The following is a 72,089-nucleotide window of genomic DNA, read 5'->3' as shown; positions in this document are numbered from 1 at the left end:
GGTTCAACATACACAAATGAATAAACGTAATCCATCACATAAACAGAACCAATGACAAAAACCACATAAGTCTCTTAATAGATGTAGAAAAGGCCTTCAACACCCCTTCATGCTAAAAACACTCAATAAACTAGGTATTGATCGAACATATCTCAAAATAATAAGAGCTATTTATGACAAACCCATAGCCAATATCATACTGAATGGGCAAAAGCTGGAAGCATTCCCTTTGAAAACTGGCAAAAAGGCTGGGCGCGGTGGCTCATGCCTGTAATCCCAGCACTTTGGGAGGCCAAGATGGGTGGGTCACAAGGTCAGGAGTTCAAGGCCATCCTGGCCAACATGGTGAAACCCCGTCTCTACTAAAAATACAAAAAATTAGCTGAGCGTAGTGGCGAGTGCCTGTAATCCCAGCTACTCAGGAGGCTGAGGCAGGAGAATTGCTTGAACTCTGGAGGCAGAGGTTGCAGTGAGCCGAGATTGTGCCATTTTACTCCAGCCTGGGCAACAGAGTAAGACTCCATCTCAAAAAAAAAAAAAAGAAAAGGAATTTTAAAATATGTATCATTCTTTTTAACCAATGGCTGTGGACCAACTGGCATGCAAGTGCAAAAAAATGAACCTAGATATAAACCTTTCACTCTTTGCAAAAAACTCAAAATAGATCAGAGACCTAAATGTAAAACACAAAATTATAAAGTTCCTAGAAGATAACATAGGAGAAAATCTAGTTGATCTTGGGTTTGGTGATGAGTTTTTATCTACAACCCCAAAGGCACAATTCATGAAAGAAAGAACCGATAAGCTGGATTTGATTAAAATTAAAAATGCCTGCTCTATTAAAGACATTGCCAAGAAAATGAAAGATAAGCCACAGACTGGAAAAAAATATTTGCAGAAGACATACCTAACAAAACGCTGTTAACCAAAATATACAAAGAAGTCTCAGCATTCAAAAATATGAAAACAAACAGTAAAAATGGGCCAAAGACTTTAACAGACATCTTACCAAAGAAGACATATAGATGGTAAATAAGCATAAGAAAAGATGCCTTACCATATAAGTCATCAGAAAAATGCAAATGAAAACAACAACGAGATACACACCTATTAGAACAGCCAAAATTCAGAACACTGACACCACCAAATGCTGAAAAGTTTATAAAGTAATAGGAACTCTCATTCATTGATGGTGGGAATGCAAATAGATGTAGAAAAGGCCTTCAACACCCCTTCATGCTAAAAACACTCAATAAACTAGGTATTGATCGAACATATCTCATAATAATAAGAGCTATTTATGACAAACCCATAGCCAATATCATATCATGGGACAGATGCTTTCAAAGACAGTTTGATAGTTTCTTACAAAACTAAACGTGGTTACTGTACAATCTGCAATCATGCTCCTTGGTATTTAGCAAAAAAAATTAAAAACTTTTATCCACACAAGAACCTATGCATGGATGTTTATAGCTGGTTTATCCATAATTACCAAAACTTGGAGGCAATTGAGATGTCCTTCAGTAGATGATGGATAAATAAACTGCAGTACCTCCAGATAATGGAATATTATTTGGTGTTAAAAAGAAAGAAACTACCAAGCCACGAAAAGACATAGAAGAAATTCAGATGAATACTACTAAGTAAAAAGAAGCCAATCTGAAAAGGCTACATATTGTATGATTCCATACTATATATTGCCAATATAACATTTTGGTAAAGGCAAATTATACAGACAGTAAAAAGTAAAAGGCAAAATTATAGAGACAGTAAAAAATCTGGAAAGGCTATATACTGTATGATTCCATACTGTATGTTACCAATATAACATTTGGTAAAGGCAAAATTATAGAGACAGTAAAAAGAATAGTTGTTGCCAAGGGGTTTGGGGAAGGAGGGATGAATAGGTGGAGCACAGAGGATTTCTAGGACAGTGAAAATACTCTGTATGATACTATAATAACGGATACATGTCATTCATATCCACATTTTTCCAAACTCATAGAATGTCCAATACCAAAAACAAAATAAAAAAAACACCCTGAAGTATAGACTTTGAGTGATGATAATGTATCAATGTAATTCCATCAGTTGTAATAAAGGTACCACTTTGGTGGAGGACTTTGATAATGAGGGAGCTATCGTGTGTGGGCAGGAGGTATATGGGATATCTCTGTACCTTCCTCTCAATTTTGCTGTGAAGCTTAAACTGCTCTAAAAATGGTCTATAATTTAAAAAACATTGAAAGAAGATCTACTCCCTTCGATTCAGCTATTCTATTTCTGAGAATTTAACTGTGATTATCTTTTGATGTGTCAACCTGGCTAGATTATAGTTCCCACTTACTCACAAACACTTAGGTAGGTGATGCTATGAAGATATTATTTTTTAGATGTTATTAAGGTTTGTAATCAATTGGCTCTAGTAGGGAAAATTATTGAATATCATAGGTAATATGTGTAAGTCTTATTCAATCAGTTAAAATTAAATGCAGAGTTAGGCTTCTTTGAAGAAGAATTTCTGCCTGTAGGTACCAGTTTCCTTCCTTCCTTCCTTCCTTCCTTCCTTCCTTCCTTCCTTCCTTAGGCTTCTTTGAAGCATTTCTGCCTGTAGGTACCAGTTTCCTTCCTTCCTTCCTTTCCTTCCTTATTTTTTCTATACAGACAGAGTCTGGCTTTGTTGACCAAACTGGCCTGGAACTCCTGGCTTCAAGCAATCCTCCTGATGAAGTCAGATATTATAAAGGAAGAGATAAGCACACTGAATTTTCAAATACTTTTTGTACTAAGGTCTAATAACTTGCCTTTACTCAAGTTACAGTTTGTGAGACATTATATAGAGTGACTAGTAAATGCTTACCATAACAAGCACAATCAGTTAGCAAGATAAATACATAGAAAGCACAGATAAGATAGTTACTATGATTGGCTTGGTGAACAACTGCCTGAAATTAGATTTTCATCAGAACTTTTTTCTATCAAAATGAACCATAATTTAAGTGGTTATAATAGGCATATATTTTAATGCTTGTATATCTGACTTCTATACAAAACAAATTATTAATGCTTCTTACTACCCCATTATTCTCATCACCCCACCATTTGTGAGTGTTCTGGCAGGTCTTTGCATATGCATCTGAACATATCTTTCTTCTCTCCTAAGCTATCAGAGGAGTCAGGGAAAAAAAGATATAGATGAAATAAGAGCTATATACCGTGAGATTACTTAAGTAGTTAAATCAATATGGAGTATATACAGAGAAAGATATGAAATGAATTCCCCACTTTCTTCTATGATTTGTTCAATGAAGATGAAAACTTGGTAATATACCTTAGTCCTAGCTGCCACATTCAGTTGCTTAATATCTAATCTATTACCACTTCTTAAAACATATTTTATATAGCCATTTATAGACACATCAAATCTAAAGCAAATAGCTCAATAGCAAAAACCACTGTTTTATGTTTTCTAAGAATTATACTACCCTTCTTTATCAAAAGATTTACTGTGCAAATATGTATATATGCATAGGAATATTGATATATCTCAATAGGTCAAATCCACAAATATGTAATTTAAAGGCACAAGAATCTTGATAACAAATATTCACAACACAACATCAGTGTTTGGTATCCAGATACCAAATTCTGCTTGCCTTGTGTCTCTGGATCATGGAGTGACTACAGATTTTCAGATCTGGAAGGACTAGAAGTTTGGAAGATTCTGAGATCATAAAGCAGGGTTTAGGCTAAGAATGTCATGCAATGCATCTGTATGCCTCCCTCCCTCAGTGCCCCTGGGGGCACCAGGTCCTTTGAAAGGGCATCATCCTGGTGAGGTATGCTCTTTGGTAAGCAATCCTGGACTCTATGAGATCATAATCATAATTTTATACAAAAATTCTGGAAGAAGTCAATAAACTTTGGCAATGTGCTATGGGCATATGAGCTTATTAGAGAAAATGTAGTGATCGTGAAGGGCTGATGACAATTCTGAATCTTCTTCTTTATGGCCATCTGTTTTCGTTTATATTCAGTTGTTCATCTGTTATTCATTCAAGGAGGTTTATTAGTAGCCTAGACATATTTAATTAGTTGAATCATTGAGTCTACATAGAAAGTTAATAATATGAAGTTGAATCATTGAATCTACATAGAAAGTTAATAATATACTCAATGATCAGTGATATGGTTCGGCTCTGTCCCCACCCAAATTTCATCTTAAATTGTAGTTCCCATAATTCCCACGTGTTGTGGGAGGAAATGTGGTGGGAGGTAATTGAATCATGGGGACAGTTACCTCCATACTGTTCTTGTGATAGAGTGAGTTCTTACGAGATCTGTTGGTTTTATAAGGTGCTTTTCCCCTCCTTCACTTTGCACTTCCTGCTTTCCCTTCACTTTGCACTTCCTGCTTTCCCTTCACTTTGCACTGCCTGCTTTCCCTTCCGCCATGAGTGTAAGTTTCCTGAGGCCTCCCTAGCCATGCTGAACTGTGAGCGAATTAACCTCTTTCCTTTATAAATTATTCAGTCTTTATTTTGTCTTTATTAGCTGCAAGAGAACAGACTAATAGAGTCAGAAAAGATTAAAGTTAAAAGATAAAAGATTATATCTATATTCTGCTTGTTATATATTCTGCATATATATATGTGTACTAGAACTGGAACATTTTGTTATAGTATCATAAATGGATAAAGACAGTGAGGATATGGAGCAACTAGACTCTCACATGCTGCTGATACGAATTGTATGACTACTTTCAGAAACAGCTTGGCAGTTTCTTGGAAATTTAAGTATACACTTACTTCCTAGAAATTTACTCGAGAGACTTGTATACTTCAAACCAAAAACAAAATTCTAAGCCCCCAACCATTCTGAATGGACCTCTCCTCTCAGCCAAGGGCATTCCAAAGTTAACCTGTAAAACTAGTTCAGGCCATGATGGGAAGGAGAAGTCAGACGTGCCTCATTACCATTAACATCAACACAGACCTTAAGACTGATAGAAAAGGCTCTTTAAGTCTGATAAGAAACATTTACAATCTATTCTCTCTGAAGCCTGCTACCTGGAGGCTTCATCTGCATGATAAAACCTTGGTCTCCACAACCCTTTATTGTAACCCAGGCATTTCTTTCTACTGATTCCAGGTCTTTATTTTAATTTTACTTTTCTTAAAACTCCCACGACAGATTAGATTCCAGGTCTCTATATAACTCAACCAACTGCCAATCAGAAAAATCTTTGAATCTGCCTATGACCTGGAAGCCTCCACATCCTGTTGTCCTACCTTTCGGGACCAAACCAATGTACATCTTACATGTACTGATTGATGTTTTTTGTCTCCCAGAAATGTGTAAAACTCAGTTGTAGCCTATCACTTTGGGCACATGTCATCAGGACTTTCTGAGGCTGTGTCATGGGCATGTCCTTAACCTTGGCAAAATAAACTTTTAAATTGATTAAGACTTGTCTCAGATACTTTTTGGTTTACAATACCAATGTTCACAGCAGCTTTATTTCTAAAAATCAAAAATTGGAAACAATCCAAATGTCATCAACAAGTGAATGGATAAACAAATTCTGGTACATCCATGTGTGATGTACTATTTGGCAATAAAAATAAAAAGATATTAATGCATGCAACAATGTGGATAAATCTCCACATCATTATGCTGAGTACACACTGTATGATTTCATTCATACAAAACTCAAGAAAATGTTCATAGCAGCTTTATTTCTAAAAATCAAAAATTGGAAACAATCCAACTGTCATCAACAAGTGAATGGATAAGTTATGGTACATCCATGTGTGATGTACTATTTGGCAATAAAAAGAAAAAGATATTAATGCATGCAACAATATGGATAAATCTCCACATCATTATGCTGAGTACACACTGTATGATTTCATTCATACAAAACTCAAGAAAATGAAAAGTTATCTATAGTGACAGAAATTAGATCAGCATTTGCCTCAGGATGGAGCTAGAGAGAGAAATAAATTTAAAAAGAGCTTGAAGATACTTTTGGGGTGACAGAGTTGATTATCTTGATGGTTGCAGTGGTTCTAAAACAGACCAAACTTTATACATTCAATATGTAAAGTTTGATTACATCTCAAGTAAGCCATTTTTAAAAAAAGACTCCAAGTTCAAGCCCTGCTGACTGGAAGCACTGTAGTGCTATATGTAGAAATAAGAGGGTAATATAACAGGAGAAAATGTTGACTTGGTGGTAAATTTGCTTCCCATTTCAAACATTTTGAATTTGAAGTGGCCATCTGCAGCAAGAAGAAATGTAAATCTAGAGAATGGGAAAGAGTTCAAAGCTCAAAGAAAAGATGTACTAGCAATCCTCATAGAAGCATAAAAGCTTAGGGTTGGCTGGGCACCGTGGCTAACGCCCGTAAGCCCAGCACTTTGGGAGGCTGAGGCAGGTGGATGACGAGGTAAGGAGATGGAGACCATCCTGGCCAATATGGTGAAACCCCGTCTCTACCAAAAATACAAAAATTAGCTGGGTGTGGTGGTGCATGCCTGTAATCCTAGCTACTTGGGAGGCTAAGGCAGGAGAATTGCTTGAACCAGGGAGTCGGAGGTTGTGGTGAGCTGAGATCACATCACTGCATTCAAGCCTGGTGACAGAGCTAGACTCCATCTCAAAAACAAACAAACAAAACCTTATGGTTGGCCTGGCACAGTGGCTCACACCTATAATCCCAGCACGTTGGGAGGCCAAGGTGGGCAGATCACAAGATCTGAAGATCAAGACCATCCTGGCTAACACAGTGAAACCCCATCTCTACTAAAAATACAAAAAATTAGCCAAGCGTGGCAGGCACCATAGTCCCAGCTACTCAAGAGGCTAAGGCAGGAGAATCACTTGAACCTGGGAGGTGGAGGCTGCAGTGAGCCAACATGGTGCCACTGCACTCCAGCCTGGGCGACAGAGCAAGACTTAGTCTCAAAACAAAAAACAAAAAACAAAAAACAAAAACCATGGCTTAGGGATGAGGGAGATAAGAACTGAAAAAGAGATTGAATTCCAAATATTAGGACCATCAATTTAGAAAAGTACAAGGAAAAACAAACCTTTAGGAAACTGAGAAAGGTGTTAGACCAGTGGCAAAATTAGGAAACCACTATTTCATGAAAGCCATGGGGGAAGAGGGATGCGACAAGGAAGACGAGGTGGCCGACATCAGGCAAGCAATGCAAATGATGTGAAGGATGAGGACTGACAAACAGCAGTGGGTTTGGTGATTAGAAAGCCACTAACAATTCCCTTGGGAAATATTTTTTTAAAGCAGACAAAAAGTTATCAAAAAGTATGTTAATCTCACTATTTTTTATAAAATCAAAAATTAAAAACAACACAAAAGTCTAATAAGAGAGGAAACAAATTATGTCACATTTGTACCAAGAAATATTTTGTAGCAATTAAAATATTTATGAAGAATTTTTTGCAATATGGAATTAATGATGAGGTAAAATTTAGGAATCAAAATTGTTTGTGTATATATGTGTCTGTGTATGTGTAGGTGTGCATTTGCATATATATAATGATATATAGAAAAAATGAATGCGAGGTAATATGAGAAAATAACTGTACTTACACTTCACAGTAGTGAGATTATAAATGATTGTTTCACATATCTTTTTATTTTTTCTGTACTTTCTGCAAATGTTATACTTATCTTTTTTAATAAACTATTTTATCATTATAATACAAATGTTTGATATATCAAAAAATATACCTGAATTTGGCTGGGCGCAGTGGCTCAGACCTGTAATCCCAGAACTTTGGGAGGCTGAGGAGGGCGGATCACCTGAGGTCAGGAGTTCAAGACCAGCCTGGCCAACATGGTAAAACCCCATGTCTACTAAAAACACAAAAATTAGCTGGGCATGGTGATGGTCAACTGTAATCCCAGCTACTTGGGAGGGTGAAGCAGGAGAATCGCTTGAACCTGGGAGGTGGAGGTTGCAGTGAGCTGAGATTGTACCACTGTTCTCCAGCCTGGGCAACAGAGCAAGACTGCTTCTCAAACAAACAAATATATATATATATCGATATATATATATATTTGAATTATCTGAAACAAATTCAGATATATATCTGATATATATCAGATATATATAATTTTTGTTCAGTAAAATATCAAAAAAAGTGGGTTAATTTTAGAAAACAGAAAAATATGTAAATATTTAAAAGAAAAAGAAACCCATATTCTCATGTCCCAGAATAACATGTTGGTGTATGTCTGTAGGCTTTTAAGATGTTATTCTATATTCTATATAAAGTATTCAAGTCTAGCTTTTGCCTTACTACTGTAGCAATTATCCTTCATACACACGGTATGAGTGACTATAGCAATTATCCTTTATACACATGGTATGAGTGACTGCAATTCCCTTGTTGCTTAATAGAACGTTTCCTTTATTTCTCTGTTATCAATAGGTCTGCAATGCATACCTAGGTATATCTAGTTATGTCTTTAATTCAGAATATAAAGATACCAGGTTTTAATAATATGAACATTTTTAAGCCTGCAATGTATATTGTAGCATTATTATATGGATAAGTTAAATAAATTAAGTATTGAGAAGACACTTAAAATGATGCTTGGCCTTTAATAAGTGACACATACACTATTGGTAGAAATCTACAAGATACACACAGCCAGACATGGTGGTTCAATCCTGTAATTCCAACACTTTGGGTGGCTGAGATGGGAGGATTGCCAGAGATCAGCATCGAGACCAGTCTGGATAACATAGTGAGACACTGTCTTTAAAAAAAATAAAAAATGAGCGGGGCATGGTGGCATTCCTGTAGTCCCAGCTACTCCAGAGACTGAGATAGGAGGATCGCTTTAGCCCACAAGTTCAAGGCTGCAGAGAGCTATGATCACTCCACTGTGCTACAGCCTGGGTGACAAAGCAAGGCCCTTTCTCCAAAAAAAAAAATAAAAATAAAAAAAAAGATATGCACAACAATAAATAATAAATATGGTCCCCATTTGTGAAAATATAAAGTACCAGGGGTTTGTTAAAGAATAGATTTCTAGACAGAGTGACGAACTGAAAAATCCAATCTGCAGTCATTCCCTATTTTTACCAAATGGCTCTGGAAAGAAGCTGACCTTTTTTTTGAGACTGTTCTTTCACTCTCACTGCTAACATCAAGAAGTAGGGAAGCAAAAGCAAAAGCACTTGGGCTCGTTGGAGAAAACAGCTGTTGTGTCAGTAGCTTTTATCATTGCCTAAGATCCAGTGCCGACTCCTGAGGTCTGTAACTCTCCAAAATACACAGTACAGGAACCACTAAAGGGCATGGCAATGAATAAAAGAAGAAAGAAGAATTCTACTTCAGCCCATTTTTTTTTTCTTAATCAAAAATAAAAGTAGAAGTCTAAGATGAAAAAAAAATGCTCACTAGTACCAAGGTATAGGGAAAGGAAATTTGAGATAAGAAGCAGCTAACCATATTTCCAGTTTCAAAAGCCTGGCTCCTAGAAGTATTTCATGTCAATGCCCCAGGCTCACAGATTTAGGGAATATGGAGATATTAAAGGCTAACTTACTGAGCATGAATAAGACTTGAATTAAATGTGTGGTTAAATAATCGAGGGAAAAACCATAGTCTTGTGGGATTCAAAATGAAAACCAATAACTATAAGGCAATCCTGATGATTCCAGAGCCATTGATGTCAATAAATAAAACTGCACCTGGACTAAATAGACTCAGCGTTGATCAAAATGATGGGAAGGGAACTGAATGTAGGAAAGAGTATTTGGTAACTCATTTTGTTTATTTGGTTTCCATTGCCTGGCCCAAAAGCTACTCTCAATCTCCACATTTGGCTTCCAATCCTAGAGACCATTCTGAAGAGATGAGTTAGTAAGTGAGTTAGTAAGTCATTAGTTGGAGTCTCAGATATGACACCCTTCCTTGTCCAAGAGACTTGATGAACTCTTGAGACTCATGGAGAGTCTACAAGATTCTGGTCTAGACCCATTAGATTTTGCAGAGATTATTTAACAATTTGCAGTTTGCACATTCAAATCTACTAGTAACATTTTAAAGAGAATTTACAATAAGAAATTGGTATGGTTCCTTAGCATTAAGGGAGGAAGGGGTCAAGGGTTAACAATGACATTTGAAACACAATGCTGAATTATGCAGTGTAATGGCCTCAAACCACATGGATTTGAATTCAATTCCTTTATTTATTAACTGTGTGATCTTTGGCAAGTCATGACACATCTCTTAGAGTCAGAAACAAATGTAAAAATACTCACAAAGACACTCCTCTTGAAAAGTGCAGTCTTTTTCCCCATACTTTGAACCTGATAGGGGTCGTGACTTGCTTTGACCAACAGAATGCACCAAAAATGAGGTTATGCTAGTGTCACGCCTGGGCCTCAAGAGGTCTTGCAGTTTCCATTTGAGAGCTTTTGGAACTGTGAGACTACTACATGAACAAGCCAGGGCTAGTAGGCTAGAGATGAGAAACTGTGTGGGGAGAGGCCCTGTTGGGGTAGGACCTAGCTAAGGTCTTTATAGACCAGTCAAGCCCCAACTGGCTCACCAGCTGATCACAGGTTCATAGAGCTCAGCCAAGATCACCTATTCCTGGCTAACTAAGACCAAGAACAAGCCAGCTAAGCCGCACCCAAGGCATCAATCCACAGAATCTTGAGTTAAATGATGGGTTGATATTTTAAGCCACTAATTTTAGAGGTAGTGCATTAATCACAAAAGAGAATTGACAGATATCTCATCCATAAGATGAGATAACAAAAGTACCTGCCTAATAGGATTGTTGGGAGATTCAAATGAGATAATATATGTAAACCACTTTGTGCCTGGCCAGAGTAATTAAAGTACTCAAACATGTTAGCAATGACTATTATTATTTATTATTGATAAAGATTATCTTGTGAAGGGACTTTTTCAAAAGTATGACAGGTTACGTAGCTAACATGTTATCTGGTAGGCTATAACATTTCCACTCTGAGAAAATATTTACATCATGAGCTACAGTGCTGCTTGCTCTCCTGCTACACTGTCTGAAAATCACTCTCTCTGATAGGGAAGCTGGAGGTGCTCCTCTACATGACTGCTGTTAATGTAAATATATTACCCAAGAAGAGAGGAGGAAACCTTATGGTTCTTCTCCCTACTAATCTATCAGCTTATATTCTTCCATCAAATAAGCTTTTTGTCTTGTGTGGCATCAAGTTGGACCAAACAGATGTAAGAAAGGGAGGAAGAAGAGCATGAGAACAGTGTCATTAAAAAGACAGAGGTAACAGAAGGACCACATAGAGCTTGAGGAGAATATTTTGTTCATCTTTGTTTCACCATTAGATAGGACTCTTACCCACATTCCATTAAATATTACTATGAACAAAAATGCTCATTTACATATAAGATTTAGAATTTTATTCCAGTGAATCTTCTCATTATGCTCCCAAACCCTAAAATTTGAAGGATACATTCCTAAAAATATATTCTAAAAAAATACATCCCTAAACCTATAAATGCTGATCAAACACTACCCTTTTTAATCTTCCCTTCATTTTTCGCATAATTTTCTGATTTTTTACAAGGCTTTTCCAGCAATGCATTAACTTTTACACTAACAAGTATTAATGTAGTTCCTGTCTTCCCCCGAAAGGACTATAAAACGGCAAGGCTTTTAGGATTTAAGGCTGGGATATAAATATTCAACCCAGGTGTTTCTAAATCACCTTCCACAATCTCAAACGATGCTATACTTGAAGAGCTCTGGCAAAATGTCTTAAATTGTATTCTGTGTTTGTACCAAGTTATGTTATATCCAGAATAAATGCACAAAGTAAAGCAAAGCCTGCTGACATATTTATTTTCAGAATAGGTCTGTCATATGAACTTTATAATCATATTTGAAAATCCAGCTGTAGAAAGGTATGCATACTAGATAAATGACTATTGGGCCTTTGCCAGACCACAAAATTGAATAATATAAAGAAAAATTCTAAAGCAGTGTTAGAGCAATTCATCCTTTTACGCTCTCTAATTAACCACCTAATTTCTGTCAATATCAATATAACAATCCTTTTTATGCTTATTAAAAATTACAAAAAGTTGACAACATTTTTCTGAAAATGCCCACTAAAAGTGATTTCTGGCTTTTAAAATTCTTGTCTTATCTAAAATGTTTCTATAAATATAAATGTCCTATGTGCCCAATGTAATCAGTTTTCCATTTTCAGTTAATTCCGAAGAACTCTTAAAATGTGGGCTTAACATCCTGGTGGATTGTTTCTATTAGAAGATGTGTTAGTTAGAAAGGAATGTCCCCATGTTTTCTAGCCCTCAAACCCAGGAAGGTTAACAGGTTCAAACCTAAGCATCATATCCCTCCAACTAGGAACAAACTTGTTTATTACCCCCAAAATACACTGCTTGAGCCAGAGTTTATGGATATGCTCAACTTGAATAATTTTTTCTTTAGCCTAAGGCACACTCTGAGTCTAGCCCCATGTACTGAGTAAGTATCTGAACCAGGTCAGTAAGTGGTTGTGATTAATGCATGCTATGCCTGAGATCTCTGGCAGTTCAGATGTGAAGCCCATAAAATATCTGCCACTTTAAGATATGGACCATTTGGGAAGATACTTTCCACTTTAAATATGTTCATACAAATTAAAGTGAATTTTATTTGATGAAAATTATATGAAAACAATTATATGTTGTCAATTTAAGGAGCCAATAAATGCAACGAATAAAGCCAAGGCCTATTACATATGGCCTATGGAAATGTGTTTTATAAGATGTGGTTGATGCAATTAATAGAATGAGTCTAGAATGCTGCCTGTGTTGCATGGTCAGAGAATGAGCAAATGCTATCCCCGTTATTTTCCCTTCTTTCCATTGCCACTGCATATGTAATCAACAGAGAAATAGAGGTCTTAGGTATAAGGGACTTAATTTATTTTTCTTCATATTGCTGTAGTTAATATGGAACACCGTACCTATAGCCTACTGTACCAACGGCACAAAAGATGGTCTTTGCCTTGCCCAGCTCTTTCCCTGCTACTTTCACTGTTGAGCTATATCTTAACCTCTACTTCCCTCAGCCATTGTTGGAATCTTCCGCCATTCTGGATTTGTAACAGTTTACCTATGTGTGGTCTTAATAGACATTGGGAAGAAAGGAAGAATGGTCTACTTCAGCACTTCTGTAATCTTTGACTTTCTCTCTACTGATCTTGTAGTAACTTTATGCATTTTCCAGAGCTGATAAAAATATTTAAGTTAATGAAGGAGAGAGCTTCTGTTTTAAGAAGGCATGTGTTTTCTCACCTTCCACAGCCTCCATTTACAATAATAAAGAAATATGAAAGCTATGAACCCACATGAAAAATATGAGTGAGGGGCTATCAGCAAACATTTTGAGAAATTTCTGGAAAATAGAAATTAGACAAACAACTAAGTTTTACCCATGTAGCAGGAAAGAAAAAGTCATCAGTTTTGATATACCTACTAAAAGAGCTGGAGCTGAGGAGGAAGCTGGTTTCCAGGCAGAATTCTGGACTTCGTGGATGAGTTTCACTGAAACATCAGAGTACAGCAGGAAAAGGTAAGCACAGGATCCAAGAAACAGAGATTACATGCAGGAGAGAGGCCAAGCAAAGCTCTGTGATGAAAGGTATGAAGTATGCCCATGGAGCAGCCAGCTGAGACTGGAACAAGAGGATGTAGCACTCCATGCAGGAAAATTCTAGAAAGGAAACACAAAATTATACATTAAAATATGATCTAAATGCATTGGCAGAATGGATAGATAGGAATTAGAGCAGTGTCAGAGTGCTGTTAATATTTCCTCCTCTTCCATAATAGGTACTCTGAAAGTAATGCCTAAAGAAGACCAAACAAACAAAGAGAAATGACAATCATATTATTTAGAAATATGTTGTTAGATACCGGAATAAACAGCTAAATGTTCAGAGTTTTTTTTTCTCATTGGTGAGGAGTGATAGCAATAAGAAATCTATGCAATTGTCTTACTTTAATTAAAAAATTGGTAATATAATTATGAGATAATTTATGTACTAAATAAAAATGAAAATACTCCATTGTGATGAGCATACACTTAAACAACAATTCCTATAGAAAAGTGTACCTTTTGTGGATGTAAAGCCATCAATAGGTATCAAGTGCCTTAACCACTGCATATCCTGAAAGCACATCCTAAGAAAATAATAATACATATCATCAAAGATTTACATGTAGATATGTTTACCATGGTACTTTTTATGTTAAGGAACTTTATAAACCAGCAAAATATGCAATAGGAAAATGATTTCAAAGATTATGGTAAATATTTTTAGCAGGTTAATGAAGAGGTTGAGAATGAATTCTGAGAACCCCTGACTATTAGATTATGAGTTGCCTCTAGCTCTTGATCAAAGAGAAACAGGCTTTCATGTGCATACTTGGCATAATCCCTGGAGAGAAGTATATTAAGAAAATGTTTTGAAATGTTTCTTTTTAATTTAAAAAACACATGCTGTAATAAAAAAGATTATGGTGCTATGCCTGGCACATTAAAGATTAAATGTTTGTTGGACTTCTAGGAAAGAATATTTTGTAGTTATTAAAATCCATATTTTGCATTTGAAAACATATTTAATGATATGGAAAATATTCATAATTTCCATGAAAAGAATAAAAATTCCATGTACCACATAATTTTTTTTTTTTTTTTTGAGACGAAGTCTCACTCTGTTGCCCAGGCTAGAGTGTAATGGCATGATCTCGGCTCACTGCAACCTCCACCTTCCAGATTCAAGCGATCCTCCTGCCTCAGCCCCACTAGTAGCTGGGATTATAGGCACGCGCCACCACGCCTGGCTAATTTTTGTATTTTTGGTAGAGACGGGGTTTCGCCATGTTGGCCAGGCTGGTCTCGAACTCCTGAGCTCAGGTGATCCAACCACTTCAGCCTCCCAAAGTGCTGGGATTACAGGCGTGAGCCACTGCGCCCAGCCAATCTTCATTTTTAATAAACACAAAATCTACATAAATATACATATAGATAGAAAAAATAAGAAAATAAGATTTGTCAAAATATTAACAAAGTTTATTTCTGGGTACAACTTGATCTTTGACTTTTAAAGAAAATTTTAATGACAATAAAATGAATGTGTGTTACTTTGAACAATTAAAAAATGAACATGTGTTACAAATTCAGGACATATTCTGAATAACAACATTAAAAATATTGTATTTTCTTATACAATCATTTTAATAAGTATGAAAGTTGAAACTATAATAAGTATTCCTATCTAAAATATTCTGGTTTACATATTCTTTTTGACCTAAGGGTAGAGGATGTTATTTGCAACTCATCCAAACTCATCTTTAAAAATTTAACAAGACAGTTCAGTAGTCTATTTTTACCATAAATCTATCTTGAGAAAGAATGATGATAGCCTGAAGGTTAACATATATTCATTAATATTTTTTTAACTAAATTAGAGAACAACATAATCCAAACAGTCTTATCCTTTCTCTAAACCTAAAAAAAAAGTTATGAAGTACCTTTTGAACTTTTCCCCTTTGGTTTCTCAAAGCATAACATTTTTAGTTCCCATGAGTAAAGTACATTCTTAAAGCTATAAAGTGTGAGAACATTATCCTGGAAGCAAGATAATGTTAAAGTACCAAATATATTTCAACACTGACAACTTTATAACTTTTATAACTTTGAAGGCATATCAAAACAATTTAAAAACATGTTTCCTTAACATTTACAATGTAAAACCAACTAAAACTGTACTAAGAGGGAAAGGGCTAACAACTTTTCTAAAAATTCTTATAATTAACTCTTATTAAAATGTGTGTGTATGTGTGTGTGTGTGTGTGTGTGTCTGTATGTGTCTGTGTTTGAGCAAAGGGCTTTCCCATGATATTTTCCTATTCATCCTGAATCACCTTCCTAATAAAATGGAAAAGTATAGGGCCAGCCTGGTGGCTCATACCTGTAATCTCAACACTTTCAGAGGACGAGGCAGGAAGGTTGCTTGAGGCCAGGAGTCTGAGACTAGCCTGGGCAACATAGTGAGATCCCAACTCTGAAAAAATACCAGTAAAAAAAAAAAAAATCCAGGTGCAGTGGCACACTTCTGTAGTTCTGGCTACTCACGTGGCTGCTGTGGGAGGATTGCTTGAGCCAAGGAGTTCTAGGTTGCAATGAGCTATGATTGTGCCACTGTACTCCTGCCTGGGTGACAGAAAGAGACTCTGTCTTAAAAGAAAAAAAAAAAGGAAAAGTATTGCCATTACTCTGGTACACGCTGATCTTAAATGTTAATGGTTTATCATAAGTTTTTCTATGTAACTTCAGAATAGAAACCTATTTTAATTTATATTGTTAAAGGATGATTTAGGCTTGAAAAGTTAAGCATAATTGATAACTTCTATGCAGAATTTAATTAGCCTGAGTTGTAAATTAACAATATCTTTTATATATGTCAAAGTATTATGGTTAAAAAATCATGTTTATTGAGAAATTCTTTGCCATGAGGGAAAAAAATGAAAGAAATAAGTTTGAGTTGCTCCTAAAAATTACAGACAATTTTCTGGATACACCATAAGACTCTAATCAATGCCTCATGCAACTGAAAAGTCCATAGGTAGGCCTGGCTTTGACTGAAGCTTCCTCCAGCATTTCAAACACTGTCTTATAATTGTACTGTTCGAGATATTGGCTTCCTCCTGGATTTCTATGAGGCAGCTTTTCATTCAAGTACAAATCACTGTATCAATTCCAGTCTCTTCTGATAGTTACTATGGAAATAAAAAATTTCTTTCTTAGAAAAACTAGCAAAAGTTCCTTATCTATATTGAGTTATCTTCTGGACCACTGCCAACATTCTAGGTAATCATCATCTACTCAAAACAGAAATATCCTCTTCCTTTCTTTCCCTCAAACAACCAGTCAGCCCTTTGGGATTGGAATGGCCACATGGCCACAACTTAGCTGTTTTCTCCTTTTCCTACTTCTTGGTGGAATTGTTGGGATCTGGATTGTCTACGGTTCCCCCTTGGTTATCAGATTAATGAGCCAATTGATCCCCTTTCATGCTTAAGCCAGTTTAAGTTAAGCTTTCTGACACCTATTTGGGACAACTTCTGGGAAAAGGCTATCTTTTAGCTAGTAGTTGAAGTATTTAATTTTAATATCATATTTATTTTTTCTCTTATGGTTTGTGCATTTTGTGTTTTTTAAAAACTATTTTCCCACCCAAAGTTATAAAGATAAATCTCCTTTACCAGTGTTTCTCCAACTTTAATATTCATATAATCACCTGAAAAGTTTTTAAAATGCAGATTTAGCTTGTAGGTGGTATTGATATTACTGTTTACAGTCCTCACTTTCATTTCTCTTTTCACATTTATGTCTTTAATCTACCTGAAAATGGTTGTGAATGGTGTGAAACAAGACTAAATTCATCACACACACACATCCCATCCATATAAATAGCCAGGTATTCCTAGAGCTCTTTACTGAATAATCTATCCATTCCCCACTACAGTCAGTAATGCAGTATTTGTCACACGTCATATTCTCTAGAGTCTGTTTGGGGCCTCTGTACTCTTCAATTAGCCTATTTGTCTGCCCTACACTACAACAATTGCTATAAAAATTTTAATTATTGTTATAATTGCTACAATTAGGAAATAATTTTAAATATAAGACAAATCCCCCACCCTGCTTTTCTTCCTCAAAGTTGTCTTAGGTACCTTTTGTATTTTTCTCTTCTATAATATGTATAATCTTAGACTCTGGGGAAAAAAAAATGTCAAGACTCTGAGATTACTTGAATTAAAATTATAATCTGGGTGAGAATTAATCTGTATTGAGTCTTCCTAACACGAAGATGGTATGTCTATCCATTTATTTAGGTTTTCTTTAATATTTTGTTTTTAATTTATATGTTTCATAATTTTCTACATAAAGTTCATGCACATATTTTATTACATTTGTTTTTAGGTACCATTTATTATCTGTTCTTTCTCTCTCTCTCTCTCTATATATATATATACACACACACAAATACACACATACTACTTATATATATGTAGATATATATATACATACATATATATGTGTGTGTGTGTATATATATATATATATATATATATATATATATATGTAAATCTCCACTTATGGCTCCTATCTAGAAGTAAAATTGGTTTGGATATATTGATCTCATATCTAAAAATGTGCCAAATTCTATTAATTCTGAAAAACTGTCTGTAGTTTATTTTGGTTTTTCTACATAGCTCTTCCAATTACTGAAAATCAGTGGTAACGAGAAATCTCAAATGTAGCAAAGCAGACAAAGTAAAAAAAGATTCCATAAATAAATAAAGACAAAAATAACAGTAGATTTCTCATCAGAAACAATGCAAACCAAAAGACCATGGAGGGCCATCTTTAAATTACTGAAAAGAATGAAAAACAACAAACAAAAAAACCAAAATCCCCTATTCACCTAAAATTGTATCCTTCATTTGAAAATGAAGGTGAAATAAAGACTTTTCCAGAATTCATCACCAGCAACTAGTATTACAAGAAAAGTTAAAGGAAACCCTTCAGGCAGAAGGAAAATTATATCAAGAAGAAATGTGGATCTACATGAAAGAATAAATAGCACTGGAAATGGTAAATAGGTTGGCACATATAAAAGACTTTTTAAAAATTATTTAAACCTTTTAAAAAGATAATGGATTGCTTACAGCAAAAGTAATGATAAAGTTTTGCAGTTTATAACATATGTAGAAGTCAATGTTTGACAAAAAAAGGCTTGGCGGGCGCAGAGAGAATGAAAAGTATATTATCGTAAGGCTTTTATTTTATACTTAAAATGAGTAGTATAATATTTGAAGGTAGCCCATATTAAGTTAAATATATATACTGAAAAATGAGTAGTATAATATTTGACAGTAGCTTATAGTAAGTTAAATATATATACTGCAAATCTTGGAGCAAACACACAGACACACACACACACACACACACACACACACACAGAGTATACTTCATAAGCCCAGAAAAAAAAAAAAAAAAACATTTAAAAATACCCAGTGAAAAATAATTCAGGAAAAGAGGCAAAAAAGCAGCTAAGAACAAATGATAAAAACAGAAAACAAATAGAAGGTGGTAGATTTGAACCCAACCATATCCATAATCAAGTTAAATGTAAATAATCTAAACATTCCAGAGATTTTTAGATTCAATAAAAGAGCAAGACCAAATTACGTTATCTTCAGGAAACCCACTTTAAATACACAGACTCAGATACATTAAAAGTAAAAAGATGGGAAATAAATACTGTAGTAACACTTCCTAAAAGAAATCTGGAATGGCTATGTCAGACAACATAGATATCAGGAGAGAATATTACCAGAGATAAAGGGGGCCAACTCATAATAAGAAATAAGTCTCTTTATCATGAAGAAATAGCAGTCCTAAATGTTTATGCATTTAATAACAGGTTAAAAAATACATGATAGAACTGAAAGAAAAAATAAAAGTTTTTTAGTCTTCATCTACAATTCTAGTTGGAGATTTCAACACCTCTCTTTTTCTATTTTTAGAGACAGGGTCTTACTCTGTCACTCAGGCTGGAGTGCAGTGATATATTCATAGCTCACTGAAGCCACAACCTCCTCAGCTCAAGTTATCTTCCCACCTCAGCCTCTCGAGTAGCTAGGACCACAGGTGCATACCACTACGCTTGGCTAATTTAAAAAAAAATTTGTAGAGACAGGGTCTGGCTATATTGACCAGGCTGGTCTTGAACTTCTGTCCTCGAACTTCTGGCCTCAAATGATTCTCCTAACTCAGCCTCCCAAAGAGCTGGAATTACAGGCATGAGTGACTGTACATGGTTACACCCCTCTTTCAGTAACGAATAAAGTTATAAATGGATGTTATAAAAATTTAAAACTTCTGCTCCTTAAAAAACACTGTTAATGAAATGAACGAGAAACCACAGAGTGGGGGAAAATCTTTGCAAAACTGTTCAACAGAGGCCCTTTACAACCCAATAGGAAGACAAACAACCTAAATACAGTAGGGAATATCTTTGAATAGACTCTTCACCAAAGAAGATATACTAATGGCAAATAAATACTTTATGCTCAACATTTTAGACGAATGTAAGCTAAAACTACCATGAGAGACCATTACACACTGTTTTAATCACCCCCTATTCACCATATGGGTGAGGGAGGAATTCCCACCTAGGGTTATGGGAAAGCCCAACACAAAACCCAGCACAAGGCAGATGAAACTGATAACAGCTTATTAGTCATATGTACTAACAGCTTGTAGGGGAGGACACTGCCTGCTCTGTGGGGGTTGAATTTGGGAACAGAGAACAGCTGAGAGATGTGGGAGGCAGACTTTGTAATATGAAGAGGGTGAGACATCCCCTGGTTCCCACAGGAATATGTGATTGGTTTCTTGGAACAATTTCACAGCTGGCATGGAACTGAAACCCTGCTACTCAGGGGTAAGTGTCTGGTCCCTCTGTTAAGGAGTGGTTGTTTGGCTAGGGTACCTTATCCATGGAAGGAGAGTGAGGAGGGGATCCGCTGGTTAGGCCATTTGAGACCTTCTCAGTTTACCAGATGTCAAGACAGTACATAAAATTGTGCCTTAACTTTTGGTTTACACCACACACGTCCACTAGAAGACTGACAAAATCAAGTGTTGGTACGGATGCAGAGCAACTGAAACTCTCATACATTGCTCGTGGGAAAAGCAAATGGGCCAGCCAGTTTGGAAAAGAGTTCGGCAGTTTTTCATAAACTTAATCATAACTTTACTGTTTGACCCAGCCATCCCACTCATAGGCATTTACCCAAGAGAAGTAAAAACATGTGTCCAGAGACACATGTTCCAGTGTTCATAGCAGCTTTATTTATAAAATGTAATACCTCCAAACTGGACATATCACAATGTCCATCAACTGATGAAATTGTGGTATGTTAGCACACTGAAATATTCATTGGCCATATAAAGGAATGAATTACTACATAAAACAACATGGATGAATCTCAGAAGCATTATGCTACATGGAAGAAGCCAGACACAAAAGACTAAATATGGTGTGACGATATTAATATAAAACTCTAGCAACAGCAACATTAAAATGATGGAATGCAAATCAGTGGTTGCTGAAGGACAAGGTGAAACCCAGGGCTAACTTAATTAGGCCTATCAAACTTAACTTGCCTTGTTTGTAGTCGCTTGCTTCTAGTTGATTTTAAAACCTACATAGCGAAAAGTCATGCAACTAAGCAACATGTGACTAAACTTCCACTAGTTTCCTTATAGATAACATCTCTGATATACAGGTCACCATAGTAATGGTTGCTTGTTTTTCAGGAAATTAGGATCAGCTCTTGTCCAGTTCAAGCTGACTGACTCCACTGATCCTCCAATGGCCTGTATGAATGCCCAGTGAGTGCCCTTTTGACATCAGAAGGCCAAAAACTCCACCCTCAGATTGTGCCAACGACACTATTTTGCGAACATGCATCCTATGAAAAGCCATGAAGCTTAACTGCACTCGCACAGATGAGCAATTACCTCACTTTTCCTTACCACCAATCACCTTTTTCCATGCATTGGACTGCCTTGCTCCTTTATCCCACAAATATCCCTAATGCCCCAACTTCAAGGAGGAGAATTTGAGGGGTGTTCTCCCACCTCCTCACTTGGCTGCCTCATGAATAAAATCTTTTCTCCACTGCAAAACTCATTGTCTCAGTGACTGGCTTACTGCAGGATGGGCAGAACGTGCCTGGTTTGGTATCAGACGAATGACTGCAAAGAGGCATGTTCTATTTCTTAAATATGGTGGTGGCTATATGAATGTATGACTGAAATTGGTGAATTTTATTGCATGTAAATTATAACACAGTAAAGCCTGATGCAAAAACATGAGGGGGGAAAACCTCTCAAGGCCTTAGTTTCTAATATCAGCAATCTCTCAGGGCAGCTGCTGCTTCAGGCAAACATAATACTCTGAATTTCTGCTTCCTCTTCTTTTGGCCTTTAGGGATTTCTTTTAATTTCCTGTGATATCTGTGATAAATATTTATTATTTTTTTTTCAAGAATGATGATTTGTTGCAGGAGTTTTTTATATATTTTAATACCTTGTATGCCATATTGCTGCAAACAGAAATATCATTTTCTCTAAAAATTTGCTGCCTTTTAGTGCTTTAAATGAGACGTGTTTACTTTTTTGAGTAACTTTTCAAAAATATCATAAAATTTCCTCACCTTTTTATTAGGAAAATCTCACATTTAGGCTCAAAAATATCATGCTTAAAGTATGGGGAAACTATTTTAAAAGTTACCAACTTGGGCATTAATGCTACATACGATATTCTACATTTAAATATATTACCAAATACAGAAATGTAGTATAACAATAAATAGTTGACATTAAATTAAAATGAAATTAATTTCAGATATTGAATTTAGAAATCAGCTAACAGTTGCTTACAAAATTTGAATTCTACCATAATATGGGGAATGGGAGGACGTCTTAAGTGTTTGTCAAGCCACGAAATAAAATGAGAATGTCCTATGTACCAAGCATTGTGCTAAGCATGGAGGATACATCAGTAAACAAAATTCAGGATCTCTTTTCACATAACACTCATAGTTTAGCAGGGAGGACAACCTTAAGCAACAATTGCAAATAGTAGGTTTAATAATGTACAAACTGAAGTGAAGAAAAATTACAGGGTGCTTTTCATAGCATAAACAGGGAATCTAACCTATTTTAGGGACCTAGGGGGCATTATTTGGAGGGAGTTATGTTTAATCTGAAGCCCCTATGATGAGTAGAATTCTACCAGCCAATGTGGTGCAGAGGATAGGAAATGAAGAGTGGAGAACAATGAACATTTTAGGTGATGGAACGGCATTTGTAAAGTCACGGAAAGCCCAACACATTCAGAAAGTGAAAAAGCACAGTATATAAAAAGTGAAGGTGGAAGAGAATGATGATTTTAAAAAATGGTGCGAAATTGAGAGGATAATTGGAATAATGAAATGCTTTTAAACTTTAAACATTTTTCTACTTTCTCATGGCAGTGTGAAAAAATAAATAAATTTTAAACATTTTGATGTTTGTTACTGATCTTCATTTAAAAGTCCTCAGCTGTGGTGGTTTTAAATGTCCTAGTGTGAATATCAACAGACAAACAATGATCAGAATTTAAAAACAATAATCAGATTCTTACCCAGTAAATCAAAGCTTACTTAAACAGAAGATGGCAAATCTGAAGGAAGCCACATATTGATTGGGTAAAGTTTATGAACTCCTAGTGGTTTCTGTTTTCCTCTCCTCTCGCTCTCTTTGCACCTAATTCATCTATGGAAACTGCTTTCTAAATATTGTATTTTCTTAAACTTAAGATGCATTTTTTACTCCATTGTAACACTACTCAAATGGGGTTTCCCTGACAAATGATTTTCAGAGTTTGTAAGACCCTACATTACTGAATTTTAAACTAAATGTGAAATATGGATCTCTAATAATTGCTTTCCATATCTTCAGAAAAGTCACCCTATGACATAATACAGAAAAACAAATATGTATGCAGAATATTGCCTGTTTTACTTTGGGCAACATAATTAAAAGTAAAAAACTAGGAAATTTTTCAACATAAACACAGATATTTCAAAGATGGAGGCTAATGGTATGAATTGTGCATGCTTAGTAAAGAATCATTATTGATGAGGACCAAACAAGTTATTTGTACAAAGCTTACACCTAATTTTGAAGAAAGGATGTTTTAATTCCTATTTATATATTATTTGACTGAGGGAAAAAAATCATTTAACTAAATGCACTCAAAACCCTAAAACGCTAACCAAAGGTGCTAAGGAGTCCAAGATACTAAATGTGAATTACAAAAAGCTGTGTATGTTTAGATGAAAGCAATTCCAGAGAATCTGAATTTGAAGGCTTAGATTCAAATGTTAGTTACAATAATAAAACAAGAAGTATGTGAATGTAAACTAATATTTCTTGAACTTAAGGTACCTACAAATTTCTTTGGGTTCTTTGTGTAATGCAGAATCTAATGTAGTAAGTAGGTCAAGAGCAGGGCTTGAGATTTTGCACTTCTAACAAGATTCCAGACGGAACCAATTAGGCAAGATATCAGATTAAACACTAGTGTAGTATCTTTTTGCTATCTCTCAGTCCAGATACTAGATTGAACATAGTCCTTAAACTGGAAGTACTACATTCACTCCAAATCCCATTATTTCCCTCCATCTCCACTGTCATCATAATTCAAGTCACTCTTACTATGTTTCTTTGATTACTGTAATAGCCTCCCACTGATTTCTCTGCCTCTAGTTTTGCCCCCTTACCCATTCTCCACATTAAAGCAGTAAAATAAATCCTTAAACTCAGATCTGGTTATCATATTCTGCTGCTTAAATGGTTCAGTAAATAAGATACAAGCTGCCCCTTGGGCCTGTGTCAACTGAGCTCTAGACACACACACACACACACACACACACACACACACACACACACACACACACACACTAGACACACACACACACACACACACACACACACACACACACACACACACACACACACACACACACACACACACACACACACACCACACTCAGTATGCTAGCCCTAGTGAATTTCTTTCAAATGCTCTTCCTTTCAAGCCTTTGTTTATGCTAGTCCTTTTGTGTAAACCATCTTCCCTGGCTATATTCTGTTCACTCTTTAGGACTTAAGATAAACATCACTTCCTTCCACGCTAATCAGTATGATGCCTAGCCTTATCACAGCACACTACACATTGCTATTGTGTATTTAACTGTCTTTGCTGCTTAGCTGTTAGCTCGGTAAGAACAGGAACCATGTCTACATCGTTAGCTCTGCCTATATCCAGTGCCTGGCACTAGTAGACACTTCAATTAACTTTCATTCTAAATGTATTTATTAATCTATCAACGAGGTATTCATCTTTGGCTGACTCTTTTCTAGAATTCATGATTACATCTTCCTTCTGTCAATACATTTCCCATAGAAAAGAATATAGTATGATTGACCAGGCCCTAGCTTTACCTTGATAAAACCTTGTTTATCTGGAAACCTTCATTATAATGTACTTGATATTCATTTAGTCAACAACTAATTATTAGTACCATTTAGTCTGTAATGAATAAATAAATGGTAGGCACTAGGTGAAACAAACATTAGAAAAAAGACTGAAAGCTGGAAGACTAATAAGGATTAAAGTCAGACAAACAAATAATAGCTATAAAGTGGGTATAAAAATCAAAAGTATAAAAAGGGCACTAAAGCAGCAAAGAGACAGAAGTAGATAATTTGGCCTCTACAGTTGAGAAAAGCTTTTCCAAGAAAGGTATTGGGTCTTTGAGGATAAGCAGAAACTTGCCAGATGAAAGGAAAAGTCATTCTAGACAAAAGAAACGCTGTTTGAAAGCACACTTTTAAGAGAGTTCTGTGTATTTATATTCTCTATAGAATTGTGAGGGCAGTGGAAACAAAGACTTCAAAGAAAAAGGCCTTTGCTGTCCAGCATAAAAAGCTGGGCTCTACTCATTAGTAATAGGAGAAACACAAAGATACATTTTTAGCAGCAACATGGCATAATCAATTAAAAAAAAATACACTTTCGTATTGGTGTGGATACACTCAAGGAGGCAAGATCAGTGAACAGTGCAAGCAAAGAATGAGAAACCTTGAATACAGTGGTAATGGGAATGTATGAAATAATATAAAGGACTGTACAGTATAAATAACAGGGCTTAGGCAGGGGATGGACTAGTAGTAGTAGTAGTAGTAATCTTTGAGTGACAGTCTACGTACTGTTTTTGATAGTGAAGTGTGGCAGAATATGCCACCACAAAATATGCCACTTGGCATAAGATTATTTTGAGCTAAAGGCACTTGAAAATCAGCAGTTGCAAAAGAGACACTGCCCTCCTGGCACCAGGAAAAAAGAAGTATCACTGAAGGGAGAAAACTTCCATGTGAAAGATGCCCTCCTTGTACAAGGAGAGAAGAAACATTCTTGCTATCAGAGATGAGTGGAGGTGGAGAAAAACCCGTACAAACAGTCCCTGTTAAAATAACTTACCTTCCTTTAGCCTCTTCATACATTTTAGTTACTTTTCCACAATTGCTGCTCTTCGTTCAACCTACTACACAAGCATTTAGGTTTTGCCACTTCTTTGGATGTTCATTTTCCTATGGGGGCTCCCATGCACATGGGAAAATCCGTTTGTCTCCTGCTAATTTATCTTATGTCAATTCAATTCTCAGGCCTAGCCAGAGACCCTAAGATGGTAAAGTTTTGCCTCCCATACAATAGCAAAGGGCAGGCAAACAAAATATCCTCCACCTTACGAGGACTTATAGAAGGTAATGCTTTCTCATCAAAGTGGGGAATGGCAAAAATGAAAAAAAAAAAAAAAAAAAAAAGGTGAGCCAGTCATGGGTCTAAAAATGATCAATCTTTACTATAATTCAAATTAATAGAGTTTTACAATTGTAATTACAAATAACTATTCCATAGCTTATTTTAAAACATTTTTTCATAAATATCCTAACAGAGATACAGTCTTTGAAAAGCTCAGAAGTTTCAGAGACAAGATAACCAACACAGAAATACTGTTGATGGGGAGCCTGGAAAGGAGATCTACCTGGGGCAAACATTACTGGGAAACTGCAAAAGTAAATCTATAGGGACTGCCAAGAGACATAAGAAACACGTACAGAATTCTGTTGCATTGTCACAAGTGCCTCTCAGGGTTTCAACAACAGATGAAGAGCTACATCTCATGATTTAATAAGTTGATTTGCACTCCAAGTACATAACAACTTAAGTGAACTGAAGGACTGAAACAAATTAGGAACTATTCCAAAATATTCAGCCTTCTCATCACTCTAATTCCCTGACTGTTCAACTTTCCTGTGATTCTCTACTTTTTTTCTTACCACCCATCCCTCTAACATAAAATTAAAATAATTTATACATTTGGGATACTTACTGAATAAGTCCTATGTTTAATATTTTACATTTAAATGATTAAAAAAGCAAAATCAAATTAAATTTTTACTAGTGATTTAGTGGACTTCACTGAGAAAAAAAAAAAACAAACCATATATATATACATATATATACTCCTAATTCCCACAAGTATTAGGAATAAACATGTCATAATAAAATTAATATGAATTTTTAAAAATTTCCTCTTCAAAAATAAATTTGCATGTTCTGAATGTGCTACTGCTGTCAGTGCTGTACTGACTTTCCAGTTTTCTTCTCTGAGTGGGATAAGAAACCTGCCATTTTCACTAGGAACATTAAAACTCAAGAGACACAACAATTAAAGCTTTAATTTTGTAGTTTAATGTTTCATACTACCTCTACTTCACCTTCTTTATATCCTTCAGTTTCAAAGAAAGGAGACAAACCTGGGGACTGTTAAAAAGTAAAAACGAAAGCTACAATGTTATTTGAGCTCAAAAAGTGTTGTAGTTTATAAAATTGAGAAGGTTGTATTAATTTTTATGCTTCCCGAAGTGTGTATCAATTATATAAAGTTATGAGTAATGAATGGCATGAAACAAAGTCCCAACATTTTCAAGTTTTATTTTTAAAATATATTACAACATCACATTAGAAACAGTAGAGGAAAACAAGCAAACATGATAGAATTACTTTTTTCCAACTCAATAGTACTTAGCTTTACCTAGAATTTTCATATAGCTGACGCTAACTTCTTCTGAACCCTTTCTGACTAGTATTTTACCTTATGTATTCTTTACAGTATTTCCATATACTCTTTACCTAGGCCTATTCAGAGCATAACATAGACAGGGCAGCACAAGCAACTGACACCTTTGTTGGTAGTACAGTGTTTTTTCATCCAGTTTATGAGAGAATGAAAAGAATGAAAGTGAAAATTTTACTTAACTTAGGGTTATGTAGCTCCAGGTAATCTCTTCAGAACTTCCCTGCTTCACCTTCTCAAGTTAATCAACAGTGGCTAGTTTATGACTAGAAACCACTTACCCAATTGCCTAAACAAAAAAACTTTTTAAAATAACAATTTGCTGATCTGTCCAATAACTCCAATAAAGTTGAATTTGCTTTATTTTTCCAAAAATTATGTTGTCTAGATAAAGACTCTTTGTAAGTGTAAATGTACGATATATTGAGTTGATTTTTAGTCTATTAGAGAGTTGTTAGACAAGTTATTAAAGTTTAAGAAAATTTGGATTCTAAATTTCCACCTGATAACATATACGAAATATTTTATATTTTCAATATATACTTATACTTTGCACACTGTATATAAACTAGGAGATTAGAAATGTTTTAACTCCTTTCACTGTGTGTATATCTGCACTATATAAAGAAAAAAAGAAAGGGCAGAAAGAGACTTAACTTTTTTTCTATCTTCCATAAGAAAACTTCAAAAAATGTTTCTTTTTAAAATTGAGTTTTTCAAAAGGGAAAAAATATTATCCTGTTTGATGGGAAATCACTTGTTTTAATAAAAGGTAAAATACTGGCATGTTAACCACAAGGTGGTGCTATAATTCCATGCTGGTACTGATATTTTAGGAGTTAATCGATACAGTAGTTTTTCCCTTATAATTATAACCTCTTAACCTCTTAATTTTTATAAATGTACTTCTCTCACAATTGAAAAAAATTAAAGCTAACATGCTTCATTAATTCTGGAAATATTTACTGAAACTCTGTTAAATTCAAAATTGTATGTTTCTGTAGGCTATCATTTTAAAGTTCTGATGACCAAATATTTATTAGAATACTAAAAATGTGGCCAAGCATGGTGACTCACCCATGGAATCTTAGCACTTTGGGACGTCCAGGTGGGCAGGTAGCTTTAGCTCACGAGTTCGAGAACAGACTGGGCAACATGGTGAAACCCTGTCTCTACAAAAATACAAAAATTAGCCAGGCATGACGGTACAGGCCTATAGTCCCAGCTACTCAGGAGGCTGAGGCACAAGAATCTGCTTGAACTCGGGAGGCAGAAGGTGCAGTGAGCCGAGATCACGCCAGTGCACTCCAGCCTGGGCAACAGAGTGAGACCCTGTTTCAAAAAGAAAAAAAAAAAAAAAAAAAAAGGGAATTCTAAAAATGTTTTCTTAAAAGTGATTTCTTACACTGTTTCAAATTCACAAACACAAAAAAAAATTTAAGTGATTTCTACTCATATAACAATATTTTATATTTGACAGTGTAATATAGAATTATACATATATACCATAAATAGATGAATAAAATGTAATCAGATGGTTCACATAATAATAAAAAAAATACTCTTTTTCCTTCCGAATAATGAAGTCAATTTTCTTGAGGATTTTCTGGGATTACTGCTACACTTTTATCTACAAGTTTTAAAAAAGATAATTCATATAGTAATATTAAAAATAAATTTCATTTTTCCATTGATTTAACTTCAGCTAAGACTTCTCTCCAAAAAATGTGTAACTTTTCATCATTAAAAAAACAAAACACAACACCTCACTGTCTATCTTTTAACGTTGGCTAGAATGGCTACATTCTCTTTCTGTTATACTGGTCTTAAAAAGTGTTACACCACCAGGTGTGATGGCTCACGCCTGTAATCCCAGCACTTTGGGAGGCCAAGGCGGGCAGATCACCTGAGGTCAGGAGTTCGAGACCAGCCTGACCAACATGGAGAAACCCCAACTCTAATAAAAATACAAAATTAGCTGGGCATGGTGGTGCATGCCTGTAATCCCAGCTACTCAGGAGGCTGAGGCACAAGAATTGCTTGAACCCGGTAGGCAGAGGTTGCGGTGAGCCAAGATTGTGCTATTGCACTCCAGCCTGGGCAACAACAGCGAAACTCCATCCCCCCCCCAAAAAAAATTATACAATAGAGCATACTAAAACGTTCAACACATTTCTCATGGTGAACCTTGAGACCATAGTCCTCTTGGTCTAAACTTGAGGACCATAGTCCTCCAGCCTGTTTCCCAGTACAAAAGGAGAATCTTAACCTTAATTTCTCAGTGTTAATTGGAAAGGTATTGATGTTTTTGACCAAGCATGAAATAGCTGTCTTTTTGTTTTATTTAATTTTCAATGAGCATTTTTAACTGTTCATTATAACTTATTCATTAGTACAGATGCCAAGATGGTATATATGAGAGCCTCTTGGGTATAATACACAAGTCCCATTTGGAATGTTTCCAACAGGATGTAAACCATAGTCCTCAAGCCTGTGCTTTAAAAAACATTACTTAGCACACTGCCAACAAATGTCAACACAGAAATACAGTGCTGTAATGACTTCACTCTGTAAGAGAAATATACTGGAACATGAGTTTTTCCTAAAAAAAAAAAAAAAAAAAAGTGACACAAGGTAAAGCAGTATAATCATTGCTCAAAAATATTAAAAGATTTATTTAATAATGAATACAAAAATTCATATACCAAATGGAATCCAAATTGTCAAAAATTGCAGTATATTAAAATTATATAAAGAATTCTTAAAATATACAATATATATAGTAACCAAAGTCCTAGAAAAGTTCATGTAGAAAATCCTACAAGTAGTGATTTGGACATTTCAGTAACTCTGCAGTTTCTTCAAACCTGAAATACAATAAATAATATATTAAGTAAATCAATAATTCATAATAAAGCATAGCATTTTAGTTGTTGAAATTATGCTTTTTAGCCTAAAATAAATTTGAATATTTTTCTTATCTATAAGTACAGTTACTATGAATAAACTTAAGTATGGCCAGAGGGAAGACAAAGAGGAGTCAATTCTGAGTCTTGTATTCTTGGAGTGTAAGTTAAGTACTTTTTGCATTTCAAAATAATATTATAATTTTCTATAGTAATAGGCTGCATAATCATCTTATATGCAATTTCATTTCGTATTTCCTTTGAACTGCTCTTTAGAAAAATCACATCATTTGTACTAGACAAAAACATCATTTTTAGTATCTTATCAATAACTTGCCGAAAAACACCAGTGATATTTTCACAACACTGAAAATGTCCCCAAACCATCCATCCACATATATTATTTAATATTTTGATAAATCAGTTATCAAAAATAGATAATACTCTTGATTAGTTACCAACCAAAAATATCTTTGTACTCTATCTGCAGTTAATTCCATTAACAATTCCAACAAGTTTTAAATCCCTTGTTGGAAACTAAAACAGTGACTCATCTCACAAACACATAACTGTAGGTGGATTTATTATCCAATGGAGTCCTGAAGGAAATTCCACACCTGATTCAGAGACCTTTAAGGTTTGAAACACACATGCACATTCTATATATACTGTAATCCAATACAATTCCCTATAGAGAAATGAATTTCTGTTGCCCCTTTCTGTTACTTACATTTTTTTCATCCTTTCCATTTTCTGGATTGTTGTTTCCTTTAATTTAAAAAGCAACAAATTTAGATGATTTCTCAAAGTAAACCATCATCAAAGATGGACCGAGAATGTACAAAACACAGTTTGAAACATTGCATTAAGTACTGTTTACTTATGAAAGAATTTTGAGAGACTAAGATTTGGTTTTGCTATTTTTCTTGCCAGCAATAGTTACAACTAAAACTAACGCTTGCTTGTTTTCCTAATTTAGAAAGGAAATAATCTAAGCATTTTCTTACCTCCGAAATCTCATTCAAACCACAGTAATTAACGGTAGAGGCTCTGGGAGTTGAATCTGATGATGCTGTACTATAGCCAGAGGACAGAGGAATACTTGCTGGCCTCTCTACTTTGCTTTTTCTGTCTGTGAAGAAATTAAGTTTTAGATTCCCTTTTCCTTTCACAAAAAGAGTGAAATATCTAAAAACATTATTTACAGATGGAAGAAAAACATACTATTTTAATTAAAAATGGCTAGCGGTATAGATCAAAGAGTTTTTAGTCTCTTTTAAGGTAACAGCTTTCATATGGAGATCTAGACGTTAAAAACTGCCCAATAAAAATTACAAAAGGCAGTATTATTATCATGATAGCAATCAGTTTGAATAAACAGGTAAGTTAATAATTTATTTTAAAATATAACCTATTGAATCAATCATGTATATTCTTTTCTTAAAATGGTGATATTTACATTAAATAATTAGTATCCATGAATTTGTCATGATGCTTTTATTCAGCAACATTTAGGCATTTCACAAATTTTTTTACTACTGTTCTGTGGCAAGTGACAACTATTATTATAAATGACCATATATATCTTTTAAAAATCAAGAAACATTCTAACTTGATTTGACACATATGAAAATAAGTAATGCAAAAATTTAAGATCCACAGATTTCTTTTTCTAAAAAACTGAAAAACCTAACATTTCAAATATCCTGATAATATTAATTTGACAAAATGATGGCATCTCCCCTACAAAAATATCAATTAGAGAAGATTACGGATAATGTAATAAATCCTGCAAACCCTGTGTTTTAGTCAGAATACATTTGGCTGCAAAAGCAATGCAAAAAAAAAATTAGACACCCATTTAAACTGGTTCACATAAAGAGAGCTTTATTGTAAGCCTATATAGACAACCTTAATTGGGGAACAAACTGTTACCACTGAGAACTGAAACAACTAGAAGACTAATTTTCATCTCTCATAAAGTCACAGTCTCTTTTGCCTACTTCTGCTATTTGCTCCATTCCTCCGCTCTTCTCTGTAGAATGGCGTTCTCTGCTGACTCATCAGCATAAACTTCCACCACATGGCCAGCCCAGCCCAGGCTCAATATCATTTGACTAACTAACTCGTTCGTGGTGTCCTAATTCCAAATGCTAAGAGAGAGAATGTAATTTGACTCATCACACTTTGAGCTGGTATTCTCTGGGTCAGGTGTCTACTCTTAATCCAATTAGCTAAGCCTGGAGGTCAAGATTACAGGGTATAATTCTGAAGACTACCTAAACCCAGATCTTTTAGTAGGAGCTATGGACAAGAGGTTATTTTAAGAAATAATTTGAAATTAGGCAGGAACTATATCTACTATGCACTAAATCTTGGACTTTTTTCTGTGGGTACAGATAGTTGTCCTGAACATTTCTTTCATCTTTCCAAAAAGAGGAGGGAGCCCTAGGAAAAGGAAACAGGTCAGGGAAGACAGATAAAGGGTGAAGCAATGTCTCTCTTTGTCTTCCACTTTGGGGTCCAGACTTTGCGGTGTCTAACCTTATTCAAGGGTGTGCCTCATGGTGGGAGAAAGCTGGTATTTGGCAGGCTGGCAGGCTATTCATAGTTATTCCTACAGAGGATACCAGAGGTTACAGAGTGGACCATTACAGAACACCAACTATATTTAATAGCCAGATCAGTTAAGTGCACATTAATTTCTATAATTTTTCTTATTGCTATCCTGAACCTTTAGTAAAGCCTTACTTGTTTAAACATTAATAGTTTCTTAGCTGTGCTATAGGGGATTGAGAAAAGATTGGTAACTGAGTTCAGGTTGGAAAGGAATGGGGAAAGGCAATGGCCACTGACACAAGGACCCTGACACCAGTTGTTATGTACTTCAGTAGTGACTGCTAAGAAGTCTCTGTAAAGTCCCTTTCTACTTCTAAGGGTATGGGGGTATGGGACATGAAATCTTCTACCCAACTCTTACCATGTAACAATTAATTTTTCACTGCCATCTTTGGAGGCTTACCACCTTATTCCACTAAGGGAATCAGTAGGGTCCTTTACCATTTAATAATTTGTAAGCCAATACTTCTAAATCAAGGACCAATGTATGTATCCAATGATTTCTAAATATTCTGTCTTAAGGATTTCATACATAATTTATTATACTCAAAAGTAAACTCATTATTTCTCCCAAACCTTCTCCTCTTCCTGAATTTTTTATTTTATTAAAGAGTAACAATCACCTACCCAATCACATGAGCCAAACACAAGTAGTCAGTCTTAACTTCCTTACTTTCCTTCACCCTTTTTGTATCTATCAGGAATCAAGGCGTATCAATTTTAACATCTAAATTTCTCCCAAATAAATCACCTGCTCTTTATCCTCACTATCATTGCCTTAGTAGAGACCCTCATTATTATTCTGAAATAATGACTATTAAAATTCTTTTCAAATTATCCTTGCCTATCTTACTTTCCTAACAAATCACTATTCTGCTTTGATGATAATCTTTGTGAAACACAAATCTGAGAATATTAGCCTTGCTGAACATCTTCCTACGACTCTGGGATAAACTCCATGACTTGATCTTTCTACTCTTCTGCTACAGCTTCCTTCAGGTGCTCACATGTACCCTTCCTGCTAGTCACACAGGAACAAACCACACTCTTCTGTGGTGCCATACCTTTATTTTTTTTTTTTTTCCCCTCTAAGGGAAAAAAGGCACAAAACAAAGCGAAACAAACAAGCAAACAAAAAAGGAGCACTAACAGTTGGTGCCCTGTCTGGCAATTAACACCTAAACTACTGTACCCTCTAGTGAATATAAATAATTTCATGAAAAATAACATCACATGAGGTCACTTCATTAGCATAATGAAACAACACGCCCAAAACCACTATTCATGTCGGAACATAGACAAAACAAGGGCACCATGTAACCACATAAATGAGCAGATATAGCCCCCCTTGCTTAACATGAGTACTTATTTTATGCTAAAAATTTCATTCTTACCATCAATCATCAAATTGCTCCTGCTCCCTGACAGCACCCGTAGCCCTTGCTTCCTCAAACCCTCTCCAAAATTATCCAACACAAGTCCAATCCTTAAAAGCCCCTGCTAATTCACTCTTACCAAGACATTAAGGTGGCTTACAATTCCCCATGGAACACTGTATTCCTGAAAAAAGGCAAAACAAATCTGGAACCTCACAAAAACTATTACTGATTTAATATGATCCTAAACCCAGAGTAGTAAATTATTGCTCTCTGCCTCCAAATGAAATCAAACCCTATTTCCAAGTAGCATGTATAAGGTATAATGTGTAAGTCTTTATAAACTTGAGTCTTTTAATTAATCTAGATCAGATCATAAACTCTATGAGACCAGGTATTCACCCTAATCATAATCATTTCAGATAGTGGCCTGTTAATTACTTTCAGTCCTGGCACAGTTGTTGAAATTTAGCTATGTGAACCCGGACATGGTAACTCACACCTGTAATCCCAGTACTTTGAGAAGCAGAGATGGGAGGATTGCTTGAGCCCAGGAGTTCAAGACCAGCCTGAGCAACATAGCAAGACCTCGTTTTACTAAAAACAACACGTAAATAAATAAAAAATTATCCAGGTGTGGTGGCACGCACCTGTAGTCCCAGCTACTCAGGAGGCTGAGACAGGAGGATCACTTTAAGCCAAGGAGTTAACGTCTAGGAGACTGCAGTGAGCTATGACTGCATCACTGCACTCCAGCCTGAGCAACAGAGTAAGACCACCCTTATCTCAAAAAAATTAAAAAAAAAAACAACAAAAAAAACGTAGCCATGCGTTTTCTAAATAGGTTAAAGGTATATTCTATAATCATGTCATTAAAAAAATAAGCCTGAGCATGCAAAATCAAACTTGAAAAAGGCAATGTTTTGCAAATCACAAGCATTCAATATTCTCTCAGTGAATAAATATTTAAACTCTACTATATGCAAATACTGGTGATAAAAGCACCGACATACTTTCTGTGTGCTAGACAGGCAGATCATAAGATAAAGTTTTGACTCTCAAGGATCTTACACTCAAGCATTAACATTTGTTGAATAGATATATGAATGGATAAATAAAACAGGCAACATTTTACCAAATCTGAAATCTGCAGCCTATAATAAATTTAGTTGCCTTAAATAGCATCTCAAATAATTATATTTAATAAGCTAATCACTGAAATTGTTCTTTGTGCAATGATATTGATATGTGCTCCAAATATGCAGTGGTCAAGAAAAAACTTCAGATCAGTTGCCTGGATTCAAATTTGATCTACCATTCAATAACTGTGTGACCTTTGTTGTAGTTACTTAATTTTGCTGTACTTCAGTTTCCTCAACTGTAAAATATAAAAATAGTACTTATCTTGCATGGTTACTTCAAGAATTAAATGAGTTAATATAGTAGTTAGAATCGTGCCAGGCACACTGTTAGTGCTAGAATACATATTGTTATTTTATTGTTACACATATAGTAGAGCTGAAAGATTTTATAATGTTAACAATCCACAGATATTAAAAATTTAACTTAATGATGAATTCTCAATTGGACAAAACATCTCTTCTATAGATATGATTTAATCACAGATATGGCACAAAATTTAGATCTTTTAAAAATATAACAATCAAAAAAAACAAAGCTGTCACTGAAAAACAGAAATCTTATACTTGCTGCTCAGTTACACTAAGCAAAATATCAGTAGCCTAGTAAAGTGACCAGGAAAAGACCTGTCCTAATATCAGATCTTTCCCATTTTATCATTATCAGTGAACTATTCACATGGAAGAGGTTTGCAATACTTTATAGATACTGACAAATGTGTTCTCTTCTCTTACATATTATTATTTACATATGAGAAAGCTACTACCTACCTAAGCTTAAATTTAAAAACTTGGAGGCCAATTTTAATATTCTAGAGCACTTGATTATTCTCGAATGATTAAAACAGTAAAATATCTCTAAAAATTTTCAATTTTGTACACTGAAATTTATTCGCCCACTATGTTATGTGAAATAAGTAGGCTGGCTTGTTAAGCAATTCTTGGCTTTAGTAGTCTGTAGGTTCATTATTTTATTTGTTCTAGGAGCTCTGCAATTTCTAAACAATAAAGCTTAAGAATATTAAAATTACCAAATACCTATAACAATCATTTTTCTGAAAACTCATCATACCAATTCTCATAGTATTTACAAACTTACGAGGATTCAGAAGGTCCATGTCGCTACAAGAAGCGTAGTCTTCACTAACTTCATTAAACTCTATAAATTCATCATTCTGGAATAACACAGTTAAATATTTAGAATGAAATAAAAAGAAAAACCCTCTCATTTTATATTCTTAATACTGAGCATAAAATATAAAGGTAGCATGATAAATGTTTAAATATTTTTAATTTTTTATTAAAGCAATACATACACTGTATATTCCTACATATAAGAAATGTTTTGAATATGGAAGCAGATAGCAAGCTACTTGAATCTATCAACTTCACTTTCTAGGAAGGAAAGACAGACCAGAAATCGAAATCCCGAGTAAAAAAAACAAATTTATCAGATTTGATAAGGCAATGGTAAATTTGGTAACTATTCTATGAAATTCACAATATGATTGAAGTAAATGAGTGAAAAAAAGATAGGAAGAGTTATCAATATCTTCTGTATCTTTTCTACCCTATGAAAATAGGTCATTTGTACTATTAAAAGATATAAAATAATTTTAAGCTTTTCATAATATCATATTCTTACCTCATTTTAAGTTCTTCAAGTATTATTAACATCTGTAAAGGCTCAACTGACAAGTTTTTCAGATTATCTTATTCAATGAAGAGAGAAACAACAGCCACAACAACAAACAGGCTATATTTAAACAGAACTTCATTCTAACTAGACATTTTCTCATTATTCAAATATTCTCATATTTAGCATTTCCAAAAAAATACACATACAACAATCAAAGAAATACTTTGTTATATCTGACATATTTTATAAATGTTAAAGGAGGAAAATACCTTTTTAGACAAAAGCATTTCTGTTTCAAGTAGAGTGACACGACTAAGAAGATTATTCCAGGTGTTTTCATCTACCATCACTTTTCCTTTCATTTTTTGTTCCAAACAGTCTAACCTTTTCTCTATCAAAGTCAGTTTCTTAAGCTTTTCTTGGCATTCAGCAAGCATAGTCTGTAGTGCAGTAATCTCAGGATTAACATTTACATCCTAAAAAGGTTAGAGAGATTAAAAATAAAATTAAACAAACTGAAATTTCTTTAAAATTAATGTATTCTCACTTCCACAGTGTTATCTCAATAGTTAGGAGAGTCGGTCCTGCTTGAGATTTAAGAGAGCTATCTCTGGATGGAGACTACTTGGCCACTTAAACTAGTTCTGAGATTTATGATCTTGATGCCTCCATTTCCTCATTAAAAAAAAAAAAAGAGATGAGAGCAGTATCTATTTCATATGATTCTTCTGATAATGAGTTAATTTGCATGATTCTCTTAATACCAGCTAGTAAAATAAAACTATTATTAACTAGCTTCTTGAAACAACACTTAGCACAAAGCTAAGAGGAAACAACACTTAGTGCATTAAGATTGTTCGGTTTGCCATATAACAGGAAGTAGGTCCAATGGCCATCTGGTAGTTTTTGTAAGTGCCAACTGTATATTGATATACTGAGATATATAGAAGTCACAAGACATAGAAACATAGAAAAAGAAGTTTTAGCAGAAACAGTAGAGATCAGACATATTGGGGTCTATGGCAATTAAGAGTAATAGAAATGGTTAAGAGAGAAAAAATAACAGCAAGGACCCAGAAAGGAAAATGAATAGGCAATAAAGTGCCAATCTTTTCCATTCACCAATAAAGAAAATAGGTGGTAGAGAACCTCCACTATGCAAAGTAGCATATCTCTATGTCTCACTAAATTGTAGATTCCTTAAAGCCAAGTACCATATCTTATTCTACTTTGCATCACCCCAACACTTAGCCCAGCACCCTACACATATGCAGCAAATATTTGTTGAATTATTTTAGTAAGACTTATTGACACTTAAGTAACTGTAACATAGGTAAAACGTCATGATTAATAATTCAAAAGGCTAGAAATATTCCAAAGTTTAGAGGCTGAAATAATTACACATATTTAAGTAAAAAATACTGGCATCTATTTAAAAAGTCCAAAGTTGTTACCTGTTGCTCAGCCTTGATTTCAGGAACCTTTACTTCAGGCATCTTTATTTCAGTAGCATTTAAGTCAGACACATCAACTGCTTCATTAACACCTGTTATTGGACTTAATGTATCCTCAGAAATGTCAACATTACCTTCATTATACAAGTGACGAATCACCACAGCTTTCTTCTGCATAGAGAAAAATATGTAAGAAATACTTCAATGTTTTCCTCCCACAATTATTTATTTTTTAACTTTTAAGTTCAGGGGTCCATGTGCAGGTTTGTTACACAAGTAAATGTGTGTCATGGGGGTTTGTTGTGCAGATTATTTCATCACCCAGGTATTAATCCCAGTACCCATTGGTCATTTTTCATGAACCTCCTCCTACCCCCCACTCTCTGAAAGGCTCCAATGTGTTTTGTTTCCCTCTATGTGTCCATGCGATCTCATCATTTAGCTCCCACTTACAAGTGAGAACAAGCGGTATTTGGTTTTCTGTTTCTGCATTAGTATGCTAAGGATAAGGGCCTCCAGCTCCATCCATGTCCCTGCAAAGGACATCATCCCATTATTTTTTATGGCTACAGAGTATTCCATAGTGTATATGTACCACATCTTCTTTATCTGCTCTATCATTGATGGGCATTTAGGTTGATTCCATGTCTTTGCTATTGTGAATAGTGGTGCAATGAACATATGCATGCGTCTTTACAACAGAACAATTTATATTCCCTTAAGTATATACCAAGTAACGGGATTGCTGGGTCAAATGGTCTTTAGGTCTTTGAGGAATTGCCACATTGTCTTCCACAGTGGTTGAACTAATTTACACTCCCACCAACAGTGTATAAGTGTGCCTTTTTTTCACAACCTCACGAGCATCTGTTATTTTTTGACTTTTTAATAGTCATTCTGAGAAGCGTGAGATGGTATCTCATTGTGGTTATGATTTGCATTTTTCTAATGATCAGTGATGTTGAGTTTTTTTCATATGATTACTGGCTGTATGTATACCTTCTTTTGAGAAGCAGATGTTCATATCCTTTGTCCACTTTTTAATTAGGTTGTTTTTTTCTTGTAAATTTGTTTAAGTTCTTTATGGATGCTAGATACTAGGCTTTTGTCAGACACAAGTTTGCAAAAATTTTCTCCCACTCCGGAGGGTGTCTGTTTACTTTGCTGATAGTTTCTTTTGCTGTGTAGAAGCTCTTTAGTTCAAATAGATCCCATTTGTCAACTTTTGCTTTTGTTGGAATTGCCTTTGGCATTTTCGTCATGAAATCATTGCCCACACCTATGTCCTGAATGGTATTGCTTAGGTTGTCTTCCGGGTTTTTATAGTTTTGGGTTTTACATTTAAGTCTTTAATCCATCTTGAGTTGATTTTTGTATATGGTGTAAGGAAAGGGTCTACTTTCAATCTTCTGCATATGGCTACCCAGTTATCACAGCACCATTTACTGACTAGGGAATCCTTTCCCCATTGCTTGTTTTCATCAGGTTTGTTGAAGATCTGATAGTTACAGGTGTGTGGTCTTATTTCTGGGTTCTCTATTCTCTTCCATTGGTCTATGTGTTTGTTCTGGTACTAGTACCATGATGTTTTGGTTACTGTAGCCCTGTAGTATAGTTTGAAGTTGGGTAGCATGATCCCTCCAGCTTTGTTCTTTCTCCTTAGGATTGCCTTGGCTATTTGGGTCCTTTTTGGTTTCATAGAAATTTTAAAGTAGTTTTCTTTAGTTCTCTGAAGAATGTCAATGGTAGTTTAATGGGAGTAGCATTGAATCTATAAATTGCTTTGGGCAGTATGGTCATTTTAACAATACTGATTCTTCCTATCCATGAGCATGGAATGTTTTTCCATTTGTTTGTGTCATCTCTGATTTCTTTGAGCAGTGGTTTATAGTTTTACTTGTAGAGCTCTTTTGCCTCCCTTGTTAGCTAGATTCCTAGGTATTTTATTCTTTTTGTGGCAATTTTGAATGAGAGTTTGTTTGTGATTTGGTTCTCAGCTTGACTGTTGTTGGTATATAAGAATGCTAGCAATTTTTGCACATTGATTTTGTATCTCAAGACTTTGCTGAAGTTGCTTATCAGCTTAAGAAGCTTTTGGCCTGAGAAGATCCTCCTACAATTATTTTAAACATACACACAGCAATTTTGCAAAAGGAACACCAATCTTTAAAAATTAAAAAAAGTTTAAGTTATCACATATAATGTATATATCAAAATATTACCATTACTAACATTACCAATAATTTATGTGTGATGATAAAATTGGGGTTCTGACTTTTAAAACAATTCTTACATTTTAGGACAAGCGCTGAAATATTTATTAAATTATGTCTGAGATTTGATTTAAAATAAAGACAAAACAAGATTATCAAAGAGTTGATAAATTGCTGAAACTGGATGATGGGTATGTTTGTAAATGTTTGAAATGTTCCATAATAAAAAGTTATTTTTAAAAAAGATTGCCGAATAATTCACTTATAAATAATCAAAAACTGGCTCTATGAGTAGGGCTCATTACAATTTTTCTATTAAACAAACTGCAATTTATTAGACCTTCAGCTAACAATTCAAACCTAATAATGACAACGAAAAAGTCCTGACAAAAAAAGCAATAGGTCACGGTATGCATTTACCTAGAAATCCTCTACCTGCTTCCTATTCTACAGTTTGCATACACACTATAAAAACATATGTGACTCAGAAGCACAAATAAGCATACTATATAAGGCACTGGGATAGGAGACAATTTGCTTTAATATTGACTCAACTTTTGCTTGGAAACAAAGAAATGTACTTGTAGACTCTCTCTTTTCTAAATCTGAGAACTTTTAATACTTACTCAAATTTCTGATAAAGATCTGATATACATTTTAATAGATAACAAAGAAAACTTTGCTTTAAGACAATTAAAAATAAGTCTAATGTTTTGAAGTTTACATTTTTCTTAGCTAGGACAATTTAGACTGTCCCCTCAACTCTCATACTGAAATAGAAGATTGAAAAGCACATTATATCAATAAATAATTAATAAGTGCTCACAGTGTACCTAATCCTGTGCTAAGCAAAATGAAGGTACAAAAAATCAGTATAAGAAAATCCCTGTTTATATATGTTCCTTCTAGTTGAGGAAGAATACAAGATATAAGTCATTTAACAGTTACAAAATAATAAATAAAACTAACAAGAGTTTGATGAGTTAGAGATGCAAGTGTACAAAAACTATATGCACTTATTCAAAAATGGCGGCTCTGTATCATTCTTTATATTGTCCTCATTACCTACAGCAAAACAGGCACATTAAAAAGAAGTGGCATAAGAACCTTTTCTTACAATAAAATTTCACTTTTTTAAGGTATAAAGGAATAAACATATATTTTTTTGAGATGGAGTCTCGCTCCGTCACCCAGCCTGGACTGCAGTAGTACGATCTCGGCTCACTGGAACCTCTGCCTCCAGGGTTCAAGCGATTCTCCTGCCTCAGCCTCTCAAGTAGCTGGGGCTACAGGCACCAGCTACCACGCCTAGCTAATTTTTGTATTTTTAGTAGAAACGGGGTTTCACCATGTTGGTCAGGCTGGTTTGAACTCCTGACTTTAGGTGATCCACCCGGCCTCCCAAAGTGCTGGGATTACAGGCGTGAGCTACTGCGCCAGGCCCAAGAATAAATTTTTAAAATAGATTCTGTTTACATAACTCATCTATTTTGGATTAGGGCAGAAATAATACTCTAGATTATACTTCAGTCAGAAAGTATTCACATCCTTTACTTAATTATACCATTGATAATTCATCTGATATTCTATCATTCAATCAGAAAGAGTTTTCTCCAGATGGAAGACAGCTGAAAATATATTAATAAATAATATTTTAGCTCAAATCTCCCTTAGTGATAGAAACACTGTAGCTCTAAGTGCATTAGATTCAATTTGCCACAGCTGCTCAAAGCAGATAATGGCAGAAAAATTATCTTTCAAGAAAGAGAAAATATTCAAAATATTAACGGAAAACCAGATTCTACGTGTAGGGACTACAAATTATTGGATAATTCATACTTGGTTACAGAAATACAATGTACATAAATGAATGATTATAACCTATCACTACTGCTAATGTAGGCTCTTCATATGTTCCCATGTTTTAGGAAGACCAGAACACAATTAAGAGCAAATGTAGATAACTGCATAAGATAATCTTCCTAAATCACTACTCTTCTGTTTAGGAAATCAGGCAGAATTAGAAATTAGAAATATAAAGAGAACACCTATTTAATTTTATATTTCTATCCTATTGTTATAACTTCAGGCATACTGCCCAAAAATATATGACATGCACTGTTAAAAATCCCTACACTCCAATATCTAACTAGAATGTTTCATCAGGTGCCACTCAGAAAAGTGAAAACTGTATATTGGATTAATTAGATAACTCTTAAACAATATGATATTTTCTTTGTGGTTGCATACCTTTCCTGAAGCCATAAACCTGCCACTGATATCAACGCCAACAGCCTCTGCAGATATTTTCTCAGTGCTCAAAGGAGGTTCTGACTTACCAGAACTGATTTTCTTTCTTTGTTGTGATGGAATCTAAAAAAAAAGGTATTAGTCAAAATAACAAATTCTGTGTGAAAGCCTAATTATATATTAAAATTCCATTAACATTTAAATTTTCATATATGAAATATAACTGACAAATAATGAGACTCTAATGAGACTACATGACTTTTAAAAACTAAGAAGTAACGAAAATGTATTATATTTGAACTATTAGTTTAACACTAGGAGTTCCCAGTCACAGGTGTATAAAACAAGAGAGTAGTATTTAAAATAAACAACAAGCTTTATAAGGTTACTCAAATCTTTGAATAATACAGTAATTACACTATGAAATAATTTGCTGTCTAGGGTATTGATTTTATACATTAAACTACTAAGCCATCTATTAATAGCATACATCAGCATTAAAATCTATTCATAAAACTACCTTCTGAAGACTGCTTAATTCCTTGTGCTTTTTCATCACACAATTCAAAATATCACAAACAATTTGGATTTTCCATTCTGCAAACCCACATTGGATAAACTGCTTTTTTGTCAAAATTGGTTTATAATTAAATTGATCACGAAGAAGCTGCAGAGGAAACAGATTGTTGTAATAATTGGGAGCAATTTATTTCTAAAATTCCAAATGATGATGCCCACCTGGTCAGGGGAATAATGGCCACCTTTGAGAGGACAAGGAAAACCAAGCCATTAACTAAAGAGTACTAAAGTAATTCATAGGGCTGGTGTAAGTCATGATCCAGTAAGACAGGTATCAGGTGGAAAACAGGTAGCAAAGGATACGCTGGAGAACAGCTGTCTGTCCAGAGAGACGGAAATATATAGTCAATCACCAGAAAGTTTAAATATCTTCACAGACATTAGAAAAACTCCTTAGTTCACTAGAATACCATACCAGAGTCAGAAACTATAGTTCTATTTGTTTATAACTCTTCCACTATGTGATTTTTGGATAAGTCAGTAGGCCTTTTGGTCTCAATTTTTCATTTGTAAAATGAAAAAAACACTAGATCAGTAGTTTCCTAAATCTACTCTGTGGCGCTCTAGAATTTCTTAAAAGTGCCTCTTAGGCTTCCATGGATGTTTTCTGGGATCAAAAGCAAGAAAGAGAAAGATTAAACAGAGACTACATATAAAAGCTCCCATTTCATTGACTGCAACTCTGCTTTTTTTAAAAGACTATTTGACGCTGGGTGCAGTGGCTCATGCCTGTAATGCCAGCACTTTGGGAGGCCAAGGTGGGCAGAGCACAAGGTCAGCAGATCGAGACCATCCTGGCCAACATGGTGAAACCCTCTCTACTAAAATACAAAAAATTAGCCAGGCATGGTGGTGCATGCCTGTAGTCCCAGCTACTCGGAAGGTTGAGGCAGGGGAACTGCTTGAACCCAGGAGACAGAGACTGCAGTGAGCCTAGATCGTGACACTGCACTCCAGCCTGGTGACAGAGCAAGACTCAGTCTCCAAAAAAAAAAAAAAAAAAGAAAAAGACTACATTTGATAAGTGGGTTTTACCATTAAAAACTAACTTTAATATAAACCACAGTACTTAAGCAAAAATTAATGATAAAAGCAGGGTTTTAAAAAAATCAAATACAAGATTAAATTCAGTATATACGTAGTACGAGTATAAATACATAGTACAAGTATAAATACAAGTATAAATACATATAGTACAAGTATAAATACTAGGGTAGATACAATATAAGACATGCTCTCAGACCTCAAAGAATATATCAGTTTAATAAAAAAAGAATATGTCAGTAATAGTTCCTTCTTACAAACAACTAAATTAACATATAATTCTAAAAAACTATAAGTTTTATTGAATATAATTACATTATTCTCTAATTTCTGCCAGTATACCAAATTTTACTAAAATTTGATTAAAAAGGCCAAACAACAGCCAACAACAAATATTTACCAGTTGCTGTATTTATTAGAATAGGTAACATTCAAAAAGCAAACATGAATTGCATCTTGATTTCAATAGGGACTACATTTAAATGAGATAAATACAAATGAAAATATCCTGTCAACTGTATATGCTGCATATATTTAAGAAGTTATGGCTAAATCATTAATTTTTTAAAATCATTCAATGACTAATAGTTATTGTTTCATAAACTCAAAATACCTTATAGACAGCATCTATAAAGCGCAAGTCATTTTTCGCTATGAGCTCTACATTGGATTCCATTATAAGTTCTGTAACATAAGGTGAGTATGAGGTAAAAGAATAGCTGATGATGGGCAAAGATGCTGCTGGGTCTCCCTTTATCAAACTGTTAGGAAAAAAAGAAAAATATTTTTAATAAGCATTTAATAAGCATAATTCCACAAAGTTGGATAATCAAGAAAATATTAGAAATGTTTATAATAATTTAAAACTTAACACTATAGCTATAATAATTAGGTGATACATGTGACCTTCTAGATTCCATTCCCCATTCTAAACCAGTCTAGCCAGACTACTATGAAATACCACTGTTCATGTGCTCAAAAAACTTACTATAGGTCTCTAGTACCAACTATTTACCATTGATTTTCCAAAGCTTAGTCTTACGTGATCTACTCCATTTTCTACTACTAATAAAAGCAATGTACCATCTTACAAAATTGAAGTACACTTTATGGTTTTGGAAACACTTGTTCTATTACCTCCTTTGCTCTCTACCACAAACTTCCAAAGGTAAATATTATGAATTCTAAGTTACAGATGAGGAAGATGGGGTGGGAAAAAGCATGAACTGTGACTTGGCTGACCAGTCTATTACTTTTCACTTACTGCTCCTTCTAAATCGTACATTATTACCTATGCTAATTCCACCAGTCTAGAAAGGTATCCCACTCTTCTTTGCTTATCCAATTGTTATTTATTTTTTATGAATCATTCATCAAATCTCAAGCTTCCCATGAAGCTTTCCTCAACTTTCTGATCTATACTGATCTCTCCAAGAAAGACTCCCAGGCTACTCAGTATCTGCTGTGTCATTATCTGTCTGGTAGTGTTTCGTGTCTTCTTATTTTCTCAATGTGAAGTACCTTCACTGATTTTCCCACAACAAAGCACAGTTACATTTGTTCAATTGCAGTATTTTGTACTTATATAAAACATAAATGTTTTTCAAAAAATTCAAGATGTTCACATAAACATCCCCATCTCCACCCAAATTTTTAGTTAAGACAGAGAACAAATACATGATGATAGCACTGCATTTTGTTGTACTGGACAAATATGAATTATTTCTTGTATGTTTCTTTAAAATACTATTCCACCCAATTAGAAAACTGCTCTGGCAATCTTGTCTATCTGAACACAGTCCAAAAACAGGAAATGAAAAAAAAAACACCTTTGAACAGCAAAATCTGTCCATTTTATGCACACTATACATAGATGACAGCCAGCCCCACATTTAACACTTATGTTAAACAATTTCAAAAACCTTGATTATCTAGTTCCTAAGGACTTAGCATATTAGAAACAGTAAGAAAAACAGATACCAACACAAAAAAACAGCAAATGGCCAGAAAACATAACACATGTGAAAAAGTGGAAAAAAGAATCAAAATGAGGGGGGTGTTGTGTGTGTACCTACATGTGTGTGGTAGGGAGACTAGCAATCTGAGTGCCTCTATGGAAGAAGCAAGCAGCATTTCAAATCTCAATAGACCCTGCAGATTTTAGTATGTTATATAATAATCTAAAAATTATTGTTCTTAATGATGCTTTTGGGTAATAAGAAAATTAAATGTTTAAACACTGTATTTAGAAAACAAGAGAATACTGGTATATTTTAGAATTATTCCTATTTAAAACATCTTTTAAAATGTTGACACTTAAAATGGCAAGGAGAAAACTTGGCTACTCAAACTGGTTAAACCCCTGCAAGTTCTGGACGGTCAGGATTTTCATGTTTTGAGGAATCAAGATGATTCTTACATACATGGATTACATCTGTTTCATACCTTCTGCCTCTCACATATAATGCCTATAATAACAGCAATTAGAGCTAAACTTTCTCCTTACTCTCCTCTCTATCCTTTCACTTTCAGCCTTCTCTTGAGTTACCTCTCCCTAGTGTAACCTCAAGAGTTATTAGAATATCCATTCTTGTATGCATATCCATTCTTATATGTAAAGCCCATTACTGAAGGATTCTACTTAGTAGTTGGTTTAACCAAGTTTCCCTCTACTCTTGAACATCTAACTTGGACTTGTCCCTGGACACTCATTCATTCAATAAATGTCTAATCAACTCCTAATATGTGCCATGCATAATTCTAGATGGGGGGATTCCACAGTGAAAACAAAAAACAAAGTCCAAGACTTCAGCTTACATTCTAGTAAGCTGAAGGGAAACATTTAACCAATCCATCAATTAATCAATAATAACAGGTTAAGGGTAAGTGATATGAAGAAACAGAATTATGAAGGGATACAGAATGACTGCAGTACCATATTATATAGGCATGAATATAGGAAAATGTATGTTGCCATATTCTAAAAACGTTAAGTCATAGTTGCAAAATGGGAGCTAAAGTGAAAGGTTCAAAGTGGGGTCTGTTAAATGGGAGAGCATAAGAGCAATCTTCAGGTTGCCATACACAAAAAAATCTACTAACTAGAATATTCCATATGAAAAAGAACACTTGCCTTAAACGTATAAAATCTTTCCTCCATAAAAGAATAAACAAATAAATGACAAGAAATGACTGACAAGAAATGGCAACAATCTCTTCTTATTCTGGATATATTTAACTGTAAGAAATATCATCCAACTGAATATGAGAGAGTGGTAGATTATACAAATAATGAAATCTATTATACCTCTATGAGTTTAAAAGTTGTACAGAGATTATACCTTATGCAGATAAATACTGTGCTTCTAAACAGTTTTAAATCTTTTAAGTTGGAATTCTTCATTAGTTCATACTTAGAAATAAACTCCTGTAATTCCCTGCTTTCTCAAATATTTTAATCATTTCAAGGCAGATTTAAACAGGATCCAGGTAAAATCTGATTTTTCTCAGGTAGTCCCCCATGTTAAATATTATCTCAAATCACTAGCAAGAAGAATACAATTAAGTTTGATATTATAGCTTACCCTACACAGTCCACCTCTTCAGGATAATTTAGCAAGCGGAGCACCTGTTCTAGGTTCCGTAAGCTTCTTTTTAAGTCACCTGTTGCCATTATTTAACATCAGATTCAGCTCCAACTCTTGAAATAGTCTAATTTTTCACCTGAAAATAGAAATCCATGAAATATTGGTTAAGTCTCTGTATTTCTGAAGCTTCTTGATTCTATTTTGTTCATATCTCCTATTGGCACTTACCATATTTATCTTACCCTAGCTCTTTTTCCCCTAGCTTCTTCTCTATTACTCAAGTTCTACTTTGTAACTACTATAAGTTCCTGAATATAGGGTAAGTGTCTCCCCTACCCTCCTACATGTTTTCCTTCCAAAAAAAAAAAGTTTGCCTTATATTCATCTTATTATAATGTATCTTATATGACACTTGCCCAAATAGTTTTTTTTTAAGCATAAAGCATCAGTTGAGAAGACACATCAACTTGGAATAACATCCATCAATGACTCTTTTAGATGCTTATAGAAGCTACATAACACAATCAATAAAAAATGGAGACAAATAAATTTAGCGCAGATTTAATCAGAATCACAGGGCTCTGATCTCACATAGTTGCCAAAAAGATACCTTTCCTAAAAACTAAAAATACATTTTAAAAATGCAGGGTTCACTTGGATAAATATGACAGATTAAATGCATGTTACCTTCCTTTCCATTTTCTAAAGACCACTAAAATGAAAGTAAATAATTAAAAATCATATATACCCACCAGGACAAAAAGAACTATAGGAGATTTCACATGACAAAACAGGTATCAACAAAATTTTGGAAAACAAAAAGCAAATGAATAAGGGATAACCAACCTAGCAGAGCACAGACTGGCCAATCCCATCTGCCTAATATTTAGGAGGAAACCAACTGAAGCAAGATAGGTTCACAAATCAGGTGCACTTGATGCTTCTGAAAGACAAAGGGGTAAGTCCAGGGGGCTGAAATAAGAATGATTATTTGAAAGTCTACATAAGAAGCAGCTAACCCTAGAATTTATTTTCCCTCCCGCCTCCTATCCCTACACACATAACTTGCTCAGCAAGGCAACTACCTCTCACCTTCCCTGGAAAGAGAAAAGAGCTTTACACTCTGAAGAAATTGAATCAAGGAGGCACCAAATTTGGAAACATCAGGCAAGGCAAACAATACAGAAGGAAGTGTTAGAAGGCAGAAAGAAGTATTAATGAAAACACACACACACACACACACACACACACACACACACACACACAGTAATAAAGTTCCTTCCTATATCTCAGCCTCAAGAAGCTGTTAGACTTATATCCTCTGTGACAACAGACTATCAGGTTCTATGCCAGAGAAGGTGGATGGACCTAGAGAAAAAGTATCACATTTCTGACATTTGAGGAAAATCCCCATTGAAAAGGGCAGGGTCTTGCCCAATAAACCTGCAGCAAACTCACTCATTGATAAGCCCTAACCAGGCACCTTTTTTTCTTAGAGACTCATGTTTAAAACCGAATATATGCCCAAAGGTCAATAACTATTAGAGGGAAGCTTCAGTATGAAAAGTATATATAAATACCTTAAACAAAATAAGCAGAGAAGAAAAATTCGGTGGAAATAGAGATAATACAGAGAAAAAATTTCAAAATGAAGCTTTCCATTCTCAATGAGATTAGAAAAAAAATTAAAACCTAAAACCAGAATAGAAGGATATAAAAAATATTAAGCTTGTGAGAATGTAAAATGAGCCAGAGATCGTTAAAGTGGACCAAAAATAAGATCTAACTACATGTTGTCTATAAGAAATCCATTTTGTTTATAAGATTAAAAGTAAATGGATAGGGAAAAATATACCATGCTAACATTAATCAAAAGAAAGCAGGAACAGTTATATTAATCTCAGACAGCAGACTTTATAATAAGGAAAGTTATTAGGGACAAAGGGTCATTACATAAAGACAAAGGACTTAATTCTCCCTGAAAATATAACAATCTTTAATGTATATGCACCTGACAACACAATGTCAAGATATATGAAACAAAAACTGACAGAACCACAAGGAGAAATATACAAATCCCCTATTTTAGTTGGAGACTTCAACACTCCTCTATCAGAAATAGATCCAGCAGGCAAAAAAAAAAAAAAAAAAAATCAGTAAGGACAAACAATATTATCTATCAACTGGATATAATGAATATTTGTAGACTACTTCATCAAACAACAATAGAATACATATTCTTCTCAATTTCACATGGAACATCCACCAAGATAGACTATCTTTGGGGTCATAAGGCATACCTTAACATTTTTAAAAAGTAGAAATCATACAATGTCTGCTTTTAGACCACAATGAATTTAAATAGAAATCAACAATAGAATTGAAAATGATGGCAAAAATAAAAATTTAAATAAGACAAGTTTGAGGAGATAATTATAGTTACACAATGGATGAAAAGACACAAAAGTGGAATAGAAATTATAAGAAAATTAGAAGACCAAACCGAAAGGTTCAACATCTCATGAACGAGAGAAAATGAGGGAGGAAATTGTGAAATAATACAAAAACACCTCTTAAGGCTGAATGTCATGATTTTCTAGATTGAAAGAACACAATGAGTGATCAACACAAGAAGTGAAACAAAACTCACACCAAGATATATCACTGTGACATTTCATAAAGTAAAAGAGAAGTTTTGAAAAACATCCAACAAGGCAAGAAAAGATCACATAGGAAGAATATCAAAATAGCATCAAACTTTCAATAGCAATGTTAGAAGCTAAAGGATACAGAAACATTATCTTCAAAATCCTGAGAGGAATTACTTATAATCTTGAATTCTATACTCAACCAAGGTATCAAATACCACACCCAGCAGATTTACTCTAGGTATGCAGGGGCTTAGTACAACATTCTAAAAATCAATATAAGCCACATTAGCAGGTCACAGAAGGCAAATCATGTATTATCAACGGATGTAGAAAAAGCACTTGAAAAAAACCTAACACCCATCCATAATAAATACTCTCAGCAAACTAGGAATAGAGGGAAACTCCCTCAACTTAATTGGGAAAATACCTAGAATTCTGAAACAAACAATACAATTAAAAAATAGGCAAAAGATGTTAACAGATATCTCACTAAAGAGGATATGTGGATTGTAAATAATATGAAAAGAGGCTCAAAATCATTTATCATTACAGATTTGCAAATTAAACCAAAATACCACTACACACCTATTAGAATGGCCATAAAGCCTACAAAAAAAACCAACAGCTAACACCACACTTAAGGCTGAGAAACTGTATACTTCCCCCAAAGACTGGGAATTACACAAGGATGTCCTATCTCCCCACTCCTATTCAACAGTGTTCCAGAAGTCCTAGCTAGCGAAACGAGGCAAGCAAAGGAAATAAAATACCCTAGGAAGAAAGGAATAAAGTGGTCTTCATTTGCAAAAGGCATGATTGTTTATGTAGGAAATGCTAAAGAATTAACAACAAAAAAAACCCCTAAGAGTAAAAAGTGAGTATAGCAAAATCACAGTATATAAGGTTAATATACAAAAGTCAAATGTTTTCCTATATACTGGCAATAAATAATTAGAATGAAATATAAAACTAAAAACACCATTATCATAGCACAAAAAACACTTCTAAGTCTAACAAAATATGTACATGATCTGTATGTGACAAATTACAAAACTATGAAAGAAATCAAAGAAGGTTTTAGCTAGAAAAGGATAGTGGAACAGGACATCCCCAGCCCTTGTCCTTCACAGAAACACCAATTTAGCAACCATCTATGTATAAAAGTGCCCTGATGGGTCCAAGTAGAAGGCTGTGACATCCTTCTAGAGTCCAAGACTGATAGAAGCTATTGTGAGAAGGCAGAATCATGCCTCAGTAGCAGGCATGTGACGACAGAACTGGCTCCAGACCCAGCAGCAGCCTCATCAGCATGTGGGCTTCAACTCACCTGTCCAAGGTCCCACAGGAAGACTTGTTTGTCTGGGAACCCAGAAGGAACCACACCCACCCAAGCCCCAGTAACAGGCCCACAACCGCAGACCTGATTTTGAACATGTAAGCAGACCCACAACCTGGCTCCACCTAAGTGACTGTGGTTTGGAAGTCAGTCTCATCAAGAGACCCAGCAGGAGAAGATCTTTATCTACTGAAATCACTCTGTGAAGTACAGAAGTGGTAACTGCTCCTTCAAACGTACAGACACCAATGAAAGACTCAAAGGATTATGAGTAAAGACAACATGCCAAAGGAAACCAATAAGGTTACAGAAACTGACTATAACAAGATGAAGATCCATGATCTGCTTGACAAAGAATTTAAAACAATCATCTTAAAGCTCAATGAGCTACAAAAACAAACAAACAAATAAACAAACCCAGATAGAAAATAAAATAAAAATCAGGAAAACAATACATGAACAAAAAGTTCAATAATGGAGAAGCATAAAAAAGAACCAAACAGAAATCCTAGAGCTGAAGGATACAATGACTGAACTAAAAAATTCAATAGAAGGCTTCAACAACAGACTCAATCAACCAAAAGAAAGAATCAGCAAACTTGAACACTGGTCATATGAAATTATGCAATTAGAGGAAGAAATATTAAAAAGAATAAAAAGTGAAATGAAGTAATACTATGGGACTTATGGTACACCACTAAGTAACTTAATAAACACATTATACAAGTTCCAGAAGGCAAAGAGAGAGAGAGAAAGGGGCAGAAAGCACATTTAGATTATGGCTGAAAACTTACCAAATCTAGGGAGGAAAATGGACATCCAGACTCATGAAGCCCAAAAGTTCCCATATAGGTTGAAGCCAAAGAGGTCTGTACTAACAGACACTACAATGAATTTGTCAAAATTCAAAGACAGAGAAGAAATTTTGACAGCAGCGACAGAAAAGTAACTTATTTCATATAACAGAGCCCCTATAAAGGTATTGGTGAATTTCTCAGCAGAACACTTGCAGGCCAGGAGAGAGTGGAATGACATATTCAACATACTGAAAATAAGAAAAGAAACCTGCCAACCGAAAATAATTACCTGAAAAAACTGTCTTCAGGAATGAAGGAAATAGCCAAGCGTGGTGGCTCACACCTGTAATCCCAGCACTTGAGGAGGCTGAGGGCAGGCAGATTGCTTGAGCTCAGGAGATCAAGGCCACCCTGGGAAACATGGTGAAATCTTGTCTCTACAAAAAATACAAAAATTAGCCAGCCATGGTGGTGCATGCCTCTAGTCCCAGCTACTTAGGAGGCTATGGTGGGAGGCTGCTTGAGCCCAAGAGGTTGAGGTTGCAATGAGCTGAGATCATGTCACTGCACTCCAGCCTGGGCAACAGAGCCAGACCTGAAAAAAAAAAAAAAAAAAAAAAGAAAAGAAAAGAAAAAGAAAAAAGAATAAAGAAAACATAAAAACTTCCTCAGATTAAAAAACTCAGGGAGGTTGTCACTTTTAGACATGCCCTAACAAGAAATGTTAACAGGGGATCTTCAAGTTAACTGAAAAGATACTAAACCAACAGTATGAAAGCATATGAAAGTATACATCTCACCGCTAAAAGTAAACATGAAAACAAACACAGAATATTGCAATACTGAAATCTGTGGCACGTAAATCTCATTGAACACTAGTATATAAATTAAAAGACAAAAATAGTATGAATAACTACAACAACCACAGAAATTTGTTAATAGAAACAATATAGAAAGAAGTAAAATCTGAAATCAATTACATATATTGGTGAGGAAGATGGGGGAGGAGTGTAGAGATTCTGAATATGAATGAAATTAAGTTGTTACTAGCTTTAAAAAGCCTGCTATAACTACATAATATTTGGTGCAAACCCCATGGTAACCAAAATAAAAAGTATAGTAAATAAACAAAAAAAAAGAAAAAAAAAATCAAAGCATTCTACTACAATCATCAAATCACAAAGACAACAAACAAGAGAAAAACAGGAGAAACAGAAAGCAAATAGAAAACAATGAATAAAATGGAAACAATTAAGTACTTAATTATTAAAAATTATTACTTTAAATTTTTAATAATTAAGGGCTCTCAGTAGACATGGAATGGCTGAAATGGATAATAAAAACAACAACCAACTATACACTATCCTCAAGAGACTAACATTTAAGGACACATGTAGGCTAAAAGTGAAGGGATTGAGAAAGATATTCCATGCAAACTATAACCAAAAGAGAGCAGGGTGGCTATCTATATCAGACAAAATAGACTTTAAGTCGACAACTGTCAAAAGAGACAAAGAAGGCATTATATAATAGTAAAAGGGTCAGTTCAATAGAAAGATACAACAACTAAAAATACATATGCACCCAACATCATTCAATACAATATAGAAGGAGACTTTGATACATCACTCTCTATAATGTACAGGTCATCCAGACAGAATGCCAACAGCAAACATTGATAGACTTGGAGGAAGAAATAGATATCAATACAATATAGAAGGAGACTTTGATATGTCACTGTCTATAATGTACTGGTCATCCAGAGAGAATACCAACAAGTAAATCGCAAACTATACAACACTACAGACCAAACAGACCTAACATGCATATACAGAACATGAGACCCAACGATAGCAAAATAATCATTCTTCTCAAGAGCATATGAAACATTCTCTATAACTCATCACAGCCTACGTCACAAAACAAGTCTTAACAAATTTAAGAAGACTAAAAACATTCTAAACATTTTGTCTGATCACGATGGAATGAAACTAGAAATCAATAACAGAAAGAAAATGGAAAAATTCACGAATACAGGGGAATTAAATAACATACTATTAAATAATACTGGGTCAAAGAAGAAATCAAAACAGAAATTATAAAATATCTCAAGACAAACAATAATAAAAACACAGTATACCCAAATATATAGGATGCAGTAAAAGCAGAATAAGAGAAGTGTTCATAGCAATAAATGCATTAAGAAGAAGAAAGAGGCAGGACATGGTGGCTCACACCTATAATCCTAACACTTTTGGGGGCTGAGGCGGGTGGATCACTAGGTCAAGAGATTGAGACCATCCTGGCTAACATGGTGAAACCCCGTCTCTACTAAAAATACAAAAATTAGCTGAGCTTGGTGGTGCATGCCTATAGTCCCACCTACTCGGGAGGCTGAGGCAGAAGAATCACTTGAATCCGGGAGGCGGAGGTTGCAGTGAGCTAAGATCATCACGCCACTGCACTCCAGCCTGGTGACAGAGCGAGACTCCGTCTCAAAGAAAATAAAAAAAAAGATCTCAATAAACAACTTAACTTTACACCTCAAGGAACTAGAAAAAGAACAAACTAAATCCAAAATTAGCAGAAGGAAGAAAATAATAAAGAGTAGATTAGAAATAAATGAAATAGAAAATTGAAAAACAATTTTAAAAATTGACAAAACTAAAAGTTCCTCTTTTGAAAAGACAAACTAAATCAACAAATCCTTGGCTAGACTTTAAAAATAGAAGACTCAAATAAAATCAGAAATGAAAGAGGAGACAACTAATCCCACAGATATAAAAAGTATCATAAGGGACTATTATGAGCAATTATATGCCATCAAATTGGACAATCTAAGAAAAAATGGATAAATTCCTAGAAAAATATAACTTACCGAGACTGAATCAAGAAGAAATAGAATGCCTGAATAGACAAATAACAAAAAAAGAGATTGAAGGAATAATCAAAAAATTCCCAACAAAGAAAAGCCAAGAGCCAGATACATTCTAGCAAACATTTAAAGAAAAATTAACACAAAACCTTATTAAACATATCTTAAAAAAAAAAAAAAAAGAGGGAACACTTCCAAAGTCATTCTGAGGCCTGCATCACCCTGATACCAAAGCCAGACAAAGACACTACAAGAAAACTACAGTCTAATATATTTGATGAATATAGACGCAAAAATCCTCAACGAAATGTTAAAAAACCAAACACAACAGCACATTAAAAGAATCATATACCGTGACCAAGTAGGATTTTTCATTGTGACGCAAGGATGGTTCAACATATGACAACCAACCAATGTAATATACTGTATTAATAGAATGAAGGATAAAACTCACATGGGCATCTCGACAGATGCAGAAAAAGCACTAGACAAAATTCGATATTCTTTTGTCATTAAAACCCTCAATAAATTAGGTATGGAAGAACCTTATAGCAAATTAGGTAAAGGAAGAACAAAATAAAGTCCATTTATGAGAAGCCCACAGCTAAGATACTTAAAGGTAAAAAACTGAAAGCTTTCTCCATAAGATGAAGAACAAAGGTTGCCTACTTTAGCCTCTCCTATTCAGCGTAGTATTTTAAGTCCCAGCCAGAATAACTAGGTAAGAAAAAGCAATTAAAAACATCCAAATCAAAAGAGAAGAGGTACAATATCTGTTTGCAGATGACATGATCTTATATGTAGAAAACCTTAGGGACCCCAATAAAAATGTTAGAATAAACAAATTTGGCTTTAAAAAAGAAGGAAATCCTGCCATTTGCAACAACATGGATGAACCTGAAGGACATTATGCTAAGTGAAATAAGCTAAACACAAAAAGACAAATACTGTATTATCTCAATATATGTGAAATCTAAAATAGTCAAATACATACAAGCAGAGAATAGAATGGTGGTTATAAGGGAATATGGGGAGAACAAAATGGGTAGCCGTTGTTCAAAGGGTACAAAGTTTCAGTTAGGCAAAATAAATAAGATCTGGTGGTACAACCCAGTGTCTGTGATTAGCAATATTGTATTCTTAAAATTTTGCTAAGAAGTTAGGTCTAATGTTAAGTGCTCTTATCACAAAAGGTGAAAAAAAGATGAGTAGAAGGAAACTTTTCAAGGTGATGGCATTGATTTCTTGTAGTAATAATGGCTGGATGGTTTCACAATATCTACTTATCTCCAAACAGAAATTGTATACATTAAACGTCTATAGCTTTCTGTATGTCAATCACACCGCAATAAACAGGTTAAAAAATGAAGCAGCACCAGATCCCTGCACACACACCTCTAAAAATAGTCCCTTTGTATATAAAGCACCCCAAATTTTCCCCTTCTGAGTGTGTTATCTACTTAATTAAGGGCCTGGACTACAAAATCCAAGTTTTCACTTTTTACCCAAAGTTTTCCATTCTCACACACAGAATTTTCTCGTTCAGTTAGCAGATGCAAGAAAAGAATTTCAGATATTAGCTTTAAATACTACATTCTTATCTACAGCTGGTGTTACTAGCTCTACCTAATTCATCTTCTTTCTTACCATGAAATTATAGAAACAAAAAGGTTAAATTACTGTAAAACACTTGAAAACATATTGTCAGCATGAAATAATTATAATTATCCTTTAATAAATTGTACCTTTTGAACAATTTTGGTCACTTTTTGATCTTCGTGTATTAATAAGTTAATACACGTAAATCATAAACAGAAGGGAAAATCAAAACATTCCATTTACCAAGTAATGATGAAAAAGAGAATGTGTGTGATTTAGTTAATTTAAAATATTTTGGAAGCAACAAATAACAGAAATGGTATCTGGGATAAAGTTCCTGGACCTGGATAAGGATGTCTGGTGATATCTCAAGCTCTTCAACACCTTTGTACATGCCATTTCTTCAAGCTTGAAGAGATATAGAGCAACTCCTTCCCTCTCCCATTCTCCATCTGGCTAATACCCCTCGGCATCCTGCTTAAATGTCACAACCTCAAATAAGTCTTAGATCCCAAACTAATTAATCCCCCTCATTAATTTTCTCTAATAGACCTAGTTCTTTTCTTTCTTGGTACTTATCATAATAAAGAACCAAAATCTGTGCCAAGGGTCCAAAATAGCACTCTACCTGAAAAGCAACACTTAAACCCTTGTCATTTCTCAGCTCTATTTCAGAATGAGCTGAGTTACTACCTGGGGTCCCAAAATGACCTATATCCCAACGGCCTAGAAACAGAAGGAATACACCCATTCCCCCTCTTGATGCTGATTCTTCACTTTAATAAGCCACTACCATTGTCAGTCAATATGTTTTGCACTGTCATCAGCCCCAAACTCTTGCTGGTTAGCCAGCTGTCTACTTCCAAGAAGAAAAGGTGAACACAGAAAAAAAGGCAAGAAATTCAAAATATCTATGCTTTTTACAGAAAGAGTAAATTGGTGCAATTATTTTGGAAAACTTACTGGTGATACCTACTAAAAGCTGACATACATAGGGCCTATGAAACAGGAATATGACTCTGAAGAATGTACACAACAGAAAAACACATACGTGAACTAAAAGATTTGAACGAACTGAGACTTTAAACACAATGATTCATTTTTTAAAAACTGCCCCAAAAGTAATAGCATGGAATTTATTTCTAAATGACTAATTTTCTTGCATGGAGTGGGACTTTCATTAGATTCTCAAAGGAGATTTTTCCCAAAGAAGAGTCATAAATAGGTATATAAAGGATTAAGAACCTTTGCTGGAAGGAGATAAGTTTCTGAACTATAAGTCTAGTCAGCCAGTAAGGTGAAACTCAATAACTTACATAAAAACATCTATCACAACTGTCCATGGACACTTCATAGAAGAAAAGTAATACATAACAATACCTTGAGTAATGAACCCTTAGAGAATGAAGCTCCTTTAAAATGAAGTTATTACATTAAAATGAAGTCATTATATTAAAATGAAAACAGAACAATTCATAAATCAGGTGAAGCTGGGTTAGTGTGATCTTTTTCTCCAATTCGCATTACCCAGCTGTCCAGGATACAAATCATCCCTTTACACACCGTTTCTCTATCTTTAAATAAGGAAAGGTAAAAAGGCTAGCGATTTACAAAATCCTAAATTTAGTAAGCTTCCTACTTTAAGCCCCTAGCCACTCATTTCCATAGCCATTTCCCCAGGGTAGAGCAACTGCTCCGCTCCCTCTTTATGAACCTACCTTTCTGTTCCTAGTCTCTTTATCAACATGGTAGGGAACAGCTTATTGAATATACTTTTATAGACTTGTGCATGCACATTTTAGTCACTATTTTGCAGCCAATCAATTACTTCAACTAAATATTTCCATTTTTAGACAGAGATAATTTTAGGTACTGTCAAATGGGAGATAACTAGAAAAAGAGAAAGTCATCTTGAAACCACTTTATACAAAACACTGGCCAAGAAGGTAAACCCTATTTAATGTCCTTTAGATTGACTAGGGGTAGATGGACACATGGAAGCCTAAAAGAGATTTCCCAAGATCAGCCTTTACTTTCCTGAAAAACATGAAGTGAGGACTACTCTGACTTTAACTGCAAAAAATGTATTCTCGGATTTTGCCACTGGCCAATATAGTTGGTCTGAGCTTCTTTCGGGTTCCAGACCCATCTATCTTAACACAATTCTTCCAGGGATACCTTCTTCCCAGTAACTTTAATGTAAATTCTATGTCTTTCCAGACTTCCTTTAGTCCTTCCAGATGTATATTCCATTTTCCCAGTGCAAGTAATTTTGTTTTACGTAACACTTCATGATATCTTCTCACCTTTCCTTTTTCTGACATCTTGGAAAACACTTCAGTGTCTCTTACATGATTTCTACCTCTGGTAATGGAATTTCTGACAACAAAGTATGTCTCTCTTCAGTACCAGCAGAATAAATATTTTGAAGAGTAATACAAGTAGAGCTTGTGAAGGAGGTAAGTGATGAGACAGAAAAATAAAGGGATTTAAAATTGAGATTATTACAGAATAAAACTACAGCTACTGCTCTATATTCTCATAAAGGGCTTTATTAAGTCTGCTATAAAATTCAAAAGCCTTAAAAACAAGACATTAAAAGAAGCCAATCTATTACTTATGTACATCTTAACACCTTACTTTCATTAATGAAAAATACTTTTAAAAATTTAACATTTTCAACTTACAGCACTGATCAAAGGAAAACTAAGAAAAAAAGGAGATACCACTCAGCTTGCAGCATAGATTCAATAATAAAGAAGCTCTCAATATTCCTTTCTAGCTTCCTTCCTTGTCTACAAGTCAGATCTGCGCAATAGAACTTGTGGGAGAGGTTGTGAAAACGGTGTACTCTAGCAGTTTAAGATTTTCAACATCGCTCAATCTCATTGCTGTTAGAGGTCATTAAAAAAATGCCTCCCAATAGAATGTCACTGGACCAGAGTGATTTTTGTTTAGAATGAAGCAACTACATTGACTCTAATAACAGTCAATGGCTAAGAGTGTGTGACATAGCACATAACGCTCGATATTATCTAAAAACACGTATCAAAAACAAAAAAGTAAAAATGAGAAAAACACTTTATGAAACTGCAAAAGATATTAGGGAAATACTTCTCTAAGAGATAGGAGAAAGGTCTGAGAAAGGCAAAGCACTGAGAAAGCTGGGCGGGAGTGGGGAGGAGAAAGGGACAAGTAAAGAGTTCAACGGGACTGCTGTGTTCACACATAAAATTAAAAGGTCTGCAGATAATTCGGAAAAAAAAAAGTCTAGCATAGCCATAATTCCAGAGTAAAAGAGAATAACAATTTCAAGATTAACTTGTTACAGTGAGGAAAAATCTGTAGCCTTCAATAAAGGTGGGGAAATATTTGAAAAGCTGGGGAAATGCAAACAGGGAAAACACGAACTGCTGTCCTGTCTTCCTTACAGTCAGGAGCCGTTTGTATCCTCACCCCAGAGGATCCAATAGGAATCAGTAAGCCTATAACTTTCCAACCCAAAGTCACAACCTAATTCTAATAGGATGAGCTGCCACGATACTTCCCACTTCATTGTGACTAAAAGCATATACTAGTTGGGTATATAAGCAAGGCTCCCCTCCCGCCATTTGATTTAAAAGAATGAAAAGGCGGACCTGGTCATTCGTCTCCGCCCGGGGTCTCTGTAAGGACGGCGGAGAGAGGCGACCTCTGACCAATACCGGGCGCAGCCTTGCCGTCTCCTCGAGGCTCACCCAGCAGCCACCAGCAAAGAAGCCGGTTTCAAAGGCCCACCACGACAGGGAGAGGAGAAGGGAGCATATGCAACCATAGACAGTCACCAGAGTCCAGCCTCCCGCAGCGAGTCACTACAGCCAGGCGCCTGCACCCAGAAGCGCTTCTCGCGCCGACGGTTTGTATTTGGAATTGTGGGTTCCTGCCCGCCACGCACCACCGCAAGACCTTCAAAGCTGGGAGCTTCTCTGTGCTCCAGGATTCCTCGCTGCCGATTCCACACCGCGTTCAAGACTCCTCTGAAAAGCGACTCTGCTGAGAGCCTCCTCAATGGCCAGTCCAATTCTAACTTGCAGCTGAGAAGTTTTTCTGATCTTGATGGTCAGAGTGGCTCGTGCTGCCAAGTGAGAAACAAGGAATCTATAGCGAATCGTAAACAACAGAAATAAAAATGCGTCTCCGTTAAGAGTCGGAGCCTAACGTCACTTCCGGCAACAATAGGAAACGTCAAAACTGGGACAGTCGGCAGTTCTGGCCCCTGCAGCTGGAGGTACCTTGAGTTCTGAGGGTCGTAGTGCTGTTTCTGGTATTCTCATCGCGGTCACCTCTACCGGTGTGGACAAGTAAAGTCTGAACCAGCTTCTCCATGGCCTGGGCACCAGTTCCCGGCTGAGCCATTTTCCTTTTGGCTAAAAGCCCCCGCCCAGAGGCCAGTTCGTCGCGGCGGCGGTGGAGATCGCAGGTCGCTCAGGTACAGGAGTCAACCTAGATATTTCAGATCTCTTGCCTCTTTTCCCTGTTCACCTTCACTTTTCTCGAAAATAAAGACAACCAGTGCTTGCCAGTTGGCCGAAACTGGCCGACCAGCGAGAGTTTGCGACCAATGACAGTGCGAAGCATCTTGAGTGACAGCGGTGGTGGCTCATTAAAGTGAGGAATCAGTGTCAAGAGGCGGGACTGGGTGTGTTCCTTCTGTTTCTAGGCCATTGGGGTGTAGTTCGGGCTAGGACTCCAAGTAGTAACCCAGCGTCATTGTGAAATAAACCTGAGAAATGACAAGGGTTACTTTCTTCAGGTCCAAGTGTTGGTTTTCGGGTCGAGTGTTATTTTGGTTCCTAGACACTGTTTTTGGTTCTTTACCACTTTCCAGTAATATGAATGCAAACACAAGTATAGTTAGGATCACGATGGATTGCTAGCTGCTACAGTAGTCAAACTTTGGTTATAAAACTTGTCAAACTTATCTTTTATTTGTTTCTCAGCGACTGGGTTCTAATCTCTTACATAGTAGGTTCTCGATGAATAGTATTTATTTGGCAAAATTACATAAATGGATCCCAATCCTCAGTCATTTAATTTTTTTAGTTTTATTTTTAGGTTCTGTATGAATTTACTAATAAAATAAATTGATTCTACCTGTTTTACAAGTAAAATATTCATTTTCAAGGCTCCTAGGTGTATATTCCCAAATGAATATATCATGATTTTTATTACGGCAGATTGAAGACAATTTGTTTTCTATTCCAGCTTTCCTTTTCCTTCTTTTAATGTTTGAAGTAATGTATTTCTGAGGTAGGAGCTCTACACACTCCTCAACTCTACCCTTCACGAAAATGATATGTGAAATAGAGTAGGTTTCAGAATAAAGAATGGATAAGTTTTATTATTTTTTTCATATTGGGTCAGAAATTCATCTTTAGCCAATTAACCTGACAATATGTCTGATGAGGTACTTCATTAGTTGTCTATTGCTGGGTAACAAATTACCCCCAAATTTACCCCAGCTTAAAACAACAAATATTATCAGTTTCTGTACATCAGGAATTAGGGTGCAGCGTAACTTCATTTAATAATAAGTTACAGCAAATTAACTAATATTACTTGGGGCCCTTGGATCAATTGAAATACTTCCATCCACAAAATATTATAGTAACTTCTAGATAAGCCAAAACATTGATCATAATTTATTACATATGATCACTTTAATGGGGAATGTTTCGTGTGTTTACTGTTGCTAGGTTAAAAGATATCTTCCTCATTTTACAGTATAAAAACCTTGAATTACCAAATCTTTAATCGCAGTGTGTTGAAATTAGTCATTCAGATTTGTAACTTCATGGTTTATTATTTAACGAACTGCTCATGTACAACTAATTTTTTTCCTCATTTTGATTCAAATTTGGAAACTGGCACTATTCCATTGACTGACCCATGATAATGCATCAAAATCATTAATACTAAAGTCTAAGAATTATGCATTTAACTTCTGTTTCTTTTTCTTGAATTATTTTACTTAATTTTTTAAACAATTTAAATGAAATACATCTATTTCTGGAAATTTATGTTCACTATTTCTTTTTCGTTTTGCTCTCATTGTTTTTCTGACAAATTTCTTGACATAGCTCTCTAATAAACTAAAACATTTTTGGCTGACTTGAATAAATTTATATCATATTTGGGGCAAGTACTTTTTTTTGAGACAGATTTTTATTCTGTTGCCCAGGCTGGGGTGCAGTGGTGCGAACTAGAGTCACTGCAGCCTTAACCTCCTAGGTTCAAGCAATTCTCCTTCCCACCTCAGCCTTCAGAGTACCTGGGACCACAGGCACACGCCATCACGTGTGGTTATTTTTTTAAATTTTTTTGTCTGACTGTGCTGCCCAGGCTGGTCTTAAAGTCCTGAGCTCAAGAGATCCTCCTTCCACAGCCTCCCAAGGTTCTGGAATCATAGGTGTGAGCCACTGTGCTGGGTCTGGTGCAAGTACTTTATAGCAACATAAGATAAAAATATTTGTGGTTTGGAGTTTAGGCAATAGCTTTAGGGAGTTTAACTATTTAGTCAGCAGTTCGTGTATTTTTCAAGAATAGATTGCATAGGATTCATAAGCTATTTGAATGAAGGAACCAGATTTTAGCAAGTAAGCCAAGCTTGGAGAGACCCTATATGGAGTAGTGATTTGTGGAAGTCGTGAATATAGGGAAAAAAGAGATGGAAAGGACAGATGTTAAATACACACACACGCACACCATCATCTCTTCTTTTATTTATTAATTTATTTTTCAGAGGTTTTTCCTCTCATTTTATTTTTATGGGATCACAGAATTGTTTTTTCCAATTTTTAAATTGTAGTAAAATATACATAACATAAAATTTATCATCTTAACCATTCTAAGTGTACAGTTCAATGGTATTAATTACACTGATAATGTTCTGCCACCGTCAACACCATCTATCTTCATTACTCTTTTTATCTTGTAAAACTGAAACTCTATACCTATTAAACAATAATTCCCCTCCCCCATTCCCAGGCCCTAGCAATCACCATTCTACCTTTTGTTTCCAGTTTTGGAAACCGGAAATGTTTGTATTCATATTACTGGAAAGTGGTAAAGAACCAAAACCTCATATAAATGGGCTTATCCAGTATTTGACTTTTTTTGACTGGCTTATTTAACTTGGCATAATATCCTCGAGGTTCATCTTTGTTGTAGCATATGCCAGAATTTCTCTTCTTTTTAAGGTTACATAACATTCCCTTATATGTGTCGGCCACATTTTGCTTATCCATTCATCTATTATTGGACACCTGGGTTGCTTCCATGTTTTAGCTGTTGTGAATAGTGCTGCTATGAACATGGGTGAACAAATATCTTTTCCAGATCCTGCTTTGAATTCTTGTGGGTATATACCTGGAAGTGGAATTGCTAGATCACATGGTAATTCTGTTTTTAATTTTTTTTTTAGGAAGCTCCATATTGTTTGCGCAGAGGCTGTACCATACATATTACATTCACATTAACAATACATAAGGGTTCCAGTTTCTCCACATCCTTGCCAATACTTATTTTTTTTTGATAGTAACTATCTTAATGGTTATAAGGTGGTACCTCATTGTACTTTTGATTTGTATTTCCCTAATGATTAGTGATGTCGAGTGTATTTTCCTGTGCTTATTGGACGTTAGAGTATTTTCTCTGGAAAAATGTCTTTTCAAGTCCTTTACCCATTTTTGAATCATGTTTTTGTTATTGTTGAGTTAAAGGAGTTATCTGTAAATTATAGATATTAGATTTTATCAGGTACATGATTTTCAAATATTTTCTCTCATTCGGTGGGTTGCCCTTTTACTCTGTTGATACTGTCTTTTGATGCACAATTTTTTTTTAATTTTCATAATGTTCAGTTGGTCTATTTCCTCTTTTGTTGCTTGTGCATTTGGAAATCATTGCCAAATTCAGTGCTGTAAGCCTTTTGCCCTGTTTTTTCATCTAAGAGTATTATAGTTTTATATCTTACATTTAAGTCTTTGATCCATTTTAAGTTAATTTTCATAGATAGTGTTGGGTAAGGTTCCAACCTCATTCTTTTGAATGTGGATATGTTTTCTCAGCACCATTTGTTGAAAAGACTGTCCTTTCCCCCATTAAATGATCTTGACACCTAGTCAAAAATCTTTTGACCACATATGTGATGGTTTATTTCTGGATTCTTTGTTCTATTTCATTGGTCTGTATGTCTGTTTTTATGCCAATACCATACTGTTTTGGTTACTGTAGCTTTGTAAGAAGTTTTGAAATCAGAAAGTGTGTCTTCCAGCTTTGTTGTTCTTTTTCAAGTTTGGCTTGACTATTAGCGGTCCCTTGAGATTCCATGTGGATTTTAGAATTGTTTTCTATTAACGCAAAAAACGTCATCGGAATTTTGGCAGGAGCTACATTGAATCTATAGATCACTTTGGGTGATATTGCCATCTTAATAAGTCTTCCAATCTGTAATCACAGGATGTACTTCCACTTATTTGTCGTCTTTCACTTCTTTCAGTAGTGTTTTGTAGCTTTCATTCCAGAAGCTTTTACCTACTTGGTTAATTCCTAAGTATTTTATTCTTTTTGATGCTGTTGTAGTTGGTATTATTTTCTTAATTTCCTTTTCAGATTGTTTATTGTAAGTGTATAGAAATACAACTTATTTCTGTGTCTTGACTTTATGTCTTTCTACTTTGCTGAACGGATTTATTAGTTCTAAGTTTTTGGTAGAATCTTTAGGGTAACTACAAAGGATTTTACTGCTTTCTTTCCAATTTGGATGTCTTTACTTTTTTTCTTGTCTAATTACTCTTGGAACCATGGAATTTTAAAGCTAAAAAAGACCTTAGGGAACACCAGTTTCAAAACCCTTATTTTACAGGGGAGGAAACTGAGACCTCAAAATTTTAGTAACTTGCCTGATGCTCACTACTAGCTAAGGAAGGAGACTGAGTCAAACTCATGTTTTCTTTCCATCAGTCTCTTTTCACTATTAAATGTTTTCTCATTTCTCACCTTCCCCCTATTTCTGGCTGCTTTCAATATTCATTTAATTTAATACCTTGTTTTATTTGTATAAAAGCAACTTAGTGAGAATTATGACTTCTGTTTTGGTTTTTAATACCATAGCACTCATAGCAATGGCCTTTGTGGTTAGTGGGCAGGTGAGTATGTGTATACTGAGAAGGTGGGTTAGGATATGCTACCATGACTACAGCTGATTACAGCCATGTTAAGTAAATAGTGATACAATTAAGTAAGAACCATATAATTAAAAATAATGCTAGTGAGAAGTATGATACATTTATTTTATTTAAAGTTTCAAATAGTTGGACAATGGAACATTTCTTGAAAAACAAACCACAGAAATTGAATAAGCCTAAAATTCTTAGATTTTTGGTTGCATTTAAATAACACATCTTAATTTTTACATTTATTTAGTTGCCATTTTGGTAAAACTTTTTATAGAATAAAATTAACAGGAAAAAAACCTTCAGGAAACAAAGTAATATTGTAAATCTTTTTGCATTAAAAAAACCCCAAAACCTGCAAATGGTATGCCTTTTAGTAACAAAAACTGCTCTTGCAGGACCAGATCTTTAAATTTAATGAGTGGGGGCTTTTTATGTGTTCAATGTACCTTGTGACCTCTTAGTACTTAGCTATTTCCCTTTTCTCCTTAGAAAGACCTTCTTGTGGACCTACTCTTCCTTCATTTCTCTACATTTGTTGCCTTTAAATTTTAGGGATGTGATTGGTTATCAGGGTTTTTTTCTTTTTTAAAAAATTTCTCTACGCAGTCTGTTCTAAACTTCTTTGGTGGTCTATTCTTTTGGAAGTGAAGAAATAAATGCTAGGCTCCTGATTTGATTCAAAATGTTTCAGAAAATATTTTCTCATAGACTCTCCCATGTTCTTATGCTATTGAATAATATCACATGATATCACTTAAAGATTTTTAAAACCTAAAGTAACCAAAAATAGAGTTGCTACTTTTTACTTAAAAGCATTGAAAATTTATAAAAACATGTAAGTGGATTTCCTTATCTTTAGAATTTGTATTTTAGAGATAACTGTTGTAGCACACATTTTAAACCTTTATCTGAGACAGGACATTTACTTATAAATTCCACTATTTAGACAACTAAGAAATACTGAAGAAAAATGACATTTATAATGTGTATTTAAATGAGGCTATTCATATGTCAGTCATTACATACCAATGATTTAACACTGTTTGCTCCGTAAAAGCTTTATGGAATTGGTTTGCTTCAAACAAAAGTACTTAAAGCAGAATGCTTTTTTGAGACCTCCGGACTCCTTTCTATTCTTGCCATCTTTCCCTGTGTAGATTTTATATGCCCAAATAGTATATAAACCATTCTTCATTACTTATTGTCTGCACAGCATGTGCCATTTGAGTGCTTAGTGCCATGAAATTATTAAAAGCAGTAGTTACCTTTTTCTTAATAAATACTACTTTAACTTGTTACAGAGAGATAGTTTGATTAAAGCTGCTTAATATTTTACAGATAGACTTTATATTAGATACAAAATATTAATAAAACTTGTATTTTAGTTTTTTTAAGAAATAGTCTACTATTTTGAATAGGAAACAAAACATAGTAGTCAAAAATACCATCTCTTTTAGAAATGTAACGATCTTCTAGAAGTTAAAAAGTATAGAAAATATTATTGTTCTTATAAATTTTAATAAATGTATAATCTGTGTAATTATTTGTAGTTAATCCATAGTTTGTACTGCTTTTAAGTGGAAGCTCTTTTATGCTGTTGTAACAGACTTGTTTAGACTAAAACTGCTACTTTAAAAAACAATACATCCAAAATTATGTCAGAACAATATAGCTGTTTCAGAAACTACATACTGCTTTACCAATTAAAAGATGCTTTTATATACATTCTCTTAGTTAAGGCTCATAGCCACCCTGTAAAATAGATAGGAATGATTTCCCCCATTTTATAGGAAACAAAAGATCAGAACCTTGTTTGAAATACCTAAGGTCACACAGCAAGTTACAGCGTAATTGGAGCTCCATCTTTAAATTCATCCTTCACAGTAGTAGTGTCAAAAAACTCCTACATTACTGTAAAGCAGAGATTATAGTATATAGCCCACTTTAGAGATTTCGGTTTTATTTATTTATGCTGAAATTAGCATAATAAAACTGAAAGTGGACAAATTAATTTTTAAAAACCAAAAGATCTACACGCCACTGCACTCCAGTCTGTTGACAGAGCGAGACTCCATCTCAAAACAAAAACAAAAAACAAAAAAAAGATCTAAATACATTTAAATTTTTTTAAAAAATTGGCTCTGTCAGCCAGGCACAGTGGCTCATGCCTGTAATCCCAGCATTCTGGGAGGCCGAGGCAGGTGGATCACATAGTCAGGAGTTCAAGACCAGCCTGGCCAATATAGTGAAACTCCGTCTCTACTAAAAATACAAAAATTAGCCAGGTGTGGTGGTGCGCGCCTGTAGTCCCAGCTACTCGGGAGACTGAGGCAGGAGAATCGCTTGAACCCAGGAGGCAGAGGTTGCAGGGAGCCGAGATTGTGCCACTGCACTCCAGCCTGGGCAACAGAGCAAGACTCCAACTCAAAACAAAAAAAGTTGGCTCTGTCAAATAAATATTTGGTCAATATGTAATAAAAGTATTACTGTTAATATTGCTATTGTTATTTTAATGGAAACAAGGGCATATAAGAATTTAGGAGATTCTAAATAAAATTTACCGACTTTAATGTATTTTAATAAGTAGAAGCATTTTTCTACAGATATTAGAAATATAATATTTGTAGCAATCCAAATTAATTCATATGGCTTATTACTTTGTTTTTAAGTAATTATACCAATTTTCTAATTAATGTATTTTATATTTACATTGTCTTTTTTATTAGACTAAGAGTTACGCAAATATCGATCCTTTTTGCATTTGTACCTTACTCTGTTGTTTATATATCCTACGTAAGTGGTCAAAACATCATTTTAGGATTTGTGTCTATAAGGATTTGTATTCCTTAATTCCATCTTCTTTTGATCTATATGTATTCGAATTTACCTGAAGTGAGAGATGATTCATAGGTTGTAGATTTTTCACAATTAGTTGGATTCCTAAAATCTAAAATAGTTACTATTTGTGAAATGATACTAGACTTCCCATGTCTTTGCTCACCCTCTTTAAAGCATTCATTAGAGTTTCTAATTCCTTTTTATAAAACATCTTTATTAAGGTATCATTTACATACAATAAAATTCATTCATTTTAAATGTGCAGTTGCCTATCCTTTTTTAAACTTTTTTTGTTTTTTTTTCCATCCTTCTATGATTTTTTAAGATCATTGTAGATGTACATGCAGTCTCAAGAAATAGAGAGTGATCCCTTGTACACTTTACCTAGTTTCTCTGATTGGTAATAGTTTTCTAACTATAATATACTATCAAAACCAGGATTTTGACATTGATACAATCCCTCTATCTTACTCATATTCCCCTAGTTTTATTTTTACTCAGTGTACATATGTGTGTGTGTGAAGTTCTGTGCCAGTTCGCATATCCAACACCATAGTCAAGATAGTAAATAGTTGTAACACCACAGGGATCTCTCACACTGCGCTTTTATAACTGTACCCACCTCTCTCCTGGCTAATAATGTTGACCATCTTACCATGTGCTTATTTGCCATTTGTATATCCTCTTTCATGAAACGTATGTTCATATCTTTTGCCCATTTTTATATTGGATTGTTTGGTTTTTGTTTACTATTGTTTTGAGAGTTGTTTATATATTCTAGATACTCGTCCATCAGATATGTGGTTTACAAATATTTTCTCTCAATCTGTAGGCTTTCCTTTCATCTTCCAAATATAGACTTTCAAAGAGCAAAAATTTTTTATTTTGATGAATTCGATCAATTTTTACTTTCATGATCATCTTTTTGATATAAGTCTGGGAATTCTTTGCCTAGCCTTAGACCCCAAAGATTTCCTTCTATGTATTTTTCTAAAATTTTTATAGTTTTGTGTTTTACGTTTAAGTCTATGGTCCATTTTGAGTTAGCTTTTGTAAAAGGTGTAAGGTTTAGGTCAAGGTTCATCTAACTCATTTTTTTAAAAATCAGTGTTTACCAATCGTTTATTCATTCAACAAATATTTTCTGAGCACTTTATATGCCAAGGCACTGTGTTTGATACTGGGTTTATTCATGTAACCTATTTTGTGGAGTCAGTTCCTTATTTTAGTACTTACAGTCATCATTTTGCATTTTACCATGTTAACTGAAACTAGTGCAAGTTGGAACTATGGCCTTGCTATGTAAATGGCATCTCTCCAAATTTCACAGATCCCAAATTAATAAAATTCAGGACCAGGATTATGACTACTCAGGTAATTAATTCACAGTTATCAGGTGTATTTGAAATGAAAGAACCAAAATAATAGTTATCATTTAAAGAGGGTGAGAGGGATGAGTACAAAACTACCTTTTATTGTAAACTACCTACTATGGGTTAAGTTGTGTAAATGTTATCCCCACTGAGTCCCATGGAATAAGAATTATTATCCGTTATTTTACTAATGAGAAGAATGAGGATCAGAGATCATAGGCTAATCAGATTCCGTGTTGGGGTTTGATCCTGATCTTTTTTCACATCAAAGCCTGTGTGCTTTCCACAAGAACAGCAGTAGCCTGAAAGAGCAGCTGCAGCTGGGAGCAACGATGGAGGTAATAAACAGTGACGAGGTAAAAAGAGATGAGAACCAGTGATGAAGAAACAGATGGTAAATTGCCTTTGTCATCCATGGGCTCCAGCAGTTCTGGGAATATGGTTTGTGGTTAAGAATAAAAGCTTTGGACTCAGATAGACCTGAGTTTGAATCCTAAATCTTCCATTTTTCCAGCTTTGACTTCTCAGGCAAATTTGCTTAACCTCTCTGGACCACTATTTCCTTTGCTGTAAAATTAGGATAATAACACCTACCTATTGGTTGTTGTGAGGACTAAAATGAGATAATATATAACAGACTTAACAGAGTGTTTGGCACAGAGTACATATTAATGGGTTATAGCACAAAATAA

General features: G+C 34.8%; 1 protein-coding gene across 17 annotated transcripts; it reads right to left on the bottom strand.

Annotated features, from left to right (window-relative positions):
• Positions 1 to 27,742: 27,742 nt before the first annotated feature.
• On the bottom strand, positions 27,743 to 62,553 carry CEP44 (centrosomal protein 44). Of its 17 annotated transcripts, none has more exons than XM_054554728.2 (14): positions 61,607 to 62,500; positions 53,784 to 53,931; positions 49,557 to 49,653; positions 48,708 to 48,846; positions 45,737 to 45,884; positions 44,021 to 44,167; positions 43,501 to 43,623; positions 39,038 to 39,208; positions 37,853 to 38,059; positions 37,044 to 37,119; positions 31,818 to 31,942; positions 31,541 to 31,578; positions 30,727 to 30,771; positions 27,743 to 30,506 (listed from the first exon to the last, which is right to left on the bottom strand). In XM_054554728.2, the coding sequence occupies exons 4-14, from the start codon at positions 48,794 to 48,796 to the stop codon at positions 30,413 to 30,415; spliced, it is 1,263 nt and encodes a 420-aa protein (XP_054410703.1). In that variant the 5' UTR covers positions 48,797 to 48,846; positions 49,557 to 49,653; positions 53,784 to 53,931; positions 61,607 to 62,500; the 3' UTR covers positions 27,743 to 30,412. The 17 variants fall into 17 exon arrangements, with proteins under 17 accessions (XP_054410703.1, XP_054410704.1, XP_054410701.1 ...); XM_054554729.2 differs by having other exon boundaries at positions 61,793 to 62,500; XM_054554726.2 differs by lacking the exon at positions 53,784 to 53,931 and having other exon boundaries at positions 61,607 to 62,537.
• Positions 62,554 to 72,089: the final 9,536 nt, after the last annotated feature.

This window comes from Pongo abelii, chromosome 3 (assembly GCF_028885655.2).
Source record: "Pongo abelii isolate AG06213 chromosome 3, NHGRI_mPonAbe1-v2.0_pri, whole genome shotgun sequence".
Lineage (NCBI taxonomy): Eukaryota > Metazoa > Chordata > Mammalia > Primates > Hominidae > Pongo > Pongo abelii.
This window is presented reverse-complemented; position numbering and strand designations above follow the sequence as displayed.

Coding starts and splice junctions, on each gene's coding strand:
- CEP44 (XM_054554726.2), bottom strand. CDS start 48,796: ATGGCAACAGGTGACTTAAAAAGAAGCTTACGGAACCTAGAACAGGTG. Junction 45,885..48,707: donor GAAGAGGTGGACTGTGTAGG/GTAAGCTATAAT, acceptor TTTTCCTAACAG/TTTGATAAAGGGAGACCCAG. Junction 31,579..31,817: donor GTTTGAATGAGATTTCGGAG/GTAAGAAAATGC, acceptor TTTAAATTAAAG/GAAACAACAATCCAGAAAAT.